This window comes from Primulina tabacum, chromosome 15 (genome assembly GCF_025594145.1).
Source record: "Primulina tabacum isolate GXHZ01 chromosome 15, ASM2559414v2, whole genome shotgun sequence".
Lineage (NCBI taxonomy): Eukaryota > Viridiplantae > Streptophyta > Magnoliopsida > Lamiales > Gesneriaceae > Primulina > Primulina tabacum.
This window is the reverse complement of record NC_134564.1, coordinates 16,161,438-16,233,526: the sequence shown is the minus strand read 5'-3', so window position 1 is coordinate 16,233,526 and position 72,089 is coordinate 16,161,438. Positions and strand designations below refer to the sequence as shown.

Sequence of the window (72,089 nt, the reverse complement as noted above, 5' to 3'; positions counted from 1 at the left end):
AGCATCGGTGTACAACACGAAATTACCTTGCCCTGCTTGCAGGGGTAAAACTGGCGCTGAAATAAGAGCTTGCTTCAAAGTGTCAAAGCTCTTCTGACATTCATCACTTCATACGAATTTAGCATTGTTCTTGGTGAATGAAGTGAGTGGCACTGCTATCGAAGAAAATCCCTCAATAAATTTCCTGTAGTAGCCTGCTTGGCCTAGGAAACTGCGGATCTCTGACGCATTATTCGGCTCAACCCATTCCTTAACTGCTGCTACCTTAGCTGGATTCACTTCGATACCACTGCTAGATATTATATGCCCCAAAAACAGCTATCTTCTCCAACTAGAATTCACACTTACTAAATTTTGCAAACAACTTGCGACTCTGCAAGACCTGCAAAACTATACCGAAATGTTGACGGTGCTCCTCATGCCTCTTCGAGTATATGAGAATGTCGTCAATGAACACTATGACGAACTGATCTAGTTAGGGCTGAAATACTCGGTTCATGAGGTCCATATAATTGCTGGAGCATTGTAAGTCCAAACGGCATCACTAAGAACTCGTAATGCCCATATCTAGTCCTGAAGGCTGTCTTAGTTTTACTTTACTATGATCTCGAATTCTGACTTTTCTCACAATTCTCAATATTAGAAATGGAGGTTCAAACTTATCGTATCTTACTTTCCTTATACTATACCCGTAATGTTCATCGATCTATTACATTAGCATTTATGTAGTTCAACCTAAGAAATATTAGCACCAAAAATTACTGATCAATTTCTATCCTTGGTACTACACTCAAAAGTTAAACCTTATCTTAACCCCGTAATAATATTGACATACGATCCTTGAATCGAATCTTTACCTTACGACACCAAACTTACGTAACTTAGCTATTTACAAGTACATCCCAAATAAAGATTGTTGCTAATCTTAAATTTCAAGTAACATTAATCCATAAAACCCTAAAATATACAATATCAATATTCTGCTTAGATAATAAAACCTTCCTAGTATCAAACACATGCTTAAACCATTTCCTTCCCAATTACATTATAGTTGAGGCCTAAGAGCACTTAAACCTTCCTCATTGGAACGAATGTCACACTTTGATGTATCCTCAATACTTAATTCATTCTAACATATAAAGCTTGCTAAGTTTCCCCCTGTTAATGATGGACTAATTCTAATAAATAAACTTCACTTATAACCCACAGAATTCAAGAATCCTCATATAAAGATTTTAGAATTTTTTTACTCGATAAAAATCTTAATATTCGACCATTGATAACATATGTTGAATATAACTAATTCCTTTTTATTTTTATTTCACCCAATATCCCCGTATGATCACCTAATTCATAAACTTGAAATTAAAACTCACACAACCCAAGTAGTCTTAGATAACCTAATTTCAGTACTCATATTCACTTAATCCTAAGTTTCTTAATGACTTACAAAGATTCCTCAAAACAAGGCTGCCTGATAGGGCCTCTTGCCATGCCTATCGACCTCAATGTCCCTCTGGTCCTGCCCTGCCGCCAGAGCTCCGACACGGCAACTGTATAAGTTGTAGGACCAACAACCATGACAACACGGTGCAAGATCGACCGCAAACCATCCATAAAATGCCTCAAATTCTCCCGGACATCATTTGCAATCAGGGGCACAAAGTGACACCCTCTCTCAAACTCCCTGACAAAGTCTGTCACGCTGCTGTCTCCTCTGTCGCAGGTGACATGAACTCCCTGGTCCGGCAGGAGCGTACTTCTTCACTGAAGTACTAGGAGTTGAAAACTTCCTTGAACCCATTCCAAGTCAGTATTTGTAAGTTCACTGACACTGACGCACTTTCCCTCCAAAGCATGGCGTCTCCAGTCAACAAGAAGGTGGCACATCTAACTCTGTTTGCATCCTGCAGCTACATAAACGCAAAGATTACCTCGATGTACTTAATCCATCCTTCCGCTATCATCGGGTCAGTAGTCCCCGAGAACTCCTTGGGATCCATCCTCTTAAACCTCTCATAAACTGCCTCCGGTCTGGGCCTTGCGAAAAACTGGGTCATCCCTGCAAGAATCTGAGCCTGCATGTCTGGGGGTGGACGAGGGGGAGTGACCCTTCCCCATCATGGGCTTCCCTATTCTCATCGCCTGCTTCACGCACAATCCTACGTCTGGGAGGCATACTTTTCCAACATTTTACCCAACACATAAACCCAACATGCATGAATATAATATCAATAGCATAAGATGCACGTAATTTGAACTAAAAGCATGGACATGCTGAAATCATGACTTAATGCTTAATACATAACATAATTAAAAACTTTAAAACTTACAGACTTGAGGTGTGACTTCGTGAGCTTCTTAGCAACTAGCAGTAGGCATAACCTTTTACAAGAACACCGCTCTGATGCCAATTGTAACGTACCGTACTTTTTTACTACTTTAAAATTTGCGTAAAAATAAAATTTTCTTAATTAGATAGAAACCTTCAAATTGCGATAACAATAAGCTGATCATTCAAAATATATGCTACGAAAAAGATCACAAATAAAGTTTACTAAAAACACTTGTTTAAATATCATAAAGAATAACGTGAAATCAGAGTATTTGAAGCATTGCAGAATTTCTTAAAAACATGGGCGGTCCTCGGGTTTAGCCTCCTGCTCAGTCCAAGCCGGCTCATTGGTCCCCACCCCTTGTCTCCTCAAAGTCATCATCACCTGCATCGATCAAGTCTAGTGAGTCTAAAGACTCAACATGTATAAACTGAAAGTAACAAGTAATACGTTATAAAGACACATGCATCTTTAAAATAGAGCGTACATACTTGAAACTTGAACGTAATAGCATAAACATACTTGAAACTTGAACGTAGTAGCATAAACATAGACGTTCCATCATCATAAAAATTTTCTTAAACATACTTGCATCATACATACTTGAGCATACATAACATCATTTTGCGTAGAAATATGTTTCAAAGCAAGTGACCCATACATAAATACGCCTAATCAGACTAAACCACAGTACTGGGCTGACAGGGAAGATCCACTGCTGTATACATGAGATATCCGTTCATAATTTAACGGGTGGATTGGTCCCTGGTCATACTTTACCGCTTTCCAATCCTGATCTAAACTCGTTCATAATTTAACGGGGTGGATTGATCCCTGGTCATACTTTACCGTTTTTGAATTTTGATCTAAACCCAGTCATGCTTTACCGGGGTGGAGAGCTCCTCGGCCACGTTCACCGACTTCCAAACCCGTTCATAATTTGGTCACAAGACACTTAGCATACCTCAAAAACTTAAAATATTTTATTTTGCACGTCGAACATACTTAAAAACATCGAGGGCTTTGTTGGAACATTCTGGACATGCTGCCCTAACAACAACATCAAGGATTCAGGAGATCCCAACGAAGCCTGCAACCAAAACTTCAAGAACACATTAAAATAGCGCATTTTCAGAAAAGTGCAGTTTTTGAGCAGTCCCACTAAAACAATCATAACTCACTCATTTCTTATCCAAAAATTACGAATTTACTGTCAAATCGAAGGTATCAAAAAGTACTACGTTTTATATGTTGAAAGTTTTTTCAAAAAATTGACCAAAAAGTCGCAGTATTTAAAATGACAGCAAAATTCGAGTTTTGAGATCCAAAAACGTTTCAAAATCGATCCAACCATTTTTGCTCAAACTTTTGCATAACATTCACATGTTTTTCATACAATAAACATCAAAATTTTACTATGACAAGATCGTTGCAGAAAAGAAAGAATATACATGCTTTTTGATATTTAACGTTACCGAAACGACGACATCGAAGCGGGAAGGATGCGAGGGTTGATCCGGGATGAACATGACACGATTTTTCTTGAAGAAAACTCAACGATAATTGCTGGAAAATTTGAAGAGAAGTGGACGGCTGCTGGTACACTATAACCCTAAGCTTTTCTTAAAAAAATGAAATAAAATGGAAGGGAGAATTGTGTGTGGGTGATAATGTGTGTGTGCGTGTGTTTGTAGGTAATTAGGGGAATTAATTTAGCTTAATTAATAATTAATTGCCTAATTAGGGAATAATCATGCATGGGTAAATAATTAATAATGGGACAAAATTGTGCTTAATTAATAATTGATTGCCTAATTAGGGGATACTCATGCATGAGTAAATAATAATAAAATAATACTAATCTAATACTAACCTATCTAACATCTCTAATTTAAAATAAAATGCACAAGTGACACATCTTTAAAAGTTTAAAAACTCATAAAATCACTTAATAATCAAATTAGTCTTTAAAAATGCTAGAAACTAAATAAATCATTTAAAATGACACTTTCTTGACTTAAAATAAAATACCACATTTTAAAATTGCCAAAATCGTCGTCGGTCTCCTTTCCTCGATCCCGCATCGAATAATCGTCTGAAACATGAAACTCAAGAAAACATTTTAACGTGCATCACAAAACCAAAATTAATTTAAAATAATGCATTTGAATAAATAATGCATCTCTAAAATCCTTTTAAATTTAAATAAATGATTTAACAATTTAATTAAATACATGGATTTTACGTGTACTGAGTTTGGGCTCTACAAAGTAACTTTCAGAAAAATCAAAATATGTGAAACTCCTAAATAGATATGGGAGAAACTGATTCAGCTTTGTGAAGGAAACGAACAAACTAGGGAGAACAGGCTATCAGTTGCTGTTCAGAAATTTGATAATATCAAGATGAAGGTTGGAGAATCGATGCAGGAATATGATGAGAGGGTCAGTGGTATTATAAACGAGCTGAATGCACTTGGAAATGTGTATTCTAACAAAGAAATAACACTGAAGGTGGTAAGAGGTCTTCCCAAAGAGTGGGATGTCAAGACCATGGCTATGCGTGAATCAAAGGACCTTAACAAGGTTGAACTTCATGATTTGTTTGTTGATCTAAAGACATACGAGTTTGAACTACAAACACAAGAAGGGGAACCTTCTACATCAAATGTCACAACTGCTTTAACTGCTGTCAAGCTGGAACCAACTGGTTCAGTTGACAAATCTGCTGATCAGCTGAGCGATGACTTAAAGTCATTATTTGTCAAGACGTTTGGGAGGTTTATGAGGAGAAATTAAGGAAACTTCCCGAAACATTATCAGAAAAATCACTCCAAAGAAGAAACTTATGCTTGCTACAACTGTGGCAAGACTGGCCATTTCATTGCTGGCTGTCCCAAGTCAAATAAGGACAGTCGAGAATCAACTGAAAAAGAAAAGAAGCCTTATGAGCACAGAAGAAGAACCAAGGATGACAAGAAATCTCTCAGAAAGACACATGAGGTGCTTCTAGCTGAGGAGAGTAAGTCAAAGTTAATGGCAAATGATGGTGAACTAAAGTCAACAAGTGAACAGGTATTTGACTTCAACTCTACTGATTTCACTCGTGAGGAACTCATTACCACATTGCATGACATTGTAAATGATTATCACAAACTTGCTCGATCATTTGAGAAGATCAGAGCTGAGCAAAATGATCCCAATGATGACAAAACTGAAACTGATGAGTCAGTTGAAATGTTGAGTCTAAAAATGGAGATTGCAGAGCAAAAAACTGAAATGATTGAGAACCAAGATTTGATATATCAGTTAAAAACTGAAATTTCAAAACACACTGAACTTATTCAAGCTTGGAACAAGTCTTCAGTTACATTGACTGAAATGCATAATTCACAAAAATCAGTTGATGATAAAACTGGTTTAGGCTTTAATAGTCATGTTGAAAATTCTGTAAGTGATACACAACCAAAATTGAATGAAAACATAGGAAAGTATATTTTCTTTGTAAAATCAACTATGGTAAATGAATTCTCAAAACCAAGTAAACCAACTGTTCAATCGACTGAAAGTAAGAACACAGTCAAACGGTATGGAATTGGATATAGCTCTGAGAGTTCAACTGATTCAAGAAACTGGTCACCTAAAAGGTTCAGTTACAAAAATCAGCACTCAAAGAATGACTAGTACAATTACTACAACTGTAAGCCAGTTCAGAAACAGTATCAAAAGAATAGTCTGTCGAAAAAGGGTACAAATCATACTGTTTCTTCCTCACACCACACACTTAATACCCAAAAGTCGAGAAAAACTATTTGGAACACAGCAACTGGAAAGTCAGTTAGAATGGTCCAAGTCTGGGTTCCTAAAGGACTAATCAGTTTAGGACCCAAATGAATATGGGTATCAAGATCATATATTGTGTGTGATTGCAGGTGATAGGTCCAAACAAGGAATCCACCTGGTATCTAGACAGTGGATGCTCACGGCATATGATAGGGGATGAAAGTTTGCTATTTCAACTGATCAAATACACTGGACCAAACATCAGTTTTGGAGACAACTCCAAAGGTAAAACTGTAGGTAAAGGTAAGATTATACATGGTAACTTCACTGTTAAAGATGTTTTACAAGTTGAGAATTTGAAGTATAACCTGATTAGTATCAGTCAGTTATGCAACAATAATTTCCCAGTTCTGTTCGACAAACACACTTGTTCAGTTAAAGACTAAACTGATGAGGTCATCCTAACTGGCAATTGTTGTGGAAATACTTACAAAATCAGTTTGACTGATCAACCTTATGCACCAGTTTGTTTCATTGCCTATCTGAGTAACCAAATCTTCTAAAAACTAGTTGTGGCATAAGAGATTGAACCACTTAAACTTTAAATATATTTCCTATATGAGTAACCATGATATTGTAACTGGTTTGCCCAAGATATATTTCTCAAAAGATAAAATTTGTTCAGCATGTCAGTTTGGTAAGCAAGTAAGATCTTCATTCAAAAATAGAGGTTGTAAATCTTCCTCCTGATGCTTAGAACTGTTACATATAGATCTTTTTGGTCCAATACCAGTCATGAGTTTAGGGGGAATGAAATACACCTTAGTAGTTGTGGATGATTTTTCAAAATTTACTTGGGTTATATTTCTCAAATCCAAAGACCAAACTGCTGCACAACTGATTAAGCTTTTCAAAAGATTATTAAATGAAAAATCAGTTGGAATTGATCGAATAAGGTCTGATAGAAGGACTGAATTCATCAATCAAAATCTTTCAACATTTTTAGAAAGTACAGGGATCAAGCATGAGCTCTCAGCAGCTATAACTCCTCAGCAAATTGGTGTAGCTGAGAGAAGAAATCGGACCCTTAAAGAAGCTGTTAAAACAATGCTCGCTGATTCTTGTATTTCTCAAAGGTTTTGGGCAGAAGCAGTAAATGCTGTATGTTACACTCAGAACACATCAATGATTAATAAGAATCATTTGAAAACATCATATGAGATCTGGCATGGACGAAAAATGTGATTTCCTACTTCAAAATATTCGGCTGCAGATGTTTTATTCTTAATAATGGAAAAAATCATTTAAAGGCTTTTGATGTTAAATCTGCAGAGGGAATATTTCTTGGATATTCTTCAGTGAGTAAAGCTTATAGAGTTTTTAATAAAAGCTCTTTAAATGTTGAAGAATCAATACATGTTGTAGTTGATGAATCTGTACTAACTGATAAGCCAACTGATCTAGTTGAGCCAGTTGATCGATTTACATATATCAGTTTGGAGGATGATAATGAATAAGAGAATCATATCAATCAAAACATCCTTCAAAAAACTGAACCAGAAGTACTGGATCAATCAGCTGTATAGGAAGTTGTTCCTGATAATCAGTTGGTGGAGCATATTGATAATATTCAGTTACCAACTGATACAGCTCCAACTGAAACTGAAGAAAACATTCAGTTGCCAACTGAAGCAGTTGCTGATACAAATACTGAGCTCAGATGGAAGAAATCACATCCTCCAGAGTTAGTGATAGGTGATCCATCTGACCCGGTAAGAACTAGAAATCAAATGCTTAATTTATTTATTCATTCATCTTTTGTTTCACAACTGGAACCGAAGAAAACTGATGAAGCTCTTGCTGATCCCAACTGGATAAATGCTATGCAAGAAGAGCTAAATTAGTTTACCCATAACAATGTCTAGAACTTAGTTCCAAGACCATTTTCTAAAACTGTTATAGGTACAAAACGGGTATTCAAAAACAAACTGAACGAAGATGGTTCAGTTATACACAACAAAGCAAGACTTGTAGCTCAAGGATATAGGAAAGAAGAATGAATTGACTATGATGAAACTTATGTACCAGTTGCAAGGCTGGAAGCAATCAGAATGTTCCATGCCTATGCATCATTCAAGAACTTTAAAGTCTACCAGATGGATGTAGAGTGCCTTTCTGAATGGTCAATTACAGAAAGAAGTTTATGTTGAACAACCACCAGATTTTATCAATCATTCTTTTCCTGATCATGTCTATCATCTGAACAAAGCTTTATATGGTCTTAAACAAGCTTCAAGAGCTTGGTATGAAACTCTTTCAAAATTTCTAACTATTCATGATTTTACTGTTGGATCAGTTGATAAGTCTTTGTTCAAATTCTCTAAGAATGATGACATTTTACTTCTGCAAATTTATGTTGATGATATTATATTTGGGTCAATTAACCCCAAATTATGTGAGAAGTTTGTCAAATTAATGTAGGACAAATTTTTGATGAGTATGATGGGTGAACTGACATTTTTCCTCGGTCTGCAAGTGAAGCAACTGGAAACTGGCATTTTTATCAGTCAGACCAAATATATGAAGGAGTTGCTTAAGAAATTTTGGATGGAAACATGTTCAGCTGCAAGTACTCCCATGAGTTCATCAGTCAAATTGGACAATAATCAAGGGAGAATATCAGTTGAGACGACATTCTACAGAGGTTTAATAGGTTCATTATTATACCTAACTGCTAGTCATCCTGATATTGTATTTGTTGTTTGTATGTGTGCTATATTTCAGGCAAATCCTAAGCAATTGCATTTTTCATCTGCCAAACGTATTTTAAAATATCTTAAAGGCACACAAAATGTGGGATTATGGTATGCTAAAGACTCTTTTTTCAATTTAGTTTGATATTCAGATGCAGATTATGCAGGATGTAAGCTAGATAGTAAAAGCACCAATGGATCTTGTTAGTTTTTAGGAGACAGACTGATCTCATGGTTCAGTAAGAAGCAAACATCCATAGCTACTTCTACAACTGAAGCTAAATATCTTGCTGCTGGAAGCTGCTGTGCCCAACTGCTCTGGATTCAGTAACAACTGAAAGATTATGGAGTTGATGCAAAAGAATCTCCAATATTTTTTGACAATACAAGCACAATTGCGATCACATACAATCTAGTTATTCACTAAAGAACCAAGCGCATTGATGTCAGAAATCATTTCATCAGAGATAATGTTCTGAAGAAAGCAATCAGACTGGAATATGTGCCAACTGAACAACAAGCTACTGGCATCTTCACCAAACCTTTACTAGAGACTAAGTTTTCTCACTTTCGCAATATTCTTGGTTTAATTGACTTGTCTTAATTTTATCAGTTTTATTGTGAATATGCCAGTTGCTGTTCCTTCAGTTAGTCATTTATCAAGTTACCTTATTCAGTTAGCTCTCTGTTTGTCAACTGATGCCAGTTAGTTTTACAAATGAGAAAAGGAAAGAACAATGAATCGAAACAAGATTTTATTGCGAATAAAATCTAAACCAAACTACACGACTCATTTCATTCCCAACAGCAACTTTCCAAACAGTCAACCAGTTAGTTAAATCATGACTGTTGATACTCCTGAAGGCTTCTGCAGTAGAAATACTTTCAAGCAAGTAAAACTCCTTCCACAGAATCACATGCAATAGAACTTGATCAATGACTAGCTCTGAAATGTGGTCGACTTCAAAACGGCTTTTGTATTTCCTTGCAATTGATCTCTGCTTAGCAGTGGCAGGAAATTCACCACTATGAATTGATTGGATATTATGAACCGTGGTCCATTCGGACATAACCTTTGAAAAGACGAACTTCTCAAGAGCCTTCTTCAATCTTTCAAAACGATCAGGTGTCCATGAAGGATGAGGGACGTTGGAACTGCTTGAGCAATCCATCTGTGTTTAGATATTGTCATCATATAACATTGGTCTTATTTATAGACATCACTTAAAGAGACAGGGAGGAAGACGAAGAGTCATTAGTTACCAAATAACCTTAACTGATCCAGACTAAGTTTCTCTTATCTTTCTTTTAATTTTATGCATTTGTTGAGGGGGAATGTAAAAAATAATTGGTTAACTGAGAAGACAATAATCAGTAGGCCCTTAACTGAATTGATTCAGTTCATAACTGATCATTCAGTTGCTGTCCTAACTGATCTTCTCCAATAAGTTAACTAATAAATCAAATAATACTCCATATTAAGTAATGTGACTGATTGATTATGTGCATTTAATTGTTGTCTTTCAATGAATAGTACTTTGAAACTTGGACCCACGTGATCCATTTATATTCTACACACGTTTTCATCACACGTACACACGCTTTTATTCAAATTCTCTTGGACTGACACATGTCCAAAATTTGAACCGTCACATACATATGTTCTATACCTCGCTCCTATTCAGTTTTTCTTTACGTTTATTCAGATTTACAAAGCAAATCCAATCGCAAAGCATTCTTTCTCGCAGAAAATCATTTCAATAAATGGCAACTCAAGTTCCAGCTCACTTTCTGAATGCTATGACAATCAATTTTGCCTCAGTTATGACTGTTCCTGATGAAGATGTGAAGAAAATCTTTAACACACTGGAAGTAGCTGGACTCAAACCATTTTTGGGATTATCTTCTTTGGAGATTTACCATAAAGAGATTCAAGAGCTTTACGCAAATGGCTACGTCACTTCTACCGCCAACATCACATCTACTGTCAATGGTCAGCTGCTGATCATTGATGAGGACTACTTCAGCAATCTATTTCAGCTGCCTACTGATGGGCTAGCTAACATTTTTGAGATCAAAACCGCAGATGTTGAGGAAATGCAAACTTCATTCTCTGCTGATAGACGGAAAATCAAAGTCTCCGATCCAAAGAAGGAATTAAAGCCAGAGGTTCAGTTGCTGGCTGATATTGTAGCCAAGTGGCTATTCGCGAAGGCAGGATCCTTTGGTGCTCTTAAGCTGGAAAAATTTCAGGCTATGACTGCTATCATGTCTGACAGGAGACTGAACTGGAAGAATATCATATTAAACATTTTAAAGAACATGTTTCAGTTCGTCCAAGCAATCAAAGGTATATTCAGTGCAGCTCAGCTATTTGCTGAAAGTCAAGGGGTTGGTGGATGATGATTCTGAAAGATCATCAAAGCTCAAAATTTTCAATGCCAAGAATGTCCAGCCGCCAAAGCCCAAATTGGATATGTCTCCTGAGCAATTCTTGAAAGTGAAGAAGGAAATAGGGATGCAGGAGGCCCCCAAATCTACTCAGAAGACCAAGAAGACAGTTCACAAGAAGACAATCAAGAAAAAACTGATTGTCAGTGAGTCTGATTCTGAGATGAATCCTTCACCCAAAATCACCAAGAGACCCAGGACTCAGAAGACAAAACCTGCTGCTGCAGTTGGAACCATCCCAACTGAAATATTGATTCAATCAGGAGCTCAACAGCCAATTCAGGCAACACCTCTGAGAGCTGTACCTTCTGAACCATCAACTGAGGTTCATTTACCTTTTTTCTGATGAACAATCCAAGAAAAAGATCACCGAATCCAGGTGATAAGAAGAAATCAACTAGAGTCAAGGCTCCATTAATCATCATTTATGGCTTCTTCACTCTACCGTTTTCCATGACCCAAATGGGTAGTGATTGAAGAGAAAATTGATGCAACAACAACAGGACTGAGTCTCCCTCACGTCCTGACTGATCCTAAATTCAAGGGGAAGTTGCAAGAAAAGCCCCGACCAACCAACACAGTCCAGACTCACATTGATCTCATTTGAAAGAGATCAATGAATTTTCCACGGACAAGCTCAGAGTCTACAAGGAATGGGTTATATTCAGAACTGAAGTTTTTACAAAACAATTTCAGAAGAAATCAGTCCTGAAGAAATTTGTTAATCTGGAAAGAGCTGTTCTGAGAGTGGTAAAAACTGCTTCGATTGAACAGGCCTTGCAACGAGAGTAGTATTTCTTCGATCAAATTCGAGCCAAGCAGTTATCCAAAATGGTTGCTTAGTTGCGCTTGAATTATGATCCCACCAGTCCAACTGCCTACAATGACAGAGATGTCTGTAATCAACTGGAAATGGATCTTATCAGGCTGCAGATGGAGATTAAACACTGAGAACTGGATAAAGAACTAATTCTTCCAGCAGATTCCCAAGATCTTTCATCAGCAGAGCAAGCTGAACAATCAGCTCAAGAGCCAACCAAGGACCCAGTTGCTGAATGTTCTCAGCAAGTAACTGCTCCTTCTACAACTGATTCTCAACCATCTTCGCCTACACCTCCATCCTCAACTGCTGATCTTAAAATTTATTTGTGATGCTGAGCTATCATTGGAATTTTTGATGAGGTCATCAAATCGGTAACCACTGATATTCAGCTGGATACAAATAGAGCAGTTGAAGAAATTTTTGGAAATAAAGAACCAGTCATTAAGACTGAAGAACCAGCCGAACAGGCTATTTTTGAAGAAACTGAAGAGCCAGTTCAGTCAGCTATCATGACTTAACATGCAGTTTTTGAAGAGTCTATAGAGCCAGTTCAGTCAACTGCCATGACTGAACAGGTAGTTTTTGAAGAAACTGAAGAGGCACAGCTGCACTTAGTTGAAACTAAAGAAGTGCCAGCTGAAGAGGTAGTCGAAGCCTCAGCCATACAACGAACTGAAGAACCAGTTTGTGAATCAGCTGCGCAACAAAATGAACAACCTTCTAGTGTTTCAGCTGATCACCAAACTGAAGAGCTATCAAGTACCTTTGTTGATCCGAATCCTTCTCCTCCTCCACAACATCAACATGAAGTCTTTCATGAAGATGTTTCAGAAATGGTGATGCCTGAAACTAATACAATTGACAGATCTTTGGTAATCTTTAATCAAAAAGAAAGGGATCAGATACCAGAATCCTCTGGAGACATATCTCCTAGTATATCAATGGGTTCTGAATCCTTATTCGATGAAATCCAATCTGTTCAGAACAATCTCGTCAGTATGATGAATGCCATTTCAAACATACAATCAACCCAGCTTGCGCATACCTTGAAGATCAACTCTTCAAATGAGTTTACTACGGGAAGACTACTGAAAATCCAAGAGAATGTGACTTCACTATTTCTCCAAATGGAAGAAATTAAAAAGGATATACTGTCGACTGAAGCCCACTTCCAAACTCGGGCCTTAGTCGGAAGACGCTTTGACTTTCTGGAGAAGACTGTCACTAAAAGGATAGATTGGCTACAAGATATTGTGATGAATGTTGTGTCAGACATTGCCTCGGATGTTTGTATATTATCCAGAAAGGTTTATGTGTTTGACAAAAAGGGGAAAAAAGGAGAAGAAAAAGTTCAAAAAGGAGAAGACAAAGGAAAAGGGAAAAGATGAAGATCAACAGAAGAATCAACTGATTTCAGTTAAATGTTGAAGATTATGACAGATTTTTAATATTCTTGAAGATTATTTCATTCTTTTATTCTTGATACAAATCTGTACATTGGATTATTTTATTTGTACGAATCTGTACATTGAAAGAATTATTTTATCTACAATAAATTCGAAGTTCTTTTTTCATTTGCAGTTGATCAGTTCATATATTCCAAGTTTTGTCAAACACCAAAAAGGAATAAATTGTTGGAAACTAAATTTTGGCAGTTTGACAAACTAAGTACTTAAATCAATTGAATCAACTGATCAAGATGATTGAAAGTAACTGAAAAACTGTTCAAACTGACAGTTGCCCATAACTGAAGATTAATGCGCAAAGGCAATTGAACCAGCTGAACTGAACTTACGCAGACAACTGACTGATCAGTTGGAGATGTACAACGAGATTTAGGGAGTCAATATCCATAAGAGCTCAAGTGGTTCAGAAAGATTGGGAGTACGCAGATCAATTTCACTATGAACTTGTCAGACATTTTATTTGACGTGCCTCAACGCCTAGCATCTCCATATTTTTAGCCTTGTGATAGGATTTCATCCCTTTTTGGCTCCCTCACACCGTACATTCCCTTTTGTTTTTCACAATTTTTTTGTGCATAGTTTTCTCGTGTGTACTCCTTAGGCTCGGAGTATAAGGTATGTTCATTTATCTAGCCTAGAGATTAATTTTCAGGTTCTATGCATGATTGGGATGAAGGTTATTTGAGGTATACTTTGATTTTCTACTCGAGTTCAGGCTACTGGTCAGTCACTTCTTTCAACAGACATTCATTCAAGTTCTACTCGCATCTCATATCTTTCCAGTTTCCCTCACTGATTATTTTAAACTTGAATATCATTCACATTATTACCAAAACCCACTATATGTGCATAAAGAAATACTTACAGCTCATGCTACCGGGATGTTCATAAAGAGTGACAAGACTAACAAAACGTAATTCATTAATCCCAAAATCATCATCAGCTACCAACCTACTTGTTTCACCATCAATTGACACACATGTTGTACACAAACGAACGACCTCCTCATACTAAGTGTGTGCAATGTCCCCTATTGCACAAAAGATTGAAACACATAAACGCAAACACAGATGCAGAACACAGAAACAAATGCAATATAAATGACAAAATAAAACAACAATAAGAACACAAACATAATGCAGCAAACAAGAAAACAAAAAGAAAAGGAACTGTCACGCCCCGAAACTCGGGATTAACACCGGCGATGTTTAACAATCACACAATCACAACAACAAGCCTCTTGTAGCACAGTATAAATCGAACCAGTTTATATATCATAATCTCAAATTAAATAGCCATTGTCTTTACAATTACCGAAATAAATAAGACGACAGAATTTTAATGCGGAAACGTAAATCTAATTAATAATAACTTAAACATAATCGATTTCCATGAGCATTCACCATCCCCAAAACTGCTCGGATTCTTCCTCCTCAATCTGTTTTTCGGACTTATCTGGGAAGGGTTGTAAGGGGGTGAGTATTTGGGAATACTCAGCAAGTGGGGGAAAATCGAGCACAATAAAGACAACATGCATAAATTTCGAAACACATGACTTTCATACGTACTTCATAAACATGCATAAAATTTACGAGCCACTGTGATTTATCTAACTTTCTATGGTTTACTGACGTCAGTCCCTAATTTTTACTACTCTAAGGGGGCGAGGCCGTATAGCTGTTACATCCCCCACCGCGTAATGGTACGTCATGGTTGGGATTCCCACCCATATACAGTCGACTCCTCACAGTGCTTAAAACCGAATGACACAACACAAAAGGAGTAGGAAAGAACATGTACTCGACTGTATATTCAAAAATACCGAAAAATCACATATGCATATATCCAAAATTTTAAACCTTTAAAACAGCCCACTTACTGTAGTTATTGATGCTAAAAACATGGGCGTTCGGCTCGGAAATTGGATCGCTTCTCGTTCTTGCTCGGACTGCGCTTAGGCTTCGGTTTCTTGGACGATTTTGAGACGATTTTCGGGCAGAGTTTCGACTAGTATGGCTGCTGAAACTTTCGAAATTCAGCAAGGGAATTTTCGAGATTTTGGGGTGTAAAGAATGATGGGGTGATGGGGTATTTATAGGTGAGGGTGGTGGATCTAAACATGGTACTCAAATCCTACCAAAGTTTGCTCCAAACCTCTCAATATTGACTCCAATATTCCTTGCTATTTTCGAAAATTCATCTACCCAAGTTAGGAGATTTATGCTCTAATCCAATGCTTTAGATTAAATCAGAATTTAGGTTGCAAGATCCAACGGTTTTGGTGCAAGGTTTGAGGATTTCCTTCCAATCTACTTGGTATGCTACCTTGTATCCATGCCTTACAAAAATTGGGCACAAAATTTCGAAAATCTTGGGTTGTATCCCACCAAATCATGCATTATTTCATTTCCTTAAGTCTTTGCCTTTCACAATCTCCCATGATCTTGAATTATTTCTCGTAGATATCAAAACTTACATGCACAAGTGTAAATATCATTGATTTGAATATTTCCACAATTAATTCCCAAGGTGCATATCTTATTAACATACAAAAAAATCAAATCCTATAATTTCCTTACAATTGCTAATCATATGGGGAAAATTCGGTTCTCACATCCCTCCCTCCTTAAGAGAAGTTTCGTCCTCGAAACTGGAGTTGGCTTGGTCTCCGAATAGGTAGGGATCTTCCTTTCGCATCTTCTCTTCAACTTCCCAAGTTGCTTCTCGCTCTGTGTGGTTGGACCACTGCAATTTGACGTAAGGAATGATACGTCGCCTGAGAACTTGTTCTTTGGTGTCCACGATTCTGATAGGGACTTCTTCGTATTTCAGTTCTTCTCCCAAGTTCACTTCGATCAAGAGCGGTTCTACTTCTAATACGTGACTCGGGTCTGGAATGTACCTCTTAGTTGGGACACATGGAACACGTTGTGTATCCTTGACATGCTTGGTGGGAGCGCCAGTCTGCATGCTAACGTGCCCACTCTCTCCAAGATTTCGAATGGTCCAACGTATCGAGGGTTCAATTTCCAGGCTTTACTGAATCGGACAACTCCTCTCATAGGCGAGACTTTCACATAAGCCTTCTCGCCCACATTGAACTCTACAGGTCTTCTCTTAAGATCTGCCCAGCTCTTCTGTCGGTCTTGAGCTGTCTTTAGCTTTTCTCGGACAATTTTAACCTTGTCCACTGTCATCTGTACTAGCTCGGGTCCCACCATGGCTTTCTCTCCCACTTCATCCCAGTAAAGTGGTGACCGACATTTCCTTCCATAAAGGGCTTCGTACGGAGCCATTCCGATGCTGCTGTGATAGCTGCTGTTATAAGCAAACTCAATTAAGGGTAGATGAGTGCCCCAGTTGCTACTGAATTCATGGGCGCACGCTCGCAGCATATCTTCTAAGGTCTGTATGGTTCTCTCTGTTTGCTCATCGGTTTGAGGATGATAGGCAGTACTGAGGGTCACTTTCGTTCCCATGGCCTCTTGAAAGCACTTCCAAAATCGCGAGACGAACCTCGGGTCTCTATCAGATAGGATGCTCACTGGCACTCCATGCAGTCTCACAATGTTGTCCATGTATAATGAAGCCAATTTGTCGAGATTGTAATTCATGCAGGACGGGTAGGAAGTGTGCAGTCTTTGTGAGTCTGTCCACGATCACCCATATACCGTCGTGGCTCTGCCTAGAATTTGGCAATCCGACCACAAAGTCCATGGAAATATGCTCCCACTTCCACTCAGGGATTTCCAGAGGCTGCAGTAATCCTCCAGGTCGCTGGTGTTCTGCTTTGACCTACTGGCATACCTGACATCTGGAGACGAATTCAGCTACATCTCTTTTCATGCCATTCCACCAGAAACTATTCTTGAGGTCCCTGTACATCTTGGTACTGCCTGGATGGACTGAGAATTTCGACTTGTGTGCCTCTGCCATTATCTCTTGGCGAAGGTTATCGCTGTCGGGCACACACACTCTTTCTTTCATCCTCAATATTCTCTTGTCATCAATTTGATGATCCAGAGACTTCCCTTCTCTGACTTGCTCCTTAAGTTTGGTCAGTACGGGGTCTCGATCTTGGTTTAACTTGACGGTCTCCTGCAGACATGGCTGGGCCGAGAGGGAAGCTAGAGTTACCTTGCCTGGGCCCTTCCGACTTAGCGCATCAGCCACTTTGTTTGCTTTACCCGGATGGTAACTTATGGTCAAGACATAGTCCTTCAGGAGTTCGATCCATCGCCGTTGCCTCATAATCAGTTCTTTTTGGTGAACAAGTACTTGAGGCTCTGATGATCTGTGAAGATTTCACATTTAGCACCATAGAGGTAGTGCCTCGAAATCTTTAAGGCGAAGACAACCGCTGCTAGTTCCAGGTCATGAGTAGGGTAGTTCTGCTCGTGCGGTTTCAACTACCTTGATGCGTAGGCGATCACTCTTCCCTCTTGCATGAGTACGCATCCTAGACCGTCCTTAGAGGCGTTACTGTAGATAGTAAAATCTTTATTCTCTGCGGGCAAGATCAACACTGGCGTGGATGCGAGTTTCTTTTTCAGTGTCTGGAAAATCTCCTCGCAATCCTCATCCTAGATGAATTTAGAATTTTTCTGTGTGAGTTTCGTCAGTGGTACGGCTATCGAGGAGAACCCTTCGACAAACTTCCGGTAGTAACCTGCCAATCCAAGGAAGCTCCTGATGTCGTTGGCATTCTTAGGTCTCGGCCACTCGGTAATCGCCTCTACTTTCCTTGGATCCACTGACACTCCTGCTCTCGAGATCACGTGTCCCAGAAATGACACAATCCATAGCCAGAATTCACACTTGCTGAACTTAGCATAGAGCTTATTCTCTCTTAAGGTCTGCAGAGCAAGGTGAAGGTGCTCTTCATGGCTTGTCTCGTCAGGAGAATAGACGAGGATATCGTCGATGAATACCACTATGAATTGATCCAAGAATGGCTTGAATACTCTGTTCATCAGATCCATGAATGCTGCCGGTGCATTGGTCAGACCAAAAGGCATCACTGTGAATTCATAATGTCCATATCTCGTACGAAAGGCTGTCTTGGGGATATCTTCAGCCCTGACCTTCAACTGGTGATAACCTGTCCTCAGATCCAGTTTAGAAAAGACGTCGGCTCCTTTAAGTTGATCAAACAGATCGTCTATCCGAGGTAAGGGGTACCTGTTTTTGATTGTGATCTTGTTCAATTCCCTATAGTCGATGCACAATCTCATACTCCCTGTCTTTCTTCTTCACGAAGAGTACTGGGGCTCCCCACGGGGAAACACTCGGTCGAATTTGCCTTTTATCTAGCAATTCTTGGAGTTGTTCTTTCAGTTCCTTGAGTTCGGCTGGTGCCATTCTGTAAGGTGCCTTAGTGATTGGTGCAGCACCGGGAACCAGATTGATCTCGAACTCCACTTCGCGGTCCGGGACCGTCCCCGAGAGTCCTTCTGGAAAAACATCTGGGAACTCTCTTGCTATAGGGATGTCCTCCGGTTTCAGCTCGGCTTCCTCTTTTATTTCGCTGACCATTGCTAGGTAGATGTCTCCTCCGGATTTCATGGCTCTCCAAGCTTGTGCTGCGGAAAGTAGCAACTTCGGTTCCTTGGATTTTCCATGAAACACGACTTCTTTCTGTTCTGCGGTTAGGAGTTTGACTCTCTTCCCCTTACAATCTACTATTGCACTATTTCTTGCTAACCAATCCATTCCTAAGATTACGTCGAAATCGACCATGATCAACTGTATCAAATCGGCGCTAAAAGTCTGATCACTAATACTGATTTTACAATCTCTTTAAATCTCGTCCGTTTCAACGGCTCTATTAGTAGGTGTGGCTATTCAGAGAGGTTCAGTTAGCTTATCGGGCTTACGTCCTAGCTTCTTAGCAAATCTCTTAGACATAAAGGAATGTGTAGCACCACAGTCAAGTAATGCATAGGCATGTACTGATTGAATTAGAATGGTACCTGACACGACTTCAGTTGCATCGTCGGCCTCTTCCTGAGTCATGGCAAAGACCCTGGCATTGGTTTTGTCTTCTTTTTGTTTACTAGGGCCTGCTTCTGCATTTGGCCCAGTTCCTCTGTTCGGCCCTGCTGGTCGATTGGCGGCGGTAGGACACTCTGTAATTCTGTGCCCCGATTTTCCACATCCAAAGCATACACCGCTGGTCCTTCGGCATTCCCCGGAGTGCTTGAAGCCACATGTTGAGCATGGCTTGAGTCCTTGATGGTTATTGATGGGGAATTTCCCTGAGGGAGGTCCACCCGACTGATTGGGCCTCTTGAACATTGTTGTGCCCTGAGAAGGTTGGCTGACAGGGGGTCGCTTGTTCCTGTTTTCCCCTTCTCTTCGACGAATATCAGCTTCGGGCTCGGATAGCCGCACCCATTAGGTCTGAAATGTTGGCAGGTTGGTAGACTGCTAGAGCAGATTGGATCCTGCTATTCAACCCCTTCTTGAAACGATGCAATTTCAGAACTTCGTCCGCCATAATCGCTGGAGCATATGAACCAAGGGCATTGAACTGAGAGGTATATTCTACTACTGACATATCTGGAGCCTGACTGAAATTTTCAAACTCACTTAGCTTCTGCAGTCTGACTTCTGCTGGGTAGTACTGTTTCAGAAATAGTTTCTCGAAGATTCGCCATGTGATTGGTCCAACAGCGGTCATGGCTGGCGAGACTGCTTCCCACCATTTAGCTGCCTTGTCTTCCAGGAAGGGCACTATCACGTCCACTTTTAGTGCATCCGGTTCTTCCAACAGTCTCAACTGAGTTTCCACGCTTTTGAGCCAGCTCTGGCTAACTTCGGGGTTGGCAGCGCCACTGAAAGTTGGGCACCTGTTCTTGCGCAGGGATTCATAATGGAACTTGACTCCATGCTGTGGTGGAGGTGGGGGCTGCTGATTAGTATTGGGGTTCACTAACCCCTGAAGTGTCGTCGCCCCGATGGTAGCGATGGCCATCAAGTCTGCTTGATTAAGACTGAACTGAGGTGGTGGTACGTTGCCTTCTTCGTTGGCATTGTTGTTGTTGTTATTAGCATAACGGGGGTTGCGATTTTGTCTTGGTGGTCTACCGACCATTTCCTACAAGTTAAATGCTTCTGAGAATTTGATGTGCATAATGACAAGATCAGATAAATGAGTTACGCTAGCACAACTGAAGTTAATAAGTAAACATAACTTGAATATAGATGAACGACTGAGATAAATAAATAATCATACTTTTATTAATTTTCGAATGTAAAGAAACAACTGAATGAACAAAGCGTACTGAATGAAAATAAATCATACTGAATAAAATAGCAACAATGGAAGGATAAACTCCTAGTAATAAGGAAAGGTAACTAAGGAACTCTAATCATCTATCTCTCCATCTCCTATGGCAGCTATAGGCTCGTCGATCTCTATCGGCTCCTCCTCTTCCGGTTCTTCCTCCGGCTCTTCCTCTTGCAGTAGCTCCACCATGTGGGTGAGCTGAGCATTCTCTGCATTGAGCTGTGCATTTTCTGCATTAAGCCGGGCATTCTCTGCATTAAGCTGGGCCACCTGCGTCTTCCACCCCTGAACATCTGCCTCTGCCTCGTCCAACAGATCTACGGTACTCTGGTGGCGTAGTTCGTACCCCTTCTTATTCTCCTTGATCTTGTTCTTCAGTGCTTCACCCTGTTGAGTCAGCTGATGGTTCACCTTGGCAATGCAGCTTATAGCCTCACTCGAATTTTCCATTCTCTTTTTGCTCCTGTCATTCAGCTGTTTTTCTTCCTCCAATTCTTTGCGATAGCGCTCCACATCCTCTCGCAACTTTCCATTTTGATATTTGCACTGTTCTATGACATCCCTGAGGTCCATGTTATCACTCTTAACTAGTTCACCTTGATAGATCGACTGGTTAAGGCGGACTTGAATCTCTTCTTTCTCAGCGGTTAAGGTTTCGACCTCACTCCTCCTCTCACTCAATCGGGCTCTAAGTCGCCGAATCTGACGGGACTGATAGTGAAGGGCAAGCTCCTTCAGACGAATGGCAGCTTGGGCACGGGTGTGGGGTCGCATGGGAGTAGATGGAGCCATTTCCTGAAATCAAAAATGGAAATGCTCAGAAGGACAGAATAAAATATCAAGGTCATATAGAGTCAAGTATATAAAAATAATTAATATTTTCGAAAATTTCCTAAAATGGAAAGTTTTGAGATAGACACATGGATTCGAAGCATATGTCGAGAGGATTCCAGAACAGTTGACGGAATCAAATTCGGAGTTTCCTATGAAAAGTTATAAGGGTTACAAAACTTTCATAAAACGGCAAAAACGACGTTTCAGAGGCCTAAACGAAGGATTTTCACGATTTCAGCCTGGTGCTCACGCCTTTAAGGCCATGAGTCTCGTTCGTTGGGCCGTTTCGGAGGGGGTAGCATCGGCCTTGAGTCAAAATTCGTCCGAAATTTTTCGTCGTTTTTTTTTTCCACTCGGATTATGAACCTGGCGGCTCTGATACCACTTAAATGTCACACCCCGAAACTCACGGATTGACACCGGCGTTGTTTAACAATCACACAATCGCAACAACAAGCCTCTTGTAGTACAGTATAAACCGAACCAGTTTATATATCATAATCAAATTAAATAGCCATTGTCTTTACAATTACCGAAATAAATAAGACGACAGAGTTTTAATGCGGAAACGTAAATCTAATTAATAATAACTTAAACATAATCGATTTCCTTGAGCATTCACCATCCCCAAAACTGCTCGGATTCTTCCTCCTCAATATGTTCTACGGACTTATCTGGGAAGGGTTGTAAGGGGGTGAGTATTTGGGAATACTCAGCAAGTGGGGGAAAATCGAGCACAATAAAGACAACATGCATAAATTTCGAAACACATGACTTTCATATGTACTTCATAAACTTGCATAACATTTACGAGCCACTGTGATTTATCTAACTTTCTATGGTTTACTGACGTCAGTCCCTAATTTTTACTCCTCTAACGGGGCGAGGCTGTATAGCGGTTACATCCCCCACCGCGTAAGGGTACGTCATGGTTGGGATTCCCACCCATATACAGTCGACTCCTCACAGTGCTTAAAACCGAATGACACAACACAATAAGGAGTAGGAAAGAACATGTACTCGACTGTATTTTCAAAAATACCGAAAAATCACATATGCATATATCCGAAATTTTAAACCTTTAAAACAGCCCACTTACTGTAGTTATTGATGCTAAAAACGTGGACGTTCGGCTCGGAAATTGGATCGCTTCTCGTTCTTGCTCGGACTGCGCTTAGGCTTCGGTTTCTTGGACGATTTTGAGACGATTTTCGGGCAGACTTTTGACTAGTATGGCTGCTGAAACTTTCGAAATTCAGCAAGGGAATTTTCGAGATTTTGGGGTGTAAAGAATGATGAGGTGATGGGGTATTTATAGGTGAGGGTGGTGGATCTAAACATGGTACTAAAATCCTACCAAAATTTGCTCCAAATCTCTCAATATTGACTCCAATATTCCTTGCTATTTTCGAAAATTCATCTACCCAATTTAGGAGATTTATGCTCTAATCTAATGCTTTAGATTAAATCAGAATATAGGTTGCTAGATCCAACGGTTTTGGTGCAAGGTTTGAGGATTTCCTTCCAATCTACTTGGTATGCTACCTTGTATCCATGCCTTACAATAATTGGGCACAAACGAACGGCGGCGGTGACGGTATGATCCCTGGGTCAACGCCCCCTTGGACGAGCATCGTGAGCATCACAGACTCAACATAAGCAAAATGTTCATTGAAGCTCGCTTTAACACGATCCTGATGAGTCATAAATGCGAGAGTCTCATCCATTTTTTTGTTTTGGGACAGCCTGCGGGGATGTAGGCGACGTGGTGCGGCGGTGCTCGATCCACCGGCATCCCCCTCAAGAGCGGGGAAGTCTGTCTGTCGTTTCACGCTCTTACACTGCATGTCCTCCACACAAATGTGCTTCATTGGTTGCAGCCATTTCCTCGTCATCCCGGAAGACAACCCCCGAACTGACACACAACTCGGATATGATAGTGGGAAAGAAAAGATTGATGTGCCTGTTATTAATGCTCAACATGTTTTGAGAGTTGATGAGCTTGCACACATTGATGGCGTAGTCCTGAGATAAAGCATAGAGCACCACTGCCCACTCATTTTGTACCTCACTCTTGTGTGATACCGAGATCATCCTCTTAGCCAAGAACAAATACAAAGGGGCAACATCGGCCCGCAAATATCGCTCGTCAAAATAACTCGGTGGCCCCCTACTGGTTTTCAGGTCACCCTTGGAAGACACAAAGTCCCTAATATCACAGTGTAATCAGGGGCAGCAACCAATGCTTCGAATGCAGAGTCATCAACCTTGGCCATTTTTAAGAGTGAGTTAATCGTGATAGAACAAGGCGACCTCTAACAAAAGCCTTATAATCCGTCTTCTCACCCGCATTGGCATAGAATTCCCGAACCACAGACACAACCGCAGCAGCAGGTTGACTTCCAAATGTTTCTCATCCCTGCTTACCCAATTCCACAAGAGGATGCTAAGTGTCTATCTTCAAATAGCATACGAAATCCCCTATTGGCAATTGGATTTCTATGTATCTTAGCATGATCATATCGAGCCCTAGCCGTCACATTTACAAATCGGGTTCTATGAAATGACGAAGATGAAGAGGGGATGGGAGTACCTTTTTGTTTCTTGGGAGCCATGGTGATCGATAATGGAGATGGTGACCGTGTAGTAGAAGGTGCCCGGAGAGAGGAGGCTTCTTGATTGTGAACGAAGATTGTGAACCACGTTTGTAACGACCCGTTACAGGCCCAGTGGACCGCCCATATATCCCACTGCCCCGATCGACCCAAGGCTATCCCGATCTTGGGCTCCCTCAAAGGGGTCTTTTCCCTCACGGGCTTTCCATAGGCGTTGTACGTGTTACTCATAGGATCTCCCCTTCCCTACCAAGGGATTTCTTTCGCCTCCCCAGGACTCGATCCCATGACCTAAAGGATAAGTACATTGATATCAAGAGTCCTTGTACCAGTTGAGCTAACGACCCATTACAGGCCCAGTGGACCGCCCATACGGCCCACTGCCTTGATCGACCCAAGACTATCCCGATCTTGGGCTCCCTCAAAGGGGCCTTTTCCCTCACGAGCTTTCCATAGACGTCGTACGGGTTACTCATAGGATCTATCCCTCCCTACCAAGGGGTTTCTTTCGCCTCCCCAGGACTCGATCCCATGACCTATAGGATAAGTACATTGATATCATGAGCCATCTTTGTCTTCTCCTTATAAGATAGTGCGAGATCATATGCCAGATTCCGGAATTCATCCAACTGATCCAATTGAAGCAGACTTCGTTCACCTGCATCAATAAAATTAAAGTTCAGCGCTTTTGTTGCCCAGTATGCCCAATGCTTTAACTCTACAGGTAAATGACATGCTTTACAAAACAGTAACCTATATGGTGCAGTGCCTATAGGTGTTTTAAAAGCAGTCCTATATGCCCAAAGAGCATCATCTAACCTCAGAGAACAATCTTTCCGACTGACACCTACCTTTTTTCCAAAATCTTCTTGATCTCTCGGTTAGACACTTCCACTTGACCACTCGTCTGGTGGTGATAGGGGGTAGAGATCTTATGTGTGACACCATATTTTCTCAAAAGTTTTTCAAATAGTTTCTTGCAAAAATGGGTGCCACCATCACTAATGATTGCTCGTGGTGTTCCAAATATGTTAAAAATATTTTTCTTTAAAAATTTCAGGACCACTTGAGCATCATTAGTGGCATATGCTTCTGCCTCTACCCACTTAGACACATAGTCAACTGCAACCAGAATATATTTTTTCGTGAACGAACTAGGAAACGGTCCCATGAAGTCTATCCCCCACATATCAAAAACCTCACACTCAATGATATTGTTTAATGGCATTTCATGACAGTTAGAGATGTTACCTGTCCGCTGGCATTTATCACAGGCAAGCACATAAGAATGAGCATCTTTAAATAGAGTCGGCCAATAAAAGCCACATTCAAGTACCTTAGATGCCGTCCTTGTTGGTCCAAAATGACCACCTACCTCACGGTCATGGCAATGTTCAAGAATTTGACCAAACTCTTCCTCTGCAACACACTTTCTTATCATGGAATCTGCACAAATCTTAAACAGAAACGGTTCCTCTAAAATATAATGTTTCACGTCAGAAAAGAATTTCTTTCATTGGTGAAACGATAGATTGGGTGGTGGTATACCTGTGACAAGAAAGTTTGAAAAATTTGCATACCAAGGACATTGTTTCACCTCAAATAGTTGCTCATCATGAAACCAATCATTAATGGCATGATCTACACAGTCATTACTAATAAGCTCCAATCTAGACAAGTGATCAGCTACCACATTCTCAATACCCTTCTTATCCTTTATTTCTCTATCAAACTTTTCTAACAATAAAATCCACCTAAGTAGGCCTAGATTTGCATCTTTCTTAGCAAGTAAATATTTCAGTGCAGAGTGGTTTGTGCAAACAATGACTTTGGACAAAACAAGATATGAATGAAATCGTCAAGCGCGAATACTACTGCAAGTAATTCCTTTTCAGTTGTTGCATAATTCAATTAAGCCTCATCTAAGGTCTTACTTGCGTAGTAAATTGTATGAAATACCTTGTTTTGCCGCTGGCCAAGCATAGCCCCTGTGACACCCTGACCCGTTTTAAAAAAATAAACTCTATAATGCGGAAGCTTTAAAAATAGACTTCGAAGAAAGTATGTGCTTTAAATATTTTGGCAGAGTTTCCCGTAAAAAGTAACTCACCACCTGTCTCAAGCAATAAAATCCAGAACATCATAAAAATTCCCACGACTAATACATAAAGATATACAAAATAAAAAGTATTGCATTTGATTACAAAAATAGTCTAGTCAAGTTTAAACTCCCAAAATATCAAATGTTTTACAACAAAAGATATTCACCACTTCAACCATTTCAACCATCCATAGACAAAATAATCATTTCACCCTTCCTCAAAGCTTGGCACATTTCCTTCTTCCATCTCGACACCCCGCCGTATCAATCTCGGTTACCTGGATCTGCATCTCATGAACATAACTGAAATGAGTTATAAAAACTCAACAAGTAGACATTGTAATAACAAATACATATACCATAGTGTAAAGAAGGAATCCGTATCATTTCTTAACCTTAGTATGCCATCAGTCAATAAAATTCATAAATAACAATTATAAGATGGACATTCTATAAAACATCATTTCTTTTCCTTTGCATGGCATTGATAGGTCATCCGTCGATGGTATACATGTACGTCTCAGTCAAAATCAGTCTCACTACATGTCATTATGTTGATCAACTTCCGTCATGTGGGTTTAGAATTACCAAAGGTAACACCACTATACCATATAACCATCAAGCCATAAAAACATTCATTGAAACATTTTATCAAACACGTGTTGTGCGTGCTAAAACCTTAGCTCCTTTACTTTGCCCTTGGCATCAATTCCATCTCTTTTCAATATATCAATACATACAATATACATAATCAAAGAGTTAAAGGAGCTAAAATAATTTAAAACATCATTTATCATATACATAGTTCATAAGATGTATTCAAATGGAAAAGTCTACTTACAACCGAATACACAAGTGGCTGCTAAGCTCTTGAGGGATTCCTACAACACAATAATAATAATACCATCAATCATTATATTATCAACCTTACCTCAACATTCAAACCAAACAACCCAATATCTTCCCTTCACTTACTAACCCAAGGAAATAAGCTTTCTTACCTTGCTCCTAAAGTATTGAGGAGAAGAACTTTTAATCTCCAAACAAAGAATAAGGCTTCAATCAAAGATTAATGTCTTGGAAGAAGTTGGATTGAAGGAGAAATGAGGAACCCTAGCTTCCAAGCCGATGGAGTGAAGAGAAGAAATGAGGAAAAATGAGTAAAAAGTGATTCCCATTCGATTTTATGCCTTCCCAAATTTCAAAACACATTTTTTGACTTGCTGGGTGCTCGGGCGGTCACGTATTACTGCCCTCGCGCGGATCACACTGTTAGAAACCCAAAAATTAAAAGCAGCGGCACTTAGGCGGTCAAATCTTACCGCTCGGGCGCGCTCTGTGCACAGCTACTGTAAAGATCGCTTCCGAAACGCCTCTTTCCTTCCGAAGTAGAAAAGGTGGTAAACATGAAAGTTGTAACCCTATGCCTTGTCTTGCGTTTCCAATTCGCCGCATGTCATTTCAAGGTCTGAGTAAAGGGTTATGCGCATTCTCCCAACATGTGTCATTGTAGTAACGAGGATACGCACGACACACTTCGGGGTGCTTTTGGCTCGTCTTCCCTAATGATTTGAACAAAACTCAAAGAATGAAAGTTATAGTCTTATATATTATCTTTCCAATGGAAGTGGCCTCACATCAATTGGATCAATATACAAAACATTATGCTAAAAACAACAACTACTGCCACAGTTTCATACCGTTTCAGCACTTCTATACCTGTTTAACTCAAATTCAACCTTCTATTTTACCCATCCATTGCCTATTCCATTCTATAGCATTCATATTAAAATTTAAAGCCATAAGACATCACCATAAAATACCGTAATTCATAATAAAAAAATGAACGATCGGCTATTACAATTCTCCTCCCCTTATAAAAATTCCGACCCCGAAATTTACCTCAAGACGTAAACAAGGCAGGATAACGTTGCTTCATCTCTTCCTCGGGATCCCATGTTGCTTCTTTGATGACTTGATTACTCCATAACACATTCATGATCCCAATTTCTTTGTTTCTAAGCACTTTAACCTTTCGATCCAGTATTTGTACTGGCCGTTCATGATAACTCAAATTTGGCATTAAGTCTAGTGGTTCGTGACGAAGTACATGAGTTGGATTCGATACATATTTACGAAGCATTGAGACATGAAAGACATTATGCACCATATCAAAATTCGGAGGCAAAGCCACTCGATAAGCTCGCTCGCGAATTCTGTCGAGAATCTCGAAAGGTCAAATAAAACGAGGACTCAACTTCCCCTTCTTTCCAAATCTCATAACTCCCTTGAGAGGAGCTATCTTAACAAACACGTGATCACCTATCTCGAACGCCAAAGACCTTCTTCGAACATCCGCATAGCTTATCTGTCGAGACTGAGCAGTTTTCATTCTTTCTCGAATCAATGCTACAACATCAACCATTTGTTGAACAAACTCTGGTCCAAACATCTTTCTTTCACCTACTTCATCCCAAAACAAAGGTGAACGACACCTTCTCGCATACAAAGCTTCATAGGGTGCCATGCCAATCGAGGTCTGATAGCTATTATTATATGTGAATTCCACAAGAAGCAGCTTCAAATCCCAACTTTGAGGAAAATCAATAATGCAGGCCCTAACATGTCCTCAAGAATCTGAATAACTCGTTATGATTGTCCGTCACTTTGAGGATGATAAGCTGTGCTGAAGGCCAACTTTGTAGCCAAAGCTCTATGCAACTCTTCCAGAATTAAGATGTAAATCTTGGATCACGATCAGAAATAATTGACACTGGTATCCCATAAAGTCTAACAATCTCTTGAACATAAGCCTCAGCATATTGATTGATAGAATAAGTTGTCTTGACAGGAAGAAAATGTGATGACTTGGTTAAACAATCAACAATGACCCAAATTGAATTATAACCTTTCTGCGTCCTTGGAAGCCCGACAACAAAGTCCATTGTGATGTGTTCCCATTTCCACTGAGGTGTCGGCAATGACTGCAACAAACCTGCAGGTCTTTGGTGCTCAAACTTAACCTGCTGACATGTTAGGCATTCAGAAATATACAACGCAATATTCTTCTTCATACCTGGCCACCAGAAGAGTCGACGAAGATCTTGATACATCTTGGTATTACCTGTATGTATCAAATATGGTGCGGTATGCGTCTCAATAAAAACATCTCGTCGAATATTATCGCCGATAGGAACACAAATTCGACCTCTGAAGGTCATCAACCCATAAATATTTAAACCAAACTCATAATTTCCTTTCAGTTCAGCCTTAGATTTCATTTCCAGGAATTGCTTATCATTCTGTTGTCCATCTTTAATCATGTCATTCAAAGTATGTCGAATCGCCAAAGCTTAAATTCGAGCTATCGTACCTTTCTCGACCAAAGCGATCTCATTCCTTTGCAAGTCCAACAATAAAGGTTTTTGAATCATAGAACTCAACACAACTCCTGACTTCTAACTCAATGCATCTGCAACTACATTTGCCTTTCTAGGGTGGTAACTAATAGTGCAATCATAATCCTCAACAAGTTCCAACCATCTCCTCTGACGCATGTTCAATTCCTTTAGAGTAAAAAGATATTTAAGGCTTTTATGATCGGAGAAAATCTCACACTTCACTCCATACAAATAATGTCTCCAGATCTTCAAATCGAAAAACACAGCTGCCAACTCAAGATCGTGAGTCGGATAATTATTTTCATAATCCTTAAGCCGATGGGAAGCATAAGCAATCAATTTTCCACGCTGCATCAATACAGCACAAAGCCTTTTCTTATAAGCATCAGTGAACACTACAAAGTCTTCAAATCCTTCAAGAAGTGACAACACTGGAGCCGATGTCAATTTATCCTTAGACTCCTGAAAACTTTGTTGACACTCATTTGTCCGTTCGAACTTAGCTGTTTTTCTTGTCAATGCCGTCAATGGCAGGGCTATCTTTGAGAAATTGGCTATAAAACGACGATAGTAACCTGCCAAACCAAGAAAACTCCGTACCTCAGAAACTGTCTTAGGAATAAGCCATTTCTTCACTGCTTCTATCTTTGTTGGATCCATGGTAATTCCATATTTAGAAACAATATGGCCTAGGAAATTTATTTGGTCCAACCAGAACTCCCACTTCTTTAACTTGGCATATAACTGGTTATTCCTCAATTGCTGCAACACAGTTCTCAAATGTTCTCGAGTCTTCGAATAAACCAGAATATCATCAATAAATACAATGACGAAATTGTCCAAATAAAGCTTGAAGACTCGATTCATAAGATCCATAAAAACTGAAGGCGCATTCGTTAACCCGAAAGACATAACCCGAAATCATAATGACCATACCTAGTTCGAAAAGCAGTCTTAGGTATCATCTTCTTTCACTTTCAATTGGTGATATCCCGATCATAGATCAATCTTGGAAAATACTGTTGTCCCTTGCAATTGATCAAAAAGATCATCAATTCGTGGCAAAGAGTACCTGTTCTTAATTGTAATTTTGTTGATCTCTCGGTATTCAATACACAAACATATTGACTCATCTTTCTTTTTCACAAACAACAATGGTGCCCCTCATGGTGAAGAACTCAGTCTAATAAATCCCTTATCTAAGAGCTCTTGCAATTGGTTCTTTAATTCTTTCATTTCAGTCGGTACCACTCGATAAGGGGCTTTAGAAATAGGAGCAGTACCAGGTACAACATCAATGACAAACTCGACTTCTCTATCGGGTGGCAACCCCGGCACATCATCGGCAAATACATCCGCATACTCTCGAACAATTTCAATATCATTCACATCCACATTATATTCCTTACTCACATCTATGACTGACGCCAGAAATCCCTGACACCCCTTAACCAACATCTTATCCACCTTCAAGCAAGAAATAAAAGAAGTGTCAAGCGAAGTACCTGAACGCTTGAAGATCCTGTTGTCACCTTCTTCTGTAGAAAATCGCACCGTCTTTTCAACACAATCTATTACTGCACAACACGATGATAGCCAATCCATACCCAAAATCACATCAAACTCTATCATAGGAATCATAATCAAATCAGCAAATAATGTTTCCTCGTTCACTTGGATAGGACAAGCCTTAATCACACTAATTGGACAAATCACATCACCTGAAGGAAGAAAAATATTATACTGGAGAGGTTCAAATATAGGTGCAATACCCAGCGATCTCATGAAAATTTCAGACATAAAGGAATGTGTAACTCCAGTATCAATTAAAGTAAGAGCTACATTGCCTGAAATAGAAATAATACCTGATATAACCGACGTATCAGGATTAACACCCTCTTTAGTCAAAGAAAAGATGTGCCCTTGGACTCGTCCTCGGCCTGAAGATTGGGTGCAGTTGATGGCAATGTGACATGCACCTCCACATCTGTAACATTTGTTGGTTTCTACAAAGCATTCACCCTTGTGTGGCTTGCTGCATTTGGGACATAAAGGCCTATTCATCATAGACTGAACCACAGGAGCTTTACCTCGATGTTCTTCTTTTCCTTTGCCTTTGTTTCCCCCTTTCCAACTTTGACTCGAAGCTTGGCTCTTTTGATTAAAGCTCTGTCTTCTCAATTGCCTATCCTTCTCAATCTCTTTCTCGTCATGCTCCGCCATAAGTGCTTTCTCCACTATATCTTTGTACGTTGCGGCCTTGGACATTTTGACATCTCTTCTGATCTCGGCTCTCAAGACTCTCATGAAGTGTTCACCTCGGTCTTTGTCATTCCAGGCAATGAAAGGAACAAACAAACAACCTTCTTCAAACTTCAAAATATAGTCATTCATATTCAAGTTACCTTGCTTTAATTCCAAGAACTCTTTTACTTTCCGGGTTTTGACATCATTAGAGAAATATTTGTCATAAAATAACTCCTTGAACTCACTCCATATTAGGGTTTGAACATTGATGGATACCTTTGTGGCTTCCCACGAAATGCGTTCAGTCTTGGTTAGAAGAAACACTGCACAACTAACTCGATCATTATCCTCAACGTGCAGATAGTCAAAGATTGCTTCAATAGCTTTCACCCATTCCATAGCTACAAGAGGGTCTGCACTTTCCCACGAACTCAGGTGAATTCATTCTTTTAAATATGTCATACGCTCCCTCTAAACTGGGCTCCTGTCTCACAAGGCCTCTACCTCTCCCTTGTACTGGGTTCTACAATCTCAATAACTAGTTGGATCTGATCTCCATGAACATTAGCTTGCTCATTGAGCAACTTACTAAAATCATTAACAACTCATGATGAGGAACTATCTTCTCCCTATAAAGCTTTCCTCTTAGGTGGCATCTCCTACATTGCATCTCAGTTTAAAATCATTTTAAATCATCTTCACACCATTAAATATACTTATCATCATACCAGTACATCAACTGTAAGGACCGTGTATCGTATTATTGTAAATCCTATGTTGATTATCAATAAATTATGAAATTGTCATGTGATGATGTATATAATGTATATCATGATAGTGAAAGTGAGAACATAAGTTGTGATAATGAAAGATTGTATTAGAAATTGATTTGTGTTTGAAACGTATGCTGAACCGCAACAGAAAAGTGACACATGTTATGGTTTTTGGCATAATCATCTTAGTATTAGTCCAAATGTGATGAGACCAAATCCATTGGAAAGCTAAGACATAATACTAAAACTTTCATGATTTGCGTTTTGTCTAAATCCATTTGGAAATAGGGGCAAAATCATCCCGAAGTGTATCGTGTGTGTTGTAGTTCCTCCAATGACACATTTTCGGAGAATGAGCATAACTCTCGCATCCGATATCCAAATTGAGTGAAACCAGTGGCAAATGAAAGCTAAGACATAGATCTACAATTTCTTGTTGACCACTTTTGCAAATTCGAAGCCTAAAATAGCGTTTTGGACAGAAGAAGTCGCGATAGGGCGCAGAAGCTTGCGCGCCCCAGCGCGTGACCAAGCCAAAACGTGTTCGGCAGTACCAGGCGCGCTAGGGCGCCCAAGTTTGACCGCCCCAGCGCGGTTACATCTGATGCACACTATTTAAAGTCGATAAGGATGAGTTTTACGATAAAACTTCTCCTTTATTTCTCTGAAACTCGAAGAAACAAGTTGGAAATTGATTTCTTTTAGCCGAATCGACTTCAAAACGTTGTCCAAACTTGAAACAAATTATATATCCGGAATCCTCGCTTCGAGAGCTTCCTTTTGAGGTAATTTTCTTTTAGTTTCAGCACCTTTAATTATTGAGGTGCTGGAATAACATGTATTTGAAGTCGAGATTTATATATGTAGTAGAATAACCGACAATAAACTTATATTCGAAGTCGGAATTGAATTATGTTATGATTTGGATTTGATATGAATTTTTGAAGTTTCAAAAGATATTTGAAACTCATATTGTTGAATTTGACTGATGTTATTGATTGAAATAAATATGTTATTGATGTAGATAGACTATTATAGTGATATCTTCAAACTACATCAACTGGAAACGAAGAATTGAGGTATGTTGCGACCGGGTAACATACGACAGGTATCTGTATTATATGATATATGTTGGATTGATTTGATTGATTGGGATGAGATTATGTGTCTATATGCCTTATTTGTTGATTTGATGTGGCATACATGACATTATGATTGGAATATCGATGTATAAAATAAATGTTTTGTTAACACACATCGTTTGATGCATACATCGATACATGACATGCACGTTGAGCTATGATCCTTTATACCCTGATATGATTTGATTGAATTCTGGGGTTTGTGAACACAATGCTATGTTTGGTATTACATGACCCTTAAAACATAGACATTTGTGGTCCCGACGATTAATATGAGATTTGGGATTTGATGGCACTTTGTCGACGCTATCATACGAGTATCCCTTATTGAGGCCGGTGTGCCAGCTCGAGCATTAATTTGATAGTGATTCGTTTGATTCTGACATGTGCTCAGTGGATGGGCATTTGACCCGATACCTCCACGACATACATGCATTGCATACCATATATCATTGTTTAGATATCTGTGGTATATATGATGGTTGTTCCATACGGAGCTTTGCTCACCCCAAGGGGTGCTGTTGTTGTCTTTGTGTGTGGACAATGGCAGATACTCCAGGATATCAGGAGACCGGAGAGGGTACTTCTGGAGGGAGTCACAGTTTGAGTTGAGGTTTTATATTTTGTTCCCAGTATATGTATCTATCTATATACCGGGACATGTCCCGAGTATATGAGTTGTTCGTATATGATTGGTTTTGATTACGTGTGGGCATGTTTATGATGTGAGATGGAATACTATTTTTAGTATTCAAATAAAATGATTTGGGCTCATTGTAAAGAAAATTTAAACTCGTTTTCCGCTGTAATTAATTAACCCTAATCAGATTGTGTTGTAATAATGATTAGGAGCTAAGGGCCCGACACGGAGTGGTATCAGAGCATAGCTGGGAATGCTCGATTGAGTCTTGTGTACACGTGAATAGGCACAAATGAATTGTGCGCCTATGTTTGATTTATTTTTATTACTTGCTCATACTTGATTTAGTTTGAGTAAGTTATTGATGAGATTGACTATATGAGATGATGATGATGTGAAATTGATATTGATTTGTGATATTCATCCTTTGATGTGTAGATGGATCTCACGAATGAAACTGCGAGTAGTAGTACTGAGAGGATAGTTGGACAATTTGAAGGATTGTCCATGGATCTGGTAATTGCTCGATTCCAGGATCTGAAACCACCGAAGTTCTTTGGCACTGAGAGTGCTGAAAGAGCAGAGGCCTGGTTGAAGGATATTGAGCACTTGTTTAATATTGTTGAATATTCCAAGGCTCGGAGACTGAAACTTGCTCTTTATCAGTTGAAAGACCGAGCAAAATCTTGGTGGGAAGCCGCTGAGATTGGATTGAAAGAGGCCGGGATTGAAGTCACATGGGATGTCTTCAAGGCCCAGTTTTTGGAGCAGTATTCCCCTCCTTCGTATTATACTGTCCAAGAGAATGAATTCAATAGTCTGCAGCAGGGAACGATGACTGTTGCAGAATATGCTTCGAAGTTTTCTACTTTGTTGAAGTATGCACCTCACGTAGCGGCAAATGCAAAAGCAAAATATAACAGGTTTGCGAACGGATTGCATCCTGCTATATATACGTATGTTGTTTCTAGGTTACCCACCAGCTATGCAGAGGCAGTGGAACGAGCCAAGGCAGCTGAGGCTGGACTCAGGCGAGGAGGTCCACAGTATACTCCTCCACCACCAGTGTCAGCTCAGCAGCCTGCATTGTGTCCAAGGGGTAAGAAGTTCAAGAAGACTGGTTCTGTTTCTTCTTCTTCTTCGAGTTCGAGTGGATCCCAGAGAGGGAGTCCTGTGATTGCCCCTTACTGTAGCCATTGTGGGGTTAAACATACTATCGAGCAGTGTCGAGGTATGTTTGGTACTTGTTATCAGTGTCGGCAGGAAGGCCATTTTTCCCGAGTATGTCCAAACAGGGGTACGACTTCTGCTCAACCCCAGCCAGGATTTAGAGGTGGCCCTAGTACTATGATGAGACCTGCTGTTCCTGTTCCATCTTTTCAGTAGTCGAGTGTCCCACGATATCGAGGACCGGGTGGTCAGAGTGCCCAAGTTCCTCCTCAAGTGAGAGTGTATGCCATGACTGAGGATCAGGCGAGAGAAGCTCCTGGAGGCGTGATTGCAGGTATTTGCACGCTTTGCGATTATCCTGCACGTGTTTTATTTGATACAGGAGCATCTCATTCATTCATATCTCATGAATTTTTTGCATCTCACGATATTGAGTGTACCCCGTTGTATGATACTTTGTCGATAGCCACGCCAGCAGGGAAGATTATTTTGTCCGAAAGAGTTGTGCATAATTGTGTATTGATATACGAGGATAATGTGATATTTCTGAATTTGATTGTCCTCCCAATGCACGACTTTGATTGTATTGTTGGCATGGATATCTTGACAACAAATCGAGCTACTGTTGATTGTTGTCATGGAGTGGTTCGATTTCGACCGATTGATGGACCCAAGTGGAATATTTATGGCAAGGGTTCCCAAGCCAAAATTCCATTGGTATCTTCCTTGGAAATGTCTCGACTTTTGATTAGTGGGGATGAGGGTTATCTTATCTACGCTATTGATGTCTCGAAGAAAGAGCCTTCTTTAGCTGAGATTCCTGTTGCGAAAGAATTCCCGGATGTATTTCCCGATGAGATTCCTGATTTTCCTCCTCATCGAGAAGTTGAGTTTAGTATTGATCTTGCCCCGGGAACTGCGCCTATCTCGAAAGCTTCTTATCACATGGCACCTCTGGAATTGAAAGAACAATTACAGGATCTTCTCGATAAGGGATATATCCGACCGAGTGTATCACCTTGGGGAGCTCCAGTTTTATTTTTCGAAATAAAGATGGTACGATACGAATGTGTATCGACTATAGGCAACTGAATCGGGCTACTGTGAAAAACAAGTACCCACTTCCTCGTATCGATGATTTATTTGATCAGCTTCAGGGTATTTCTGTATACTCGAAGATTGATCTTCCTTTTGGGTATCATCAAGTACAAGTTCGAGATGAAGATGTGCCCAAAAATGCTTTTCGTACGAGGTATGGCCACTATGAATTCTTGGTTATGCCTTTTGGCCTCACGAATGCTCCTGCTATCTTTATGGATTTAATGAATCGTGTCTTCCGAGATTATCTTGACCGATTCGTTATCGTTTTTATTGATGATATTCTTGTATATTCGAAATCGAAAAAGGAGCATGCTGAACATTTGAGACTGGTACTTCAAACTCTTCGTACTAGTCATTTATATGCCAAATTGTCCAAATGTGAATTCTGGATGGACAATGTGGTATTTTTGGGCCACGTCATTTCGAGACATGGCATATCTGTTGATCCTGCAAAGGTCGAAGCTGTATTGAATTGGCCGAGACCTACGAATGTTCCTGAGATCCGTAGCTTCATGGGTTTAGCTGGATATTATCGTCGTTTTATTGAAGGATTTTCGAAAATAGCTAAACCTATTACTCAACTGACACAGAAGAATCAGCGATTCATTTGGTCAGATGAATGTGAAGCTAGTTTTCTTGAATAGAAAACGAGATTGACCACAGCACCTGTTCTTACTATTCCCTCAGGTACCGGAGGATTTGTGGTATGTACAGATGCGCCTGGTAAAGGTTTGGGCTGTGTTCTGATGCAACATGGCAAAGTGGTTGCTTACGCGTCTCGTCAATTGAAATCTCATTAAACTCGTTATCCTGTTCATGATCTTGAATTGGCTGCCATTGTGTTTGCTTTGAAGATTTGGCGTCATTATTTGTAATGGAGAAAATTTTGTTATTTATTCAGATCATAAGAGTCTAAATATCTCTTTTCTCAATCTGATTTGAATATGAGGCAACGCAGGTGGATGAATCTCCTGAAGGATTTTGATTGTGAGATTCAGTATCACCCTGGATCGGTGAATGTTACTGCGGATGCCCTTAGCCGTAAGGTGCATGATTCTGTGTTAGCTTCTGTCAATGTCGCCAAAGTACACGAGGATATTTGTACTTCTGGTTGGACTTTTCACTCGAATTGGAATTCTATCACTGTCTCAGCATTGCAAATTGAGCCTAATTTGATATCGAAAATACGAAAGGCCCAACGAGAAGTGATGCGCAGATCCAAAAGTCGAAAGAACTTGTATCTGCAGGACATCAGTCTGGATTTCAGATTTCTTCTGATGGTTCTTTACGACTTAATGGTCGGCTGGTAGTTCCTAATGATTCTGATTTGAAATCTGCCCTTCTTCGTGAAGCACATTGTAGCAAATACAGTATTCACCTTGGAGGTTGGAAGATGTATTTGACATTGAGACCTCAATTTTGGTGGAGACGTATAAAGAAGGACATCGATGAATTTATTTCGAAATGTCTTGTCTGCCAGCAAGTGAAAGCCGAGAGAATGAAACCTGGAGGATTACTCCATAGTCTCGAAATCCCGAAATGGAATTGGGAACATATTGCTATGAATTTTGTGACTCATTTACCTCGTTCGCCCAAGGGCAGTGATGCTATTTGGGTCATTATTGATCGGCTTTCGAAATCTGCACATTTATTCCGTATGAACGGACTTATCCTTATAAGAGAATGGCCCGTTTATACATTGAGAATGTGATGAGACTGCACGGTGTGCCAGTCTCAATTGTATCTGATCATGATCCCAGGTTTACTTCTAAATTCTGGGGTAGTTTTCAAGAAGCTATGGGTATGCGTTTGGCTATGAGTACTGCGTATCATCCTCAAAATGATGGCCAGACTGAGCGTACTATTCAAACGTTAGAGGATATGTTACGTGCAATTGTGATGGATTTCAGAATGGGATGGCAAGATGCTTTACCATTGGTGGAATTTTCTTATAATAATAGCTTCCAAACGAGTATTGGTATGGCACCGTTTGAAGCCCTATACGGGAGACGATGTAGATCACCGTTATTCTGGGATGAAATTGGTGAGAGACAATTGACTGGACCTGAAATGATACAGAAAATGAACGATAAGGTTCAGTTAATTCGACAGCGGATGAAAGTTGCTCAAGATCGTCAAACGAGTTATGCGAATAAACGAAGACGACCCTTAGAATTCCAGAAAGTTGATAAAGTATTTTTGAAAATATCTTCCTTTAGAGGCACTGTTCGATTTGGCATGCGAGGGAAGTTATCACCTCGATATATTGGTCCATACGAGATCCTTGATCGAGTTGGGGATCTTGCGTATCGGTTGGCATTGCCACCAGCTTTATCTGCCATTCATGATGTGCTTCGTGTTTCTATATTGAGGAAATATGAACCAGATCCATCACATGTGCTTGCACCTGATGAGGTTGAACTTGATCCTTCTCTTTCCTATGTTGAACAACCTGTTCGCATTATGGATCGAAAGGAAAAGATATTGCGAAATAAATCGATTCCGCTAGTTCGAGTGCAATAGACACGTCATGGTGTAGAGGAGTCAACGTGGGAGCTGGAGAGCAAGATGCGAGAATCATACCCGCACTTGTTTGATACTATTCCCCCTGTTCCATTGTATTCAATGTATACTGATCCGTTTACTGATTTTAGTTTTGATATGTGCTATAACTGGTGACGTACTATATGTTTACCAATGTTATGTATATATGAACACTTGAGATTTCGAGGACGAAATCTTTTAAGTGGGAAGAAATGTAAGGACCGTGTATCGTATTGTCGTAAATCCTATGTTGATTATAGATAAATTATGAAATTTTCATGTGATGATGTATATGATGTATATCATGACAGTGAAAGTGAGAAAATAGGTTGTGATAATGAAATATTGTATTAGAAATTGATTTGTGTTTGAAACGTATGCTGAACCGCAACAGAAAAGTGACACATGTTATGGTTTTTGGCATAATCATCTTAGTATTAGTCCAAATGGGATGAGACTAAATCCATTGGAAAGCTAAGACATAATACTAAAACTTTCATGTCTTGCGTTTTGTCCAAATCCATTTGGAAATAGGAACAAAATCATCCCGAAGTGTATCGTGTGTGTTGTAGTTCCTCCACTGACACATTTTGGGAGAATGAGCATAACTCTCGCATCCGATATCCAAATTGAGTGAAACCAGTGGCAAATGAAAGCTAAGACATAGATCTACAATTTCTTGGCGTTTTGGACAGAAGAAGTCGCGATAGGGCGCAGAAGCTTGCGCGCCCGAGCGCGTGACCAAGCCAAAACGTGTTCGGCAGTACCAGGCGTGCTAGGGCGCCCAAGTTTGACCGCCCCAGCGCGGTTACATCTGATGCACACTATTTAAAGTCGATAAGGATGAGTTTTATTCTCCTTTATTTCTCTGAAACTCGAAGAAACAAGTTGGAAATTGATTTCTTTCAGCCGAATCAACTTCAAAACGTTGTCCAAACTTTAAACAAATTATATATCCGGAATCCTCGCTTCGAGAGCTTCCTTTTGAGGTAATTTTCTTTTAGTTTCAGCACCTTAAATTATTGAGGTGCTGGAATAACATGTATTTGAAGTCGAGATTCTTATATGTAGTAGAATAACCGACAATAAACTTATATTCGAAGTCGAAATTGAATTATGTTATGATTTGGATTTGATATGAATTTTTGAAGTTTCAAAAGATATTTGAAACTCATATTGTTGAATTTGACTGATGTTATAGATTTAAATAAATATGTTATTGATGTAGATAGACTATTATAGTGATATCTTCAAGCTACATCAACTGGAAACGAAGAATTGAGGTATATTGCGACCGGGTAACATACGACAGGTATCTGTATTATATGATATATGTTGGATTGATTTGATTGATTGAGATGAGATTATGTGTCTATATGCCTTATTTGTTGATTTGATGTGGCATACATGACATTATGATTGGAATATCGATGTATAAAATAAATGTTTGGTTAACACACATCGTTTGATGCATACATCGATACATGACATGCACGTTGAGCTATGATCCTTTATACCCTGATATGATTTGATTGGATTCTGGGGTTTGTGAACACAATGCTATGTTTGGTATTACATGACCCTTAAAACATAGACATTTGTGGCCCCGACGATTGATATGAGATTTGGGATTTGATGGCGCTTTGTCGACGCTATCATACGAGTATCCCTTATTGAGGCCGGTGTGCCAGCTCGAGCATTGATTTGATAGCGATTCGTTTGATTCTGACATGTGCTCAGTGGATGGGCATTTGACCCGATACCTCCACGACATACATGCATTGCATACCATATATCATTGTTTAGATATCTGTGGTATATATGATGGTTGTTCCATACGGAGCATTGCTCACCCCAAGGGGGGCTGTTGTTGTCTTTGTGTGTGGACAATGGCAGGTACTCCGGGATATTAGGAGACCGGAGATGGTACTTCTGGATGGAGTCACAGTTTGAGTTGAGGTTTTATATTTTGTTCCCAGTATATGTATCTATCTATATACCGAGGCATGTCCCGAGGATATGAGTTGTTTGTATATGATTGGTTTTGATTACATGTGGGCATGTTTATGATGTGAGATGGAATACTATTTTTAGTATTCAAAAAAAATGATTTGAGCTCATTGTAAAGAAAATTTAAACTCGTTTTCCGCTGTAATTAATTAACCCTAATCAGATTGTGTTGTAATAACGATTAGGAGCTAAGGGCCCCACATCAACGATAGGCAGAAAAATACATACCGAAACGTCGCCAACAGAAGAAGTCATGTGCCAAATCATTGGTCCGAAAAACGTTTGCTCTGATACCACTAAATGTGACACCCTGACCCGTTTTAAAAAAAAAAACTCTATAATGCGGAAGCTTTAAAAATAGACTTGGAGGAAAGTATGTGCTTTAAAAATTCTGACAGAGTTTCATCATAAAAAGGAACTCACCACCTGTCTCAAGCAATAAAACCCAAAACATCATAAAAATTCGCACGACTAATACATAAAGATATACAAAATAAAAAGTATTGCATATAATTACCAAAATAGTTTAGTCAAGTTTAAACTCCCAAAATATCAAATGTTTTACAACAAAAGATATTGATCACTTCAACCATTTCAAAACAAAATAAATTTTTAACCATCCATAGAAAAAATAATCATTTCACCCTTCCTCCAAGCATGGCACATTTCCTTCTTCCATCTCGACACCCTGCCGTATCTATCTCGGTTACCTGCATCTGCATCTCATGAACATAACTGAAATAATTTATAAATCTCAGCAAGTAGACATTGTAATAACAAATACATATACCATAGTGTAAAGAAGGAATCCGTATCATTTCTTAACCTTAGTATGCCATCAGTCAATAAAATTCATAAATAACAATTATAAGATGACATTCCATAAAACATCATTTCTTTTCCTTTGCATGGAATTGATAGGTCATTTGTCGATGGTATACATGTACGTCTCAGTCAAAACCAGTCATAGTACATGTCATTATGTTGATCAACTTCCGTCATGTGGGTTTAAAATTACCAAAGGTAACACCACTATACCATATAACCATCAAGCAATAAAAACATTCGTTGAACATTTTATCAAACACGTGGTGTGCATGCTAAAACATTAGCTCCTTTACTTTGCTTTTGGCATCAATTCCATCTCTTTTCAATATATCAATACATACAATATACATAATCAATGAGTTAAAGGAGCTAAAATAATTTAAAACATCATTTATCACATACATAGTTCATAAGATGCATTCAAATAGAAAAGTCTACTTACAACCCAATACACAAGTGGTTGCTAAGCTCTTGAGGGATTCCTACAACACAATAATAATAATACCATCAATCATTATATTATCAACCTTAACTCAACATTCATACCAAACAACCCAATATCTTCCCTTCACTCACTAAACCAAGGAAATAAGCTTTCTTACCTTGCTCCTAAAGTCTTGAGGAGAAGAACTTCTAATCTCCAAGAAAAGATTAAGGCTTCAATCAAAGATTAATGTCTTGGAAAAAGTTGGATTGAAGGAGAATGAGGAACCCTAGCTTCCAAGTCGATGGAGAGAAGAGAAGAAATAAGGAAAAATGACTAAAAAGTGATCCCATTCGATTTTATGCATTCCCAAACTTCAAAACACGTTTTTTGACTTGCTGGGCGCTCGGGCGGTCGCATATTACCACCCTAGCGCGGACCATACTGTTAGAAACCCAAAAATCCAGAAGCAGCCACGCTTGGGCGGTCAAATCTTACCGCTCGGGCGCGCTCTGTGCACAGCTACTGTAAAGATCACTTCTGAAACATCTCTTCCCTTCAGAATTAGAAAAAGTGGTAAGCATGAAAGTTGTAGCCCTATGTCTTGTCTTGCGTTTCCAATTAACCTCATATCATTTGAAGGTTTAAGTAAAGGGTTCTACTCATTCTCCCAACATGTGTCATTGTAGTAACGACGATATGCACGACACACTTCGGGGTGCTTTTGGCTCGTCTTCCATAATGATTTTAATAAAACTCAAAACATGAAAGTTATAGCCTTGTATATTCTTTCCAATGGAAGTAGCCTCACGTCAATTGGATCAATATACAAAACATTATGCTAAAAACCACAACTACTGCCACATTTTCATACCGTTTCGGCACTTCTGTTACCTGTTTAACTCAAATTCTACCTTTTATTCTACCCATCCATTATCTATTCAATTCTATAACATTCATATCAAAATGTAAAGCCATAAGACATCACCATAAAATACCGTAATTCATAATAAAAGAAATGAACGATCGTCTATTACAATTCTCCTCCCCTTATAAAAATTTCGACCCCGAAATTTACCTCAAGACGTAAACAAGTCAGGATAACGTTTCTTCATCTATTCCTCGGGATCCCATGTTGCTTCTTCGATGAATTGATTACTCCATAACACCTTCACGATTCCAATTTCTTTGTTTCTAAAAACTTTAACCTTTCGATCCAGTATTTGTACCGGCCTTTCATGATAACTCAAATTTGGAATTAAGTCTAGTGGTTCGTGACGAAGTACATGAGTTGGATTCGATACATATTTACGAAGCATTGAGACATGAAAGACATTATGCACCATATCCGAATCCGGAGGCAAAGCCACTCGATAAGCTCGCTCTCCAAGTCTGTCGAGAATCTCGAAAGGTCAAATAAAACGAGGACTCAACTTCCCTTCTTTCCAAATCTCATAACTCCCTTGAGAGGAGCTATCTTAACAGTAAGGCCCGAGAATTTTATCCTATTAATCTGAAATGATTTGGGGATAATTGATATGATTATAGATGAAAAAGATCGGACCGAGAAAGACGAGATAATGCATGAAACTGTGCGAGGAACAGTAGCCCTCGCGCATATGCGCGGCACAGATGCGCGCATATGCGCGACATGGGCAGAGGACCTCGCGCATATGCGCGAAGTGAGTCGCGCATATGCGCGAGCCTGTACAAGCGGAAGATCCTTCGCGAGGATAGAACACCTCGCGCATATGCGCGAGAAGGGGCGCGCATATGCGCGAGGAAAGTATGTGGGGTGATTGCCGAGACAGTAAGTCTCGCGCATATGCGCGAGACATGACGCGCATATGCGCGTCGCGAGCAGGTGTATTCAAGAATGCCGAGTCCAGAGAGTTGGGCGCATATGCGCCGGTTGATGTCGCGCATATGCGCCAGCAGTTGGGAAGACACGCGCCGAGACTTAAGGTCTCGCGCCTATGCGCCGGTTGATGTCGCGCATATGCGCGAGACGTGTTGCGTAAAGGATGTGCCATTTGCCTTCTTGCATGTTAGTGTATGTATATATATATATATGCACGAATTCTTCAGAAATTTAGGAATGAAGAATCGAGAAAGGGCCGAAGAAAGGGAAAGAAAATCCCTACGCCTTTTAGGGGAAATCCGCCATTCCGATTTTGAACCGACTTCGGTATTGAGTTCCTATCGACGTAGGCTACAACTGGACGTAAGTTTTGCTACGTTTTGATATATTTTGAAATTATGGTATTGCCAGAATCTGATAGGATTCATATTTGATGTTCTTGACATGTTAGACATCGTATAATCGAAACCAGACTGAAGAATAGATACCATATGGAATTGTTATGATTTTCAGAGTTGAGTTGATTGAGATTTGATATCAGAATTGAATTGTTATCAAATATGAGATGTTAGAATTGATATCTGACTGAGATGATATTGCTGGGTATACTGAGACTATGACGTTATATTGTTGAAACATAATTTGATTTAATTCTGATTATATCCAGTGTTGTTTGAGTGGTGTATTGATACCGTACCCTCGATATTGTTATTGTCAGATTGAGTATTGACAAGCTTTGAGTTCGAGACTTCGACAGAGTCAGAGTATCAGAAAGAAAGGTATAAATTAATGTTGAGTTGAGATTGCACAACTCGAGTGAGGTTTGACTCGAGTTTCCCTAAATCACATACTTAGTTTATTGCATTGATATTTGTAATTGATGAGATTGATGTTTGTAGTCTATTGATTTATAGCCACTGCATGTAATGACTACTGATTCGCTAGTCATCGGCTGATTCGCCTAGTTATTGTATGCATGTATTGACTGCTGATTCGCTAGTCATTGGCTGATTCGCCAAGTTACCGGCTGATTCGTCTGGCTATCGGCTGATTCTCCTAGTCCCTGACTGATTTGTCTAATTATTGGCTGATTCGCTTAATCCTTAACTGATTCGTCAATTCTGTGGCTGTTTCGCCCAGACACTTGATATATGAATTATATCGATGCCGTTTAGGGTTGATTCATTCCTATCGACTGAGATTCGATATAATTATCAATATCCAGACATTGGGATCCCTAGGTTAGAGTTGAGTCGAGTCTGAGACGACGTGTTGTTTGAGTCAAGTCTGATACGACTAGTTGATTTACAGTTTTGATATCATACATGTTTGTTGATTGGCTGCATGTGAATGATATTTGCTATATGCTTTTGTATATGTTTTTATATGATTGCATGTTTACATTGTTTATACTGGGATTTATTCTCACCGGAGTTATCCGGCTGTTGTCTTGTTTTGTATGTGTGCATGACAACAGGTGGGACAGGTTCAGGGTTGAGAAGATGAAGAGAGATCGTGATTAGAGTGGAGGCTCCGGACATGGATTAGAGATACGGTTGGACACTTGATATTAGCTGTTAAACCTTAATTGAATAAATGTATGTGGTACAGGACTTGTACTTTTATACTGAGATGTATATACGCTTTATTTCACTACGTTCCGCATTTTTAAAAAAATTTAGACCCTGTTTTATAATTGATTAATTAGTCACAATGATGATTAAGAACATGATTAGCGTCCGGGTCCCCACATTAACAAACACGTGATCACCTATCTCGAACGCCAAAGGCCTTCTTCGAACATCCGCATAGCTTATCTGTCGAGACTGAGCAGTTTTCATTCTTTCTCGAATCAATGCTACAACATCAACCATTTGTTGAACCAACTCTGGTCCTAACATCTTTCTTTCACCTACTTCATCCCAAAACAAAGGTGAACGACACCTTCTCCCATACAAAGCTTCATAGGGTGCCATGCCAATCGAGGACTGATAGCTATTATTATATGTGAATTCCACAAGAGGCAGCTTCAAATCCCAAATTTGATGAAAATCAATAACGCAGGCCCTTAACATGTTCCCAAGAATCTGAATAACTCGTTCTGATTGTCCGTCACTTTGAGGATGATAAGCTGTGCTGAAGGCCAACTTTGTACCCAAAGCTCTATGCAAACTCTTCCAGAATTCATATGTAAATCTTGGATCACGATCAGAAATAATTGACACTGGTATCCCATGAAGTCTAACAATCTCTTGAACATAAGCCTCAGCATATTGATTCATCGAATAAGTTGTCTTGACATGAAGAAAATGTGATGACTTGGTTAAACAATCAACAATGACCCAAATTGAATTATAACCTTTCTGCATCCTTGGAAGTCCAACAACAAAGTCCATTGTGATGTGTTCCCATTTCCACTGAGGTATCGGCAATGATTGCAACAAACCTGCAGGTCTTTGGTGCTCAAACTTAACATGCTGACATGTTAGGCATTCAGAAATATACAACGCAATATCATTCTTCATACCTGGCCACAAGAAGAGTCGACGAAGATCTTGATACATCTTGGTATTACCTGGATGTATCGAATATGGTGCGGTATGAGCCTCAATAAAAACGTCTCGTCGAATATTATCGTCGATAGGAACACAAATTGGACCTCTGAAGGTCATCAACCCATAAATATTTAAACAAAACTCATAATTTCCTTTCAGCTCAGCCTTAGATTTCATTTCCAGCAATTGCTTATCATTCTGTTGTCCATCTTTAATCCTGTCATTCAAAGTAGGTCGAATCACGAAAGCTGAAATTCAAGCTATCGTACCTTTGAATTATGTACTTATGCCAGGAGGTCATGGGTTCGAGACTTGGGGAGGTACCACTCCACCAACCTGTTGCGGAGAGTCCTATGAGTAATGGCGCATGGGAAAGCCTGTGAGGGAAAAGGTCCCAATGGGAACCCAAGATGGGACAAGGCCCAGAGTGAGCCCAAGATCAGGATAGCCTATGGTCGTTAGAGTTTCATACCGTTTCAGCAGTTTTGTTACCTATTTAACTTAAATTCAACCTTCTATTCTACCCATCCATTATCTATTCCATTCTATAACATTCATTACCATTCATATCATAATGTAAAGCCATAAACCATCACCATAAAATACCGTAATTCATAATAAAAGAAATGAACGATCGGCTACTACAGCCCCAACCGCAGTATCATTGGCATCGCACATGACCTCGAAGGGTAGATCCCAATCCGGTGCCACCAAAACAGGAGCCGTCACCAAGCGCTTTTTAAATCCTCGTATGCCTGCAGACAGTTGGAATCAAAATCAAACAGCACATATTTCATAAGTAAAGAAGATAGAGGGGTTTGGCAATTTTAGAAAAATCTTTAATAAAATGTCGATAAAAACCGACGTGGCCTAGAAAACTTCTAACTCCCTTTATGGATGTCGGAGGTGGTAAGTTCTTGATAACTTCTACTTTTACCTTATCCACCACTATTCCATGCTCCGATATTTTTTGCCCCAATACTATGCCTTTTTGTACCATAAAATGACACTTTTCCCAATTCAGCACCAAATTCGTCTCCTCACATCTCATCAACACCACCTTCAAATTCTGCAAACAATCATCAAAAGAAGAGCCAAATATCGAGAAATCATCCATAAATATTTCAAGGAAAGTTTTTATCATGTCAAGAAATATCGCGGTCATACATCATTGAAACGTGGCAGGAGCATTACACAAACGAAAAGGCATCCGTCAAAAAGCAAAGGTGCCATAAGGACAAGTTAAAGTGGTTTTCTCTTGGTCCTCAGGCGCAATCATGATTTGGTTATACCCTGAATACCCATCCAAAAAACAATAAAACTCATAACCCGCTAATATCTCAAGCATTTGATCAATGAAGAGAAGTGGAAAGTGAACTTTACGGGTGGCATCATTCAATTTCCTATAGTCGATGCACACACGCCATCCCGTAACTGTCCTAGTGGGTATGAATTCATTTTGTTCATTTGTGATAACAGTAATCCCACCTTTTTTCGGCACACATTGAACATGACTCATCAATGCACTATCAGATATAGGATAGATAATACCTGCTTCAAGGAGTTTGATAGTTTCTGCTTTTACTACCTCTTGCATCTTTAGATTCAATCTTATCTGAGGTTGAACAAGAGGTGAGTACTCGTCTTCCATAAATATCTTGTGCATGTAAACTTATGGATTGATCCCTTTGATATCCGCCACCTTCCACACAAATGCACTCTTGTGCGCTTTCAAGACTTTCAGCAGTTTTTCCTCCATCATATCTATCAAACCAGAAGAAATAATCACGGGAAGTTTATTATTCTCACCTAGATAGAAGTATTTCAGATGTGGAGGCAATGGCTTGAGCTCAATAGTTGGTGGCTCCTCTGTGCTTGACTTCTGAGGGGTCAAGTCTCTCCTATCCCCCAAGTCCTCTAATCTCATTCTTATTGGCCTCTTCCATGGATGGTTGGTATTAAGGTATGCCACTATTTCTGCTTTCTCTTTATCCAATTCGTCTTCTCTCAGTTCAATAGTGAGAGTGGCTTCCAAAGGGTCCTTAATAGCATCCTGCACATAGATACACACAAAAGAATCAAAAGCATAAGTTCTAAAACAACTATCAGAATGCAGTGTGTGCTTAAGTGCATTAAAGACATCAAAAGTATCATCCTCCCCCACTCTCAATCTCAACTTCCCTTCTTGAACATCAATTAGGGCCTTGCCAGTTGCAAGGAATGTGTGGGGACCCGGAAGCTAATCATCTTCTTAATCATCTTTGGGATTTAATTATCAATTAAGATAAACAGGGTCTAAAAATTTTTCTTTTAAAATGCGGAAGGTAATGGAGTCAATCTATTATACAAACCAGTATAATAATACAAATTATACAACATGCTTCTAATTCAAACTAGTCTAAGGTTTAATTACTAAAGTTCAAGTATTAAACCAAGTCTACAACCAAGTCTGGAATCACCACTCTAATCTCGATCTCTCATCCATCTTCTTGACCCCGATCCTGTCCCACCTGTTGTCATGCACACATACGAAACAAGACAACAGCCGGATACTCCGGTGAGAATAAATCCCAGTATAAAACATGTATACATGCATATACACAATATAAATCATAAAGCATATTATCATGCATAAAATTCATAACAATAGATTTCATAGTCGAGGAAACCAAATCAAAATAAGCATGCAGTAACAATGGATTCCATAATCTCTGGAATCAAAATAAAATAAGCATGCAACTCACTTCAATTCATATCTTGACTCGACTCGACTCTAACTCTAAGGATCCCGGTGTGAATAAGACGTCACTGTCTGTCACCTACCCTCCCAATCGGGGTAACTGTACGTCTTATTCCTAGACTTCGATCATGTCTGTATCGAATGTCTACAATCGGAGTGAATCTGATCCGAAGCGACAATACCACCGAACATCTAGTTTAGCAAGTCTGCCAATGACTCTCCTATTTCAATGCTTGAATATAAATCTATAAACAAGACATAATCATAATCAAATATATATAATAAATTTAGTATGTGATTTAGGGAAACTCCAACCAAGTCTGATTCGAGTCGTATCTCCCGAATTCACATGAATTATACCTTTCGTCGCACAATCTCTGTCGATGTCAAAGTCTCGATGTCAAAGTCGCCAATACAAATCTGAAATGGCATCATCAATGTACATTCTATCAAGCTCTAGTACATTTCAATACACATAGGAATCAATATTTCATTTCAATGCATTTCGACAGCATAACGGCGGATTTTTGATATACCGATCAACTCAAACAATAAGAATTTCAACATATATCAACAAACCATAATCCTCAATTCATAACCAACATAATATACTCGTTAGCATCTCGAAATCTGCAGAAATCGGAATATGTATATGCTGGAAATTGAGAACAATCATCTACAATATCATTTCTTCAATCCGTTTATGTTTCTACGATGTACAAAATCTCAAGAACATATATCTCTACTCAAATCATCATTCCTCCAACATATAGATTTCGAAACATACTGGAAATGAACAATACTTACATCCCTTTGTAGCACTTGATGAGAGGAGCAATAATCTATGTTTGGATTGAAGTTGGGATGGTTAAATCTTGCACAAGCTAGCTTTGTAGATGAAAGAGCCTTCCCTTTTCTCTCACTCTTTCCCTCGATTCTTGACTGATTGAAGTGCTGAAATGAAGACTCATCACAATTCTATATATATATATATATGCCATGTGTCATCATAAGAATCAAGGGTGGCTTTCTCGCACAGGGTACCGCGGGTGCGCTTCTCCCGACCGCGGTTGCGCTTAACTCTCGGCAACCCTATCAATATCCTAGCATCGCAGACCGCGGGTGCGGTCTGGTTTGCACCGTGGGTGCGGTAGTACTACTGTAGCAGCACCGCGGGTGCGCTGCTTCTGGACCGCGGGTGCGGTGACCCTACTGTAAAAATGGCCAACTTTCTGCCTATCCACCGCGGGTGCGGTCCTTCTTTAGGCGCGGGTGCGCTCATGCTACTGTAATTCTTCCACAATTCATGAGCTCAACCGCGGGTACGGTCCTTTCCTTACCGCGGGTGCGGTCTATATTTCATGCACCACTTCATAATCTCATTCAGTGCCTCTCATTACGTGTCATGCATACTCATATCTTCCGAATATCACATCAATGAAGACTAATAAATCTCGAGCCTTACATTTCTCCCCCTCTAAGAAATTATTTCGTCCTCGAAATCACAAGTAATCAATTCAGATATATCAGAAGAAATGTATACAGAGTTTAAATCAAAACTCATGTCAATGAATCCATTCTGAAATCTTAATCTCATATCAGATTCTGTCTTTCAAGGAATATTTCTAATGCTCCGTCGACTTTACTCTATATGCAACAGTAGAATATTCTTCGTTCTAAATTTTCTTCCTTTCATGGATCTCTGATTCTAGACCGGAGTAGTCATTCAAGAAGCATAAAATCATAATACCACTCGAAATTATTTTAATCGAATCAATCGCAAAATACTGGCTATACAATATCCGTATATACCAATCAACAGCTCATACCAAATTAATATCATTAGCTGTTATCAACTCTGTTTATCCCAGTCAAGGATATACTAAATCATCGGTCCCGAATACCAATCGTCATCATCCGACGTTGGCGTATTAAGTCTGTCTGGTCTGAGCTATCCTCATTCTCTTCTGAATTAGCTACATTTTCTTTGTCATATCTCTGACCGTATCAACTCATATCTCAGGTATCTTCGAGATATTATTCTTATACCAAAGAAATCTGCAGTACTCACTGTACAATATATCGTCTGTAACTATCTCATTACTCTTCTGATGGCTATTATCATACTATAATTCATAGGATGACAATATGTCATATGAACTGGTGCTAGTATCCAGCACTACCACTCCCTGGATATCCCTCAATATCTGGATAGTACACTCTGGCTATCTGTCAGTCGGCGAATAATATATGAATGAGTTCATGGTATATTCTGCCACAATTACAAACTCAATCAAAATCCAAAAGCTGATATAATCTACTCCCACATTTGATCAATATGACCATTTCTTTGACATCGATCTTTGTTATCTGGTCATGTTTGTACGTCATCTTGTACAAACTAATAGATATAGATTGAACAATCTGTCAATCACAATCATATTATATCACAATCTGGAAAGTATTGCAGTAATTTCATTACGAATTTCATCGAAATATACTCCCCATGTCTAGTCAAGAATATACAAATTCTGTAATAAATCTTCTGATCTCTATCTTTCTATCTTCATTTATTGGCGATTCAGACATTTCAGTACAATTTCGGCCAACATTTCAATATAAATTCTATCATAACTGATTTAATATGTCTATATCAAAACTGTCTGTCCGAATATTATACCTTCTCAGTCCCCAAAATGAAAATTGAATCCACTACTGTGTGTTTCTGACACTATCCATCATTTCAGATTCAAACCATTTGGTACAAACAAATCAGTTAAGAATATAACTTAAAGAAAGATATCTACCTGGTATTCGGTTCTGACTATCGATATCAAATTCTGTTGTACAATTCTGAAACATTTGACATCACAGATAATCATTCTCATACAGTATAAGTCACATATCTGTCACTCTAATCGATGCTCTGCTCTGATTATCGAAATTAAGTTCTGATCATTCTGGTTAAATCTCTGATCTGTCGTAATTCTTGAATTCAGCTCTGATTCAGTTTGAATAATCTGTATCAAACACTGACTCAGAATAACAGTACCATCAAATCAGATTCACAATATCAATAATGTATACTGATCTAGTGAGTTCAGTAAACTCATAAAACAGCAATTTCTGGCAATATTGTCAATTCTGACTAATCAATCACTTCTTCATGTCGTTCTGATCAACTGCTATATATCATCTGCAAATATAATATATATGCCCCCAAACAATATAAGCTGTCTCGAATACTGTTTTAGAACAATAACAATACTCAAGCAGATACCAGACAACAATCGTATAGGGCAATATGCCATCTCAGACCAAAAATAAATTTCTGACATTTTTGACATTTCTGAAATTTCTGATATTTCTGATCTTTCTGATATCGGTATCATTCTCAGTCACTGATCATGATCTCAACTGTGTCAAAATCAATCGGTATACTAACTTCAGATATCGCCTATTCTGAATACAATCTGTTTCAAGCAGGATTCATATCTGAATGATTTCTGTATCCAATAATCACAGTTCTCAGAATATTCAATACAATCTTCAAATATTCGATTCAGTCAATCAGATGTTGTAAGTATATCAAAACATCATAGATACAACGAGCATGAAATCATCATAATATCTCTGAACATACTGAAACATGCCAAAGAGAAACATTAAATCAGATGTAACTTCTGGTCGGTATTCTTCTACTGATCATTCAATTCCTTCAGTGTCATTCTGTGCATTCAATATCATTCAGTACTGAATTCTAAAACACAACAAGTACCTGGTATCAATTCAATTCTGAAATCTATCTTTCTGATATAAAGCAAATCAGAAATCTTATCTGGCAGACATCAGCCAACTCGTACATCACTGGCAAATCTGCCAATGCTAGGCTCGATTTCAGTATGTCTACTGAATACATAAGGATGCTATCTGCTCTTTCTGTAATAATCGAGTCATAGACAATACAGATATCAAAGGAATTCTAAATCTAGAATCCTTATCGTGAAATCTTTACTCATCAGCCATATCTAGTTTGAATTCTATACTCTTCTGACAAGAATCTATAATAGTTCTGTACTTGTTCAGCATATTAATATCAATAATGCGGTCAACTCAGAGATACAAGTGCATCATAATCTAACTCGACCTCATTCTCATCTTACTGTAGTATACAATATTTCACAGAAATCTCTGATATCAATCTTTCTTTTCCAACAAGTAAGGGAATCAATACTACAGTACAATCAGACTCAACAGATACAGCATATCTCAATGCAACTCAGTCAAAAGTAATCGTAGGGAATGCATTAGTATATATCAATACATATGCAATATAATCATAAAAGAACAATACCTGCCACTCTATCATCAGGTGTGTCCGGTGTCTGTTTTTCGGTCTTCTGTTCCCTAAAATCTTCGGGAACTTCTCTGAGGACAAACTCTAGCAAGGTGTCCCGGCTGTCTACAAATATGGCAACTACCAGTCACTCCCTGGCATTGCTCTGTGGAATGTCTCCCTCCGCAAGTTCTGCAATATACTCCAGTACAACTTAGGCTGGAACCACTGGAGCTAGACGAACCACTTAGTCCACTCTCTAACTTCTTGAATGGCTTCTTTCGAGCTTTCAGCAAATCTTGCTTTCCACTCGTACTACCGCGATCAAATCGGAGAGGGGATTGCTGTGTCTGGGGTTGCATCTCACACACCCTTTTTAGTTGTCTAATCAGACTCACCTCCGCTCTCTTCGCTCTACTCAAGGCATCAACAAAATGGTAAGGTTGCTGCATATTAATCAATGCAACTATCTCCGAGTTCAATCCTCTGATGAACTGATCCGCTACAGCTTCATTATTCCCAATTACATTAGGAGCAAAACGCAGTAGAGTAGAGAATTTAGCAACATATCCTGCAATATTCAGTTGACCTTGTCTCAAATTCTCAAACTCTGCTTTCTTGTCCTCCCGGTACGAAACTGAGAAAAATCTTCGATAAAATTCAGTTCTGAATATTTCCCAAGAAATCACTGTACCTCTCTGTTCTAGCATTCTTTTACTTGTAATCCACCAACTTCTAGCAGTCTCTCGTAACTGGTGGAATATCAGTTTAATTCTCTGCTCATCTGAATAATCAAGTAAATCAAACAGTATTTCTATGTCATCAAACCAGTTCTCACACTCTTCAGACGTCTCGACCCCACTCAGAATCGGCGGCTGAAATAACTGAAATTCTTCCAACTGTATTTTTATCTGAGTTTCTGATACATCTATCTGTTCAGTCGAAGTACTACCCCTTTCTGGAATTCTCCGTGGAGGTATATCTGCTTATCAAAACATTAGTACTCAAATACTACAAATCTGTTCCAATCTTTCTCTGATCATCTTACTGCTGATCATGAATCAGATCTGATTCATACTCAATAATACATATTACCAATTCAAATCAGATAATCAGGTAAACATGTATTTCAAAGCAGTAAGGCATACTGTCATGCTAGCACACACAATGTAAGTCAACATTAAAATAAATCTCATGCTAGCAATCACATGCAAGGAAAGAAACTCACTCTACCCCGCTCATTCTCATCTATCTCAGTCTAAAGGATCTATCGCTCTGATACCACCTGTTGTTGGGACCCGGACGCTAATCATCTTCTTAATCATCTTTGGGATTTAATTATCAATTAAGATAAACAGGGTCTAAAAATTTTTCTTTTAAAATGCGGAAGCTAATGGAATAAATCTATTATACAAACCAGTATAATAATACAAATCTTATACAACATGCTTCTAATTCAAATTAGTCTAAGGTTTAATTACTAAAGTTCAAGTATTAAACCAAGTCTACAACCAAGTCCGAAATCACCACTCTAATCTCGATCTCTCATCATCTTCTTGACCCCGATCCTGTCCCACCTATTGTCATGCACACATACAAAACAAAACAACAGCCGGATACTCCGGTGAGAATAAATCCCAGTATAAAACATGTATACATGCATATACACAATATAAATCATAAAGCATATTATCATGCATAAAATTCATAACAATAGGTTTCATAGTCGAGGAAACCAAATCAAAATAAGCATGCAGTAACAATGGATTCCATAATCTCTGGAATCAAAATAAAATAAGCATGCAACTCACTTCAATTCATATCTTGACTCGACTCGACTCTAACTCTAGGGATCCCTAGTGTGAATAAGACGTCACTGTCTGTCACCTACCCTTCCCAATCGGGGTAACTGTACGTCTTATTCCTAGACTTCGGTCATGTCTGTATCGAATGTCTACAATCGGAGTGAATCTGATCCGAAGCGTCAATACCACCGAACATCTAGTTTAGCAAGTCTGCCAATGACTCTCCTATTTCAATGCTTGAATATAAATCTATAAACAAGACATAATCATAATCAAATATAAATAATAAATCTAGTATGTGATTTAGGGAAAACTCCAACCAAGTCTGATTCGAGTCGTATCTCCCGAATTCACATGAATTATACCTTTCGTCGCACAATCTCTCTCGATGTCGAAGTCTCGATGTCAAAGTCGCCAATACAAATCTGAAATGGCATCATCAATGTACATTCTATCAAGCTCTAGTACATTTCAATACACATAGGAATCAATATTTCATTTCAATGCATTTCGACGGCATAACGGCGGATTTTCGATATACCGATCAACTCGAACAATAAGAATTTCAACATATATCAACAAACCATAATCCTCAATTCATAACCAACATAATATACCCGTTAGCATCTCAAAATCTGCAGAAATCGGAATATGTATATGCTGGAAATTGAGAACAATCATCTACGATATCATTTCTTCAATCCGTTTATGTTTCTACGATGTACAAAATCTCAAGAACATATATCTCTACTCAAATCATCATTCCTCCAACATATAGATTTCGAAACATGCTGGAAATGAACAATACTTACATCCCTTTGTAGCACTTGGTGAGAGGAGCAATAATCTATGTTTGGATTGAAGTTGGGACGGTTAAATCTTGCACAAGCTAGCTTTGTAGATGAAAGAGCCTTCCCTTTTCTCTCTCTCTTTCCCTCGATTCTTGACTGATGGAACTGCTGAAATGAAGACTCATCAAAATTCTATATATATATATGCCATGTGTCATCATAAGAATCAAGGGTGGCTTTCTCGCACAGGGTACCGCGGGTGCACTTCTCCCGGACCGCGGGTGCGCTTAACTCTCGGCAACCCTATCAATATCCTAGCATCGCCGACCGCGGGTGCGGTCTGGTTTGCACCGCGGGTGCGGTAGTACTACTGTAGCAGCACCGCGGGTGCGCTGCTTCTGGACCGCGGGTGCGGTGACCCTACTGTAAAAATGGCCAACTTTCTGCCTATCCACCGCGGGTGCGGTCCTTCTTTAGGCGCGGGTGCGCTCATGCTACTGTAATTCTTCCACAATTCATGAGCTCAACCGCGGGTGCGGTCTATATTTCATGCACCACTTCATAATCTCATTCAGTGCCTCTCATTACATGTCATGCATACTCATATCTTCCGAATATCACATCAATGTAGACTAATAAATCTCGAGCCTTACAGAATGACCTCCCCAATATCAACGACATCTCCATGTCCTCCTCCATGTCGAGCACCACAAATATACAGGAAAAATAAATTTGATCACTTTCACTAGCACATCCTCAACAACTCTTCATGGATACTTGACAGATCGATCTGCTAGCTATAAAGACATCCTCGTTGGCTTAGGTTCTCCCAATCCCAGTTTCCTAAACACAGAAAAATGCATGAGGTTAATACTTGCACCAAGATCACATAGGGCGTTAAGAAAAAACATCACCAATCATGCAAGGAATAGAAAAACTCCCTGGATCCTTAAGTTTCGGTGGGATCTTGCTTTGCATCAAAACAGGGCAATTTTCAGTTAAATTAACCGTCATGTGATCCTCCAATTTCCTTTTATTTGCTAAGATGTCATTCAGGAATTTAGCATAACTAGGCATTTGCATCAAAGCATCGGCAAAATGAATATTGATGTTCAATTTTTTAAATAACTCAAGAAACTAACCGAATTACGCATCAATTTTTGATTTTTTCAAATCTGCAGGAAAAGGAGGGGGATAACAATTTTGGATTGTGTAGTGGGTGTTGGTGTAGAGTTAGCAGACTTACCAGTTGGATGTCTCAGCCTATTCATCCGATAATTGACTTTTTTCCTTTTTCTTTGGACTCTAAAGTTTTACCACTCTTCAACTCGATGGCCTTCACTTGCTCTTTTGGATTGGTCTCTGTGTTACTTGGCAAGGTGTCCGGCTCTATACTTGCTATCATCTTAGCTAACTGTCCAATCTGATTCTCAAGCCCCTTTATCGATGCATCTTGGTTTTGGAGTCTAGTTTCGGTAGATGAGATGAACTTAGACATCATCTGCTCCAAATTGATTTTTCTTCTCTAAGAGGGTTAGATCTGTACATTGGTTGTTTTCCATACGGTTGTCCTCCTTGTGGTCAATTCTGACTATTTTGACCACCCAATGAGAAGTTGGGATGTAGCCTCCATCCAGGATTATATGTGTTTGATTACAAATCATTCCTTGGATGGTTTTGTACTCCCACTTGATTCACTGGTGCCTCATTTTTCACATAAAAGGGATTGCCATCTTGACAGTCCTTCGCAAAGTGTTCACCTCCGCACTTATCACAAAATATCTCTTGAAGACGCATAGTTGTGCCACCCATATTCAAGACATCCAATTTCCTGTTCAAGGCATCAAGTTGCGCAGTAATAAAAGAAATGTCAGTTACCTAGTGAACTCCTGGACTTCTCCGCTGGTTGTTCATTTCAGATTGAGGATGATAGTTGCTAGCAGCCTTCTTGTAACGCCCCAAAAATTTAAAGGTCCACACGAACAACATGCATGCAATTATTAAATTCCTTGTGTATTTAATTAAATGTTTTAATTGCATGAATTAATTATGTTGTTAATATTTGCATGTTTTAAAATATATTTTTCTACATGGTTGCATTAAAATGTATTGTTAAAGGTCATTCGAGTTGCGATCGAGAAACGGAGACTGTTTTTGTAGGGTGGTCAAAACAGTCATCTTAGATACATGTTTTGACTACTTTTGACCACCCAATGTGTTTTTAAGAGCTCGTCCAGGGGCTTTAGGCTGGGCTAGGTTAGGTCCTTAGGGTCCTAAGAAGGGGCACAAGGGGCTGGTTCATGGTCTGGTGTGGTTGGCTAGGTCCTAGCAACAGAAACGTATGGTCCATGTTTATGTTGGTTTCTCGGCTGCTTCTTGTAGCTATGTTGTGGCTTCGGTTTTAGGAGCTCGGGTCGAGTCCTTTGGGTTCTAAGGGTCCAAGAGGGTGCCTAGAGGGTCTGGTCATGATTTGGTGCAGGGTGGCTCGATGAGGCTCGAGCCAAACACAGAAAACGTGAGGGAGAAGCTCTTGGCAGCAAGTTGTGCGTGAGGTTGCTGTCAAGGTTCAGTAGATCAATGCTTGGGTTCTAGGGGCAGGGCTGGTATGGGCTTGGTCTGGGCATTGTCCATGGAAGGTTAGGGTCATGAGGGGTCAAGTGGTTAAGGTCTGGAAGGGTCCTAGACTAGGTGGAAGTCCTTTTGTTCAAGGGAACACACGCGCACACACAGGCAAAAACGTGGGTCAAGTTTCAGGAGGTTTTTTGAGCGGGCCAGGGCTGGTCTTGCTCAGTAGGGTCCCTAGGTGGGTTGGCTTGGGTTTAGCTCGAGGTGGCTCGGGCGTGGCTCGAGTAAATTGGGAGATGGCTCGGGTTGTTCGCTAATGGCTCAATATTTCGAATTTAATAGGGAAAATTGAATCCATGGTTCCATAGGGGTGGCTCATGACTTAGAAGGGTAGAATAAATAAAAAAATGCTATGTTTGTAGTTTGGAATCAAAATAATGAGTTTTGGATTTATTCGGGATTTAATCGCCGCTCGAAACGTTAATTAAAGAATTAATTGAAAAGCCTAGTTTTAAGCTAAGTAAAAATATGAGAAAATTAATGTAAGTTGAAATAATTATTTGGAACATGTTAGAGTCAATTAAATTAAGAAATATCAAAAACGTGAAATTTAACGTCTAGGGGTAAAACAGTCATTTTACACCTGAAAATTATTAAACGTCATGGCAGTGCCCTGAATGCTATTTTATGTGCTAATATGATTATTTCAATGGTTATGGATGTTTATGAAATTTTATGTGTTAAAAGGATTATTTTAAATGTATATGGAATTTTACATGTTTAGGGATTTTTATGTCAAAATGTTTATGATTTAACATGTCAAAATGTTATTTTAAAGGTTTATGATGTTAAAATGTTATTTTAAATGTTATGGATTTTTAATATGTTCAAATGTTTATTTTAAACGATTATGGATTTTTATGATAAAATGATAACGGTAAAAGATATGATGCATGATTGTTTTTAAAAGAAAAAGGATATTAAATGCATGATTTTATAAAGTGATGAAAATATGAAACATTGGAGGAGGTGATGTAATTGTGACTACTGATGATATGAGGATAAGAATGGGGATATCGTGAGAGAAAAAGCCCCAGAGGGAGCCCTATTTGTGGGAGAAGGCCCTAGAGGGAGCCCGGCGATTGTATTCACATTCAATGAGGATAGGCCAAGTGTAACGTCCCAGATTCAACGACTTTTCTCAGTATACCAAGACGAGTCTTTCCAGCGTGCTTATGTCCTCACTCACACGCACCCTAGGAAAGTTCCGAGGAGGTCACCCATCACAAAATTTCCCCAAGTCAAGCACGCTTAACTTTGGAGTTCTTATGTGATGATGCACCTTCGTGATATGAGTAGTACCAATCAAATATTTTAAGCCCTCTTCAACTGTACAGTCCATTACATTGAACAGTCTCGGAATCTCTCTCATTCCCGTGTGGGTCGGTTCATTCATTTTCCCTCCACCTAGAAGTCCTGTCAAGAGCCGCTCATTGTCCGTGAAACTGATGGCACCGGTGATCACCCCCCGCCCTCTTCGGCCCCGGGCCTCACATTCCCACCAGCTTCCGCTTGGTTCGTCCCCGAATCACACCGTACTAAGAGAGGTCGGCTCTTATACCAACTGTAACGCCCCTAGATTCGACGACTGTCCTCACTGTACCAAGACGAGTCTTTCTAGCGTGCTTATGTCCTCACTCACACGCACCCTGGGAAAGTTCCCAGGAGGTCACCCATCCCAAAATTTCCCCAAGTCAAGCACGCTTAACTTTGGAGTTATTATGTGATGAGCTACCGAAAAGAAGATGCACCTTCGTGATATGACTAGTACCAATCAAATCTTTTAAGCCCTCTTCAACTGTACAGTCCATTACATTGAACAGTCTCGGAATCCCTCTCATTCCCGTGTGGGTCGGTTCATTCATGTTCCCTCTACCTAGAAGCCTGCCAGGAGAAGCCCTCTTCAACTGTACAGTCTATTACATTGAACAGTCTCGGAATCCCTCTCATTCCCGTGTGGGTCGGTTCATTCATGTTCCCTCCACCTAGAAGCCTGCTAGGAGCCGTTCATTGTCCGTGCAACTGATGGCACCGGCGATCACCCCCCTACCCTCTTCAGCCCCGGGCCTCACACCAAGGCTCAGTTGACGAGAGAGTCGCTGATGTCCCCGCCGCCCAGTACTGTGGTTTCATGTAGATGGATCCATCGACTTTTGAGGATGAGGAAAGTTATAATTAACGATCTCAATTCAATAAAAAGGAAATATGCATATACTTATGATGAAAGGATTTATGTTATGAAATGAGGAAAAGGAAAAATGTATATGCTCATGATAAAAGGATAAATGATAAAAAGGAAAATGTTGAGGTTTATGTTATACATGTTCATAAGAATATGTTTATGAAGATATGAAAAGGTTTACGAAAATGTTTATGAAAATGTTTATGATTAAAGTTGATGCATCATTATGAAAATATTTTTATTCAAAGTTTATGTATCATGAAAATGTTTACGAAAATGTTTATGTTTAAAGTTTATACATCTTCATGAAAATGTTATTTTAAGTACAAGTATTTTGACGGTGCATGTGATATTTATATGTAGTACTTGTTATCAAGATTATGGTGTGTTGAGTTTTTAGACTCACTAGGTGTGATTGATGCATGTGATTATGATAATAATGTTAATGGAGGTCTTGATGGTTGATCTGACTAGACTGAAGGTGCACATAACCCGAGGACCGACGCTAGTTTTCCACACTAGTTATGATTTATGATTTTAAGTCATGTTAAAGAATATTTTTATGACAATATATTTATGTTTATGAGTGGTTTTGAGAGGTTATAGTATGAGCTATACTTTTCAAATAATGTTTTTAGGTTTGGTAAAACGTTTGACGATTTTACGATTCAAACTATCTCTTTTGGATTTTCTAATGTTAGGTTGTTGTTTTATTTTAAAAATTGTGGCAAGGTATTTTAAAGTATATATATATGTATATTTTGAATTATGCAGAAAAAAAATAAAAAATTTGTAGTATGTTTTGAGAAAACGAGTAGCAGACGTTTCACATCTCCTCCAATAACTCATATCCTTCCTCAACAGTTTTTCTCAATAGCTTTCCACAAGAAGCATCATCTATCATAGTACGATTAGGAGTAAGCAAGCCATAATAAAATATTTGAGAACTAACCCAAGTGGCAGTTCGTGATGCGGGCATCTCCGTATAAATCTTTGAAGCACTCCCATGCCTTATATAAAGACTCCTGCTCGAATTGAGCAAATGTAGTGTGTGTGCCCGTAGCTTCATGTTCTTAGATGGAGGAAAGTATTTAATGAGAAATTCTTTCGCCATGTCCTCCCATGTGGTGATAGAACCTACATGCAAACAATTTAACCAGGCTTTAGCTTTGTCACGTAAGGAGAAAGGAAATAAACGCAATCTAACAGTATAATCATAAACTCCATTAAACTTAAAAGTATCACAAATTTCAAGAAAATCTGCAATGTGCGTGTTCGGGTCATCTAACGCAGATCCCCCAAACTGGACCATATTCTAGATTATCTGAATTATAGCTGGCTTGATTTCAAAGTGGTTGCCCGCACAATAGGCCTCACAATGCTGGGGCAGTGCACCATCCAAAGAAGGTTGGGCATACTCTAGCATCGGTATGCGGCGTGGCACCTCAACGTGTCTATCTTCATGGTGTTCTTCCTCAAGCTCGCGCTCGTGCCTCTCCATCAGTTCCTTCTTTCTCTGCTGATGTCTTCTTATGCGGAAAGTTCTTTCAATTTTAGGGTCAAACTGCTCAAGCTCCACGTCAAGTGACTTTGGAATGCTCTGGAAAAGATATCTGGAATAGAATGTGGAGTGTAATGTACCGTACTTTTAAACTATTTTAAATTTTGCAGAAAATAAAAATTTTCTTAAATAAATAGTAATAATTCAAATTGCGTTAAAATAAACTATTCGTCTAAAATATTTGAAATTAAAACGATTATAAATATATTTTGCAAAAATAACTGGTTTAAACAACGTAAAGAAACCTCGTGAAAATCAGAATATTTAAATCAGCATGCATAAATTCTTAAAACATGGGCGGTCCTCGGGTTTAGCCTCCTGCTCAGTCTGAGCCGGCTCATTGGTCCCCACTTCTCGTCTCCTCATACTCGTTTTCACCTGCATCGATCAAGTCTAGTGAGTTTAAAGACTCAACATGTATAAAATGGAGATAACAAGTGATACGTAATAAAACCACATGCATATTTAAAGTAGAATGTACATACGTAAACTTGAACGTAGTAACATAAACATAGACGTGCCATCATCATAAAACTTTTCATAAACATGCTTGCATCATACATACTTGAACATACATAAATTTCATCATTTTACGTAGAGATATGTTTCAAAGAAAGTGATCCATACATAAATGTGTCTGATCAGACTAAACCACAGTACTGGGCTGTAAGGGAAAATCCACTACCACATACATGAGATCCACGGTCATGCTTTACCGGGTGGATTGGTCCCTGGTCATGCTTTACTTCCAATCCCGATCTAAACTCAGTCATGCTTTATCGAGGTGGAGAGGTCCCCGGCCACGTTCACCGACTTCCAAACCTGTTCAATTGGTCACAAGACATTTAGCATACCTCAAAAATAAAAAATTTTCCTTTGCACGTCGAACATACTTACATGGCATTGAAGGAATCGTTGGATCTCGCTTGGGGCCACTGCTGCACATACTAACATGATTACATGCACTTAATTTTTTTTCATAACTTAGACGTAATAATCATGCTCACCACCCAAAATGACAATTTATTTATGACGTTCTAAATAACTCGGTACTTGACCTCGCTTAATCATCGTACTAAATCATGACATTGAACCCCAAAACAATCTCTATATGAAGTGTGAACATTTCCCAAACAAGGAAATACATGAACCTAAAAATAGTGGTTTTAAAAGTCATGGACGAGCGCATAGGCGGTGGACGGCGCTGTGCTGCGGCACTGCCTAGCGCCTAGCACCGCATCGCCAGCCACGCCGCAGGCCTAGCGCTGCGGCGCCACAAGGTCAGCACCGCGGCACTAGACTTGAGTAGAACGGGCGATGCGGCGCTCCGTGGTGGGCGATGCGGCGCTAACTCTGCGCAAACTTGACCCCAAAGAACAAAATTTGATGCAAACACTATGCCACAACATATCGACTCGACCAACACTTCAAGACTCATCCTAGGACACTATGACAATGATTCAACTCACACAAACGCCCCGAAAAAACGAGGCACGACATGCAATGCAACACAACTCATGAATACGACATTTTGACACCAAAGCTTTTCCTACTACTTCTAATGCAACCAAGTCTATCGACACGAAACGGAGCACCAAAAATTGAACTCACATCATAATTAATACCTAAACGCAGCAGTTATCATCCAATGGTCCCCAACGAAGCCTGCAACAATAAAATTCACGAACACGTCAAAATCGCATTTTTCATAATATCGCAGTTTGAGCAGTCCCACGAAAAAAATCATAACTCACTCGTTTCTTATCCAAAAATTGCGAGTTTGCTGTCAAATCGAATGTATTGAAAAGTACTATGCGTTATATGTTGAAAACTTTTCCAGAAAATCAACCAATTTTTCATACAAATCAAAATGACAGCAGACACGTTTTCAGATCTAAAAATTTTGATCAAAAAATCATTTCAAACGTTTCACAACATACATGGATTTTTACGCATAATAAACATCACAACACATAATATAACGAGATCAATGCAGAAACAATACATTATACATGCCTTTTGAATTTTAAAGTTACCGAAACAACGATGTCGAAGCAGGAAGGATGAGAGAGGGTTGATCCGGGACGAACGTGGCATGATTTTCTTGAAGAAAAGGGACTAGGATTGCTGGAAAATTGAAGGGAGAGGGGCGGCTACTGCTATACCACCAAGAACCCTAACTTTTGCTCTCAAGAAAAATAAAATGGAATGGAATGAAGTGTGTGTGATGGCCGAAAAGTGTGTGTGTAAGGGTGTGTGCGTGTGTTTTTTTAATTAAAAGAATTGCTTAATTAAACAATTAAGATGCTAATTAAAAATGCTAATAAAAATGCTAACCCCCTACTAACTTTCTAAACTCTCTTAATTTAAAATAAAGTGCACAATTTTTAAATTTAAAAGTTTTAAAAGCATAAAATCACCTAATATTTAAATTATGCTTTTAAAAAATGCTAAAAAACTAAATAAATCATTTAAAAAAGCCATTTTCTTGACTTAAACTAAAATACCACATTTTAAAATTGCCAAACTTGTCGCCAGTATCTTTTCCTCGATCCCGCATCGCCTGAAACATGAAACTCAAGAAAACATTTTAACGTGCATCACATAAACATACTTAATTTAAAATAATGTCATTTCATAAATCATATATCACTAAAAGAACTTTAAAATTAATTAAATAATCTAATAATTTAAATAAATGCATGGATTTTACGGGTACTTGATAAATATAAAAATTGTATATTAATTAAATATTTTATAATATAAATTTATAGTTTTTGTTTTATTACATGTTTAAATATTATATGTTTTATAATAAATTATATAAAATATAAGTTGTTGTGTATTATAAGTTTTTACTATTTTTTTCAGGTTCGATAAAACAAGAATAACCTTGGCGTTGCAAATGGGATTAAGATGATTCTTGGATCTGTAGAAAGTTGATGTTAATATCTACAATATTGGTGGCAAGCATGAGATAAAAATCTTCTTCACAAGTGGGATCAACTTAAGCAACAAATAAAGTTACCAAAGAAGTGACAGTTTTACCATGCTCTAGCATTTTTACCATATCTCTCAAATTACTTGGTCAAATTGTTAAAAAAAATACCACAATTAAAACAACTTAGATATCTACATGTTTTGTTTTATGTGGAGAAGAAAATTCAGATGGAAAGATTTTCAAAAGTGATGTGTATTAAAATATAATTTCTTGGAACACCAATGAAGACTTTTATGTAAAAAAAAATATTTTATTTGTGGTTGTCTCCCCAAATTTGTCTATAAATAGGGGTGTGTTTTTAATGTATTGAGATTTCTCTCATTTTATGAACAAACCTTTGAGTTCATAATATTTCTCTCTTTGTTTTTCTTTTATTTCTTCATTTAAATATAATTAGCATGTTAATTTCATATTAAAGTTTTACACTTTGAATAATGAGTAGCTCACTTTCCCAAGTTGGGATGAAAAGGTGAAAGTCTTGGCGTGATAATAAGGTTATTAAAAGGTAAGAATCAATATTTTATATTATTTAATCATTATTTATTGTTTATGTTATATTTATTTCTTTAAGCATTATTATACCCTACTTATAAATGAGAGTTTTGATTTATTGTTGCAATATGTTACACTAAATTATTGGAACCATTTAAATGTTAGTTTGGTATTACCAACCATTTAAAGTGGATGCCTTGATTTATTATATATGAATATATCATAATATCTTGGTACCATTTAAATGTTTGTTTGGTTTTACCAACCATTTAAAGTGGATGACTTGATTTATTATATATGAGTATATCATAATATTATTTCATTGGTACCATTTAAATGTTAGTTTGGTTTTACCAACCATTTAAAATGAGAACCTTGATTTAGTGTTTACAAATATATATATATATATATATATATATATATAGCACAATAAATACTTGACAATATTTATAAGTTTTGGTATATATACTTATAAGATAATAATATATAACATAATATAAATATGATTATTTAATATATTGGAACCATTTTATTAAGTGGATTTCAATAATGTTCATTAATGTTAACTTTATTAAAATACCAAGAGTGGATCCTTTAATCTCAACTACTTAAATTAAAATTTGAACAATTAAAAATTACCAATTAAAGATTCAAACAATTAAAGGAAAAAACAAAAATAAAAACAAAACAAATAGACATTTAAGTGAACTTGTAATTACTATAGCTTCCCCGTGGATACGATATTCGGACTCACCGAATTATACTATTTGTGGACAACCTGCTCTTGGGAGTGCAACAATCAAAGTCGCACAAGTTTTTGGCGCCGTTGCAGGGGAAGTATAATTTAATTTCAAGTCTATTTAATTTTTTTATAGTTTATTTTTCTTTATTTGAATTTTTATTGCTTTTGTGTGTTTTTATTCTTTCGCATTTGCATTTGCATGAGCATTTGGTCACGTACACTTAGTGGTCGACTCATTCAAAATAACCCTTTATTTTTACAAAACATGGCGGAAGAATCCATCCAAGAAAATTAAGATGAAATTCAATCTCAACATGATCATGATAGACGAAGAATACTTAGAGATCACATGAATCCTACACGTACTAGTGCACATTCATGTCTAGTTTTTCCCCCTGATGCATCTCATTTCAATTTTAAGCCTGGTATTATCCAACTTTTACCCAACTTTCATGGATTAGATTCTGAAAATCCATACATGCATTTACGAGAGTTTGAAGAAGTGTGCAACACATATAATGATCTAAATTGTAGCATGAACATCATTCGACTTAAGCTTTTTCATTTTTCTTTAAAAGATAAAGCTAAAACTTGGCTACAAAATCTTAGATCGGGATCTATTCGAACTTTGGATGAATTCGCAACAACAATTTTTGAAAAAAAAAATTTCCATCTCATAGAACAAATTCATTCAAAAGGCAAATCATCACTTTCACTCAAAAACAAGGAGAAACTTTTTATCAGTGTTGGGATAGATACAAAGAATTGCTTAATCTTTGTCCACATCATGGTTTTGAAATTTGGAGAGTTGTTTCTCAATTTTATGAAGGCTTAACACCTAAATATAGGCAAATGGTTGAATTTATGTGTAATAGTATATTTGAAGATAAAGATCCAAACGAGGCAATTGAGTATCTCGACTCATTAGCTGAAAATGCTCAAAATTGGGACACTATAGGTACAATCGAACCATCAAACAAGATTCAATATCCCACATCTGGTGGAGGTATGTACACCTTCAAAGATGAACATGATCTCCAAGCTAGATTTACCTCTTTGGCAAGAAAAGTTGAGGGCACTTGAATTGAAAAAAAAAATGGTCAATTAAAATATGTTCAAGAAATTGCGTGTCACATCTTTGATACAAGTGATCATTTTACAAAAGATTGTCCCAATTTGCCCTCTTTTAAAGAATGTCTCCATGAACAAGCCAATTTTTTGAACAATTTCAAAAGGCCAAATTTCGAACCATTTTCTCAAAATTACAATCCAGGTTGACGAAACCATCCAAATTTTAGTTGGAGGAATGATAATGCTGCACGATTTTCAACACCACATTTCCAAAATTAACAAAATTTTCAAAATTATGCACACTATGTTCCTCCACCTAAAAAGAACTTGGAAGATATACTGAATTCTTTCATTGCAAAGCAAGAGTCTATCAATACTCAAACTGGTCAAACCATGACAGATTTGAAAGATACTCTTGCTAAATTTGCATCTGCACTTAATGTTCATGAAAAAGGTAAATTTCCTCACAACCACATCCTTAATCCCAATGATCATCATTCACAAACTGGAACTTCTGGAACTCAACCGATGGATCAGGTAAAATCTGTTATTACCCTTCGAAGTGGTAAGGTTGTGGAAAAATCCATTCTTGAACCATGTGAAGATGATGATAAATCAACTCCAAAGGATAAGGAAGTGGAACCCATAACTTGCGAAGAAGAGGTTCAACAGACAGTGTTCACCACCATTCCCTCATGCATTGAAAAATACAAAAAAATCAAATTTGAATTCTGATATATATGATATTTTTAAACAAGTAAAAGTAAATATTCCTTTATTAGATGCAATAAAACAGGTACCATCATATGCCAAATTTTTGAAAGACTTGTGCACTGTGAAAAGAAAATTGAATATGTAAAAGAAAGCATTTTTAGCCGAACAAGTAAGTGCAATCATTCAAAATAATAATACTTTGAAATACAAAGACCCTGGTTGTCCTACTATTTCATGTATTATTGGAGAACGAAAGATTAAGAAAGCCTTGCTTGATCTTGGAGCTAATGTGAATTTACTTCCATATTCAATTTATCAAGAACTCAATCTAGGCTAGTTAAAATCTACTTCGGTAACACTTTTACTTGCCGATAGATCTGTTAAAGTGCCAAGAGGTATGGTAGAAGACGTGTTGGTCCAAGTTGATATCTTTGTATATCCTGTCGATTTCATAGTTTTAGATACACAACCTATCAAAGCTTGTAATGCAATTCCTGTAATTCTGGGTCGTCCATTTTTAACAACTTCTAATGCTCTTATAAATTGTAGGAATGGAATAATGAAGTTGTCATTTGGTAACATGAACTTGGAGCTTAATATTTTTAATCTTTGTAAGCAACCACATGAGAAAGGAGATGAAAGTGAAGATGAAAATCTTATTGAAACTCTTGTGGAAGAAAACATTCAAGAAGGGAGTACTCGTGATCAATTAGATATTTGTTCAATTAAACTATTAAAGAAAATATTGAAATTGATCTTGATGATTTTATCAGGTATCACTCGTTATCAGGATCAGAGAAAGAATTTGAAGCAAAAGATGAGAACAAAGACGAACCACCCATATTGGAGTTAAAACCCTTGCCAGAAGAATTGAAGTATGCATTTCTTGGAGAAGATGAAACATATCCGGTGGTAATTTCTTCCAAACTAGCAAGTGATCAAGAAGGTAAATTAGTTGATATGTTTAAAAGACATAAAAATGCAATTGGTTAAACACTAAAAGATCTCAAGGGCATTAATCCACTAATTTGCACTCACAAAATTCACTTAGAAGAAAATGCAAAAACATCTCAACAACCACAAAAGAGATTAAATCCACACATGAAAGATGTTGTGAAAACAGAAGTTCTCAAACTATTTGATGTTGGGATTATCTACCATATTTCTGATAGTAAGTGGGTAAGCCCAACACAAGTAGTTCCAAAAAAATCTTGCATCACAGTGATAAAAAATAAAAAGGTGAATTGTTAACAAGTCGAGTCCCATCTAGTTGGTGGATGTGTATTGATTATAGAAAATTAAATGACGCCACTAAAAAAGATCATTTTCCATTACCATTTTTGGATCAAATTTTAGAAAGAGTAGCAGGTCATCCATACTACTGTTTTCTTGATGGATATTCAGGCTATTATCAAATTCCCATTGCACTCGAAGATCAAGATAAAACTACATTCACATGTCCTTTTGGAACATTTGCATTTAGAATGATGCCATTTGGATTATGCAATGCCCCAGCAACATTTCAAAGATGTATGCTAAGCATTTTTAGCGACATGGTTGAAAATGTTTTGGAGATTTTCATGGATGATTTAACTGCTTTTGAGAATACATTTGATAATTGTCTTGAAAATTTGGAAAAAGTTTTAAAAAGATGCGAGGAAAAAGGTCTTATTTTAAATTGGAAAAAATATCATTACATGATTACTTCTGGGATTGTTTTGGGACATGTCTTGTCATCTCATGGATAAAGTTGATAAAGCCAAAGTTGATGTCATTGCCAATTTACCCCCTCCAAAAACCATTAAAGAAATTCGTTAATTTTTGGGACATACCGGATTTTATAAGAGGTTTATAAATGACTTTAGTTCAATCTCTAAACCCATTTGTAACTTTTTAACAAAAGACACTGCATTTGAGTGGACTCAAGAATGTCAAAATGATTTTGATAAAATCATTCGACATTTAACATCGGCTCCTATCATGCAACCTCCTGATTGGTCTTTACCATTTGAAATCATGTGCGACGCGAGTGATTATGCAGTCGGTGCAGTACTGGATCAAAGAAGAAACGGTAAGCCTTACGTGATATATTATGCAAGTAAAACTTTAAAAAATGCTCAAATGAATTACTCCACAACTGAAAAAGAACTAATTGCTGTAATATTTGCATTACATAAATTTCGTTCTTATTTGATTAGATCAACGACTATTGTGTTTACTGATCATTCTGCTATTAGATATTTGTTGACCAAGCAGGATGCAAAGCCACGACTGATACGATGGATTTTGTTGCTCCAAGAATTTGACATTGTGATCAAAGATAAAAATGGAACCGAGAATGTCGTAGCCGATCATTTATCGAGACTAGTAACATGATCATCTTCTTAAATGACACCAATTAACGATAATTTTCCTGATGAACATCTATTTTCAGTTACTACTACACGTTGGTTTGCTAACATAGTAAATTTTCTTGTGACAAGAAAAATGTCACCGCAATGGAGTTCCCAATATAAAAGAAAATTTTTGAATGAGGTAAAAAACTTTTATTGGGATGATTCGTATCTGTTCAAGTATTGTCCAGATCAAAATTTTCGACGTTGCATACCTGACAATGAGGTAAGTAGTTTCATTAAATTTTGTCATTCAGAAGCATGCAGAGGACATTTTTCTTCAAAGAAAACGGCTGCAAAAATCTTGCAGTGTGGATTTTATTGGCCCACTTTTTTAAAGACACCCACAAAATCTGCAAGATCTGTGAAAATTGTCAAAAATTGGGTGCAATTTCAAAGAGATACATGATGCCTTTGAATCCTATCATTGAAATTGAAATATTTGACTGTTGGGGAATTGATTTTATGTGGCCTTTACCACCGTCGTT

The 72,089-nt window shown here is 38.5% G+C and overlaps 2 protein-coding genes across 2 annotated transcripts; both read right to left on the bottom strand.

The window, feature by feature from the left end:
* Positions 1–28,355: 28,355 nt before the first annotated feature.
* Positions 28,356–28,979, bottom strand: LOC142525911 (uncharacterized). Its single transcript, XM_075630197.1, has 2 exons — positions 28,765–28,979; positions 28,356–28,668 (listed from the first exon to the last, which is right to left on the bottom strand). Exons 1-2 carry the CDS (start codon positions 28,977–28,979, stop codon positions 28,356–28,358), a joined length of 528 nt encoding a protein of 175 aa, XP_075486312.1.
* Positions 28,980–31,017: 2,038 nt separating this feature from the next.
* On the bottom strand, positions 31,018–32,499 carry LOC142525910 (uncharacterized). Its single transcript, XM_075630196.1, has one exon. It carries the CDS (start codon positions 32,497–32,499, stop codon positions 31,018–31,020), a length of 1,482 nt encoding a protein of 493 aa, XP_075486311.1.
* Between the last annotated feature and the right edge of the window lie 39,590 nt (positions 32,500–72,089).

Excerpts from the sequence above, each read along its gene's own strand:
- LOC142525910 (XM_075630196.1), bottom strand. The coding sequence starts at position 32,499 with ATGGAATGGGTGAAAGCTATTGAAGCAATCTTTGACTATCTGCACGTT.
- LOC142525911 (XM_075630197.1), bottom strand. The coding sequence starts at position 28,979 with ATGGCACCCTATGAAGCTTTGTATGCGAGAAGGTGTCGTTCACCTTTG. Across the intron at positions 28,669-28,764 it reads TTCGAGATAGGTGATCACGT|AATTCGCGAGCGAGCTTATC; the intron begins GTTTGTTAAGAT and ends GATTCTCGACAG.